This window comes from Zosterops lateralis (genome assembly GCF_965231275.1).
Source record: "Zosterops lateralis genome assembly, chromosome: 2".
NCBI lineage: Eukaryota > Metazoa > Chordata > Aves > Passeriformes > Zosteropidae > Zosterops > Zosterops lateralis.
The window spans coordinates 3,477,678-3,549,168 of record NC_139763.1 but is presented as its reverse complement, the minus strand read 5'-3'; the positions used below and the strand labels follow the sequence as shown (position 1 = coordinate 3,549,168).

The window sequence follows — 71,491 nt, the reverse complement described above, 5'->3', positions numbered from 1 at the left end:
TTGAGCTGAGATATGGTTGGTGCTCCCCGTTACTGCTGGATTTCTATTTCTCTACTTTGGACAAAAGCTGAGGTGTTTGGTTTGTGACTCAGTTATCTATTTCTCAAAAATGTCAGGTGGGCTTTACTCAGAATAGAATCATGGAATGTTTTGGGTTGGAAGGGACAAGTTCATTTTGTTTCACTCCCCTGCCATGGGGAGGGACACCTTCCACTGTCCCAGGCTGCTCCAAGCCCCAATGTCCAACCTGGCCTTGGGCACTGCCAGGGATCCAGGGGCAGCCACAGCAAATCTGGGAATTCTATTCCAGGGCCTGCCCACCCTGCCAGGCAACAATTTCTGCCCAAGACCCATCCAGCCCTGCCCTCTGGCACTGGAAGCCATCCCCCCTTGTCCTTTCATTTCATCCCTTGTGAAAAATCTCTCTCCATGTTTCTTATCAGCTCCTTCAGGCTCTGCAAGGCCACCCTGAGCTCAGCCCAAAGCTTCTCCTGTCCAGGCTGAACAATCCCAGCTGTGCCAGCCTTTCCTCCCAGCAGAGCTGCTCCATCCCTCTGCTCATCCTGGAGCCTCCTCTGGGCTCTCTCCTGCAGCTCCACGTCCTCCCTGGGCTGGGCCCCAGGGCTGGGGCAGCTCTGCAGGTGGGGCCTCACCTGGGGGGGCACAGGGGGACAATTAATGCTACAGAGTCATTGATTGTACCATGTATTCCCCCCTATTTTGGCACAATGTAAGAGGAGACAAATTGGAAGAGGTAAAGCAGCTGTATTTAGTCAAAATACCTGGCAAAATGCAGTGAAGTGAATGTGAGCTGACTGATGATAAACTTTCCAAAAGGCCAAAAGCAACTTGGGCTCTCAAATCTGATAGACTGATGGGATTTATGGTGTTGAGACATTCCAGAAATCCCTGCCTGGTGCTTTGTCATTTAAAAAAGTCACATTCCTTTGGAAGGGCCTGAACCTGAGTGCACAGCCCTGGAGGGACCCCCAGCAAAGGCAGCCGTGGGGCTGGGAGGGAAAAGCCACCATAAAAAGTCATAGAATTGGCTGAATTGGAAGGGGCCCACCAGGACCATCCAGTCCAACTCCTGGCCCTGCACAGGACACCCCATCATGTGCCTGAGAGTATTTTCCAAATGCTTCTTGAACTCAGACAGGTTCCTAATGTCCAACCCAAACTTCCCCCTGGTACAGCTTGAGACTCTGTGGTGTTGTCCTGTCAATGGGATCAGTCAACTCCTGATTGATCAATCCCAGTTTCTCATGGAGCTGTGGCTGTGCAAGGCACCAGGAGGTTTTCTCTTCAGCAGGTGAAATAACAACAACAAAAAAATCTGTTTTAAAAAGCACAGGAGTGGTATGTTGGAACTCTGGGCACTGAGAATTTCAGACTTTCTGTGCTGACAGGTTCTGACCCTCAAGCAAACACTGCATTTGACCTGAGGCCATGGAAAAAGCTCCCAAAATTGAGTGACAGCCCTGGGATTGTGGGTGTGGAGTTTGAATAGAAGTGTGTGATACCACAGGGTGGAAATTTAGAGTTTAAGGTTTTAGAATATAGTAATATATATAGAGAGCAAGATGGAGGTTTCAGGGCAGGGGCTGAGTCCTTCTTTTTCACCTTCTTCTTCATGGTCTGGGAGGTGTTTTGTAATTGGATAGAAAAATCCTCATTGTGGGCCAGGGGTGGTTGGTTATTGGGTTAAAAGTAAAAAAAAAAAAATTAGGTGTCATCTCATAATTGGACAATTTGTGCTTAAAAGGCCTTGTAAAGAGATCGAGACAGAGCCATTTTTCACTTTGCTAGTTAGAACTCACAACTTGTGAGTTGTACTATAGATAAGAATTAATAAATATCTGAGTCCGAACACAAACTGCATTTCTCAAACATTTAATCCCAGTTCTAACAGTAAAAAAGAAGATAACAAACACAGTGGTGTTGTAAAGGTGGGCTGGCAGCTGGTTGGATGGGAACCACTGTGTGCCCAGGTGGCCAAGGAGGCCAGTGGCATCCAGGAATTGTGTGGCCAGCAGGAGAGGGCAGGGATTGTCCCTCTGTGCTGGGCACTGCTGAGGCCACACCACAGCTTCTTCCCCTGCCCAGTTTTGGGCTCCTCACTTCCAAAAGGGGATTGAGGGGCTGGAGCATGTCCAGAGAAGGGAATGGAGCTGGGGAAAAGTCTGGAAAACACGTCACACACACAAGGAGTTTCCATTCCCCCCACTGCTCCTCGGTGAAGTCTCCCCATCATCTCCTCACTCCCACACCAGCACCCTGCAGGGTTTTACCAAGTGGTTTTTAGGAGGTGTTTTGGGGACTGTGTTTTGCAGCACAAGCCTCATTCAGACTCTCCCCTCACCTTTCTCCTCCCACACTGTTATGGCTCTCAGGTGAGCATTGGCTGCACAGGACATTTTAGGATGCTCCGTGCAGTTTGAAGTTTGGGCTGTGCCCTTTTCCCAGCTTGGAGAAGGACGTGGTGCTTAGCCTGGTCCCCCAGGGCAGCTGGAGGAGAGGCAGAGCTGCCTCAGAGTGGGACAAGAAGGCAGCAAGGGCTGGAAATGCCACAGTCAGTGCCCTGGGCTGGTTTTACACTGGTCACTGCAGGTACAACTGTAGTTCCTCCTGAGGATCCTGCCCTTTTCCTGTCCCCCCAGCAGGTCTCTGTGGTCAGCATGGCAGTGTGACCACCCCAGGGAGCCAGAGCTCCCTCTCCTCGGATGTGTCACATTTGCTGGCCAAGGCATATTCCCATTTCTCCCAAAAGATGGCACTAGGATTCACCAAAACTGAGCTGCATACTCGGCATCCTGGATGTTTTAATATTTGTGAGAAATCCCACCAGCAGAACCTCCAGAAAGTGTCCAGCCCTCACTTTTCCATAACCCTCTGGATCATCCTTCCTTGGACAGAGCCTGATTGGACTCAAGGTTATGGGCAACAGCCGCAGAGGGAAAATCCAGTTATCACCTGCTGAGAGTGTGCAGCAGCAGGGGATGTCTTTTCCTAGGAGGGGATATCTTTTCCTAGGATACAAAATATTCCTCCCCCCTGCTCCCTCCCTTTACATCCCGTGTTTTATTTCTGAGGCAATGAGAAAAACAAATATGCAATATTGGAATTAATTTTCTTGCACGCTGACGTTATTTGCCAGAACAAAATTGACAACATTAAGGTTTTTACTCAGAAGTTAATTCTTTTTTTTTTTTTCATTTGAACAACATATCCCATAAGCAGAGAATCTGCCTGGTAATTTAGACCACCTTTTAAGGTTTTTGTTTGTTTTTTTTTTAATGTGAATGTTTCTACATAAAGATAATTATAGAAATATTTCCATGATTAAAAGGATACAACTAATGAAAGTAACTTTTGGTGAGATTATTTTTCCTTGCAGTTTCCATAACCCATTTTTATCTGTCAGGGAAACAATCATTTCTTTTCCTGAAAAACAATCCCTATTCCAAGATAATGGACTTTTTTGTATTCATTAACATCTCTAATGGAGCTATCACCTGAAGAGGTAGAAATTTTCTTTCCATTAAAGAAAATGATAAGATCACAGCTCTATAAATGAAAAGCAGTTAAAGTGTGCAGATGAAGGGTTTCCAAAGACAGCAGAATTCCATGGCTGAAAGTGCATTTAATAATGAAGGGAACACCTTGTCCAAGAAATTCACCTGCCTGGGCTGCTCAGCAGCATCCAAGGACCACTGAATCCTACAACTGCTCTGAAATCGTGCTCATTTGCAATAACAACTTCACCAGTGACACTTTTTCCTCTTTTGCTTTGCAAATGTTGGTGTCCCCTGAAAGGTGCCTGATTCCCATGTGCTCCCAATATTTTGGGGGACCAAAGTTTAGCATTCAGCCAGAAAAGTGTGGTGGGTTTTTTGTTTTGTTTTGTGGGTTTTTTGTTTGTTTGTTTTTGTTTTTGTTTTTGTTTGTTTGTTTGTTTGTTTTTTCCTCTGTGTGCTACCAGAACTAAAAAGTGATTAAAAACATGAATGTGAGAGGCAGCTGAAGACTCTGCTGAGTCCTGATGTGAAAAGCCTTCATGGCAGAGCTGGAGAATGTGATGTTCTTGCAGTGCAGGGATTCTTTCAAGCACCTGAGCTTGGAGGTGTCTGTTCAGCACTTTACTGTCCCTGTTCATTTTCCTTTTTTAAAACAGTCATCTGCACATGCCACTCATGCTTTTTTTTTTTTTTTTTTTTTTTTTTTTTTTTTCTTTTTCTTTTTTTTTCTTTTTTTTTTTTTTTTTTGTGCTTTGCAGTCCATTTATGCTGCTCGTGTCTTTGGGGCTGTTCAGTGAATTATAAATTGCCACTCACCACCATTGCAGCACAGCTGCTAATTGAGCAGTAAAGTGGTAGCACACGTTTGGAGGAGAGGACTGCTCCAGGATGGAGTCACTTGTGGCCCTTCTGGAGGGCTGGATTCATCTAGAACATTCTGGAGGGCTGGATTTACACATGGACATTCTGGAGGGATGGATTAATCCATTAATATACTGGAGGGCAGGATTAACCAATGGACATTCTGGAGGGCTGGATTCACTCAGGACATTCTGGAGGGATGGATTAATCCATTAATTTTCTGGAGGCCTGGATTCACCCATGGACATTCTGGGAAGTTGGATTTACCCATGGAGGTTCTGGAGTCACTCATGGCCCTTCTCAAGAGGTGGATTCACCCATGGACATTCAGGAAGGATGGATTAATCCATGAATATTCTGGGGGGCTGAATTCATCCAGGACATTCTGGAAATCTGGATTTACCCATAAAGGTTCTGGAGTCACCCATGGCCATTCTTAAGAGGTGGATTCACCCAGGATATGGGAGGGCTGGATTCATCCAAAATGTTTTGGAGGGCTGGAGTCACTCATGGCCATTTTGGTGGGCTGGATTTATCCATAGTCCTTCTGGAGGGCTGGATTCACTCAGGACATTCTGGAGGGTTGGATTCATCCATGGATGTTCTGGCGTCACCCATGGCCATTCTTAAGAGGTGGACTCACCCAGGATATTCTGGAGGGCTGGATTTACCCAGGACATTCTGGAGGGATGGCTTAATCCATGAATATTCTGGAGGCCTGGATTCACTCAGGACATTCTGGAGGGTTGGATTCACCCATGGATGTTCTGGAGTCACCCATGGCCATTCTTAAGAGGTGGATTTACCCATGGACATTCTGGAGGGCTGGATTCACTCATAACCCTTCTAGAGGACAAGATTTATCTCCTCTGGAGGGCAGAATTCACCCATGGCCATTTTGGAGGTTTAGTTTCACCCATGGACATTCTAGAGGGCTGGATTCACTCAGGACATTTTGGAGGGGAAGATTTACCTCTTCTGGAGGGCAGGATACACCCATGCCCCTTCCAGAGGGCAGGATCCATCCAAATCCCTCCAGGAGGGCAGGAATCACCCATAACCCTTCCTTAGGTCAGCAATTCACTGCCTTTTATAAACTCAGGAGCCCCCTGACAAAACAAAACAAAACAAAACCAACCCCTAAAAATCCCCTCCAACAAAACAACAACAACAAAACGCTTTCCAAAGGGTGGAAAGAGCATCAATTTGGGATGTTTTGGAGCCTCAGGCACGGGGTGCTGTAAGAGGAGCTGGCACTAGATGGAGCGATGGGTTAGCTCCTCGCCGGGGATCCTGCTGGGAGCTCATTCCAGGGGTTTGGCAGGATGGAGCATGTTTGTCATCCTCCTCTTCCAGAGGAGCCCTGTGCTCTGGGGTCAGGGCTCAGAGAGGTGCTCAGCTGCCTTGGCCAGCCCGGTCCCACCCCAGTCCCACTGCTCCTCCATCAACACCATCACTGCCCAGAAACTGCAGAAAAAGCTGTGCTAATTACCAAAATTAATCATCCCCAAGGGACAGGAGCCAACCTGTGGTGCCAAAATACGCCCTGGGTTGAATCTGGCTCTGCTATGGGGGCTATTTTCCCTATTTTCCCTGTTTTCCTCTGTTTTTCTCTGTTTTCCCTGTTTTCCTCTATTTTCCTCTGTTTTCCTCTGTTTCCCTCTGTTTTCCTGTTTTCCCTATATTCCCCTGTTTTCCTCTGTTTTCCCTATTTTCCCCTGTTTTCCCTCCCAGCCTCCAAGCCCAGTTTGTACCACCACCAGCCAAGGGAGCAGAATTCCACATCTTTATCCCATCCCTGGGCCCTGGAGCTCCACCTGGCAAGTGCTGAGCTGCCACGGGCTGATGTCAGTGGCAGTAAATGGGACACGAGGAGGTGCTCCAAGGATTCCTTGGCACCTTGGCTGGCAGGAGCCTTTCATGTGGTTCCTTGGGTGTGACTGAGAGCAGCTTTTGGCCCAGGGGGATGGATGCTTTCTGCCTTTGTGTGTGCCCTGTGTTTTGTCATCATGGTGTGAAACTCCTCTTCTGGAGAGAGGTGATGAGTAGGGGATTTGTTTTAGCTTCAGAAATTTTAGGGGATTTTTTTTTTTTTTTTTTTTTTTTTTTTGGAGGAATCTGTTTTAGCTGCTTCTTTGGAAATATGTCGAAAATATATGGAAATATGTGTCGAAAATAGTGTGGGCAGCTGGAGCAGGGATTGTCCCACCTTGAGGGCTGGAGGATTTTAATTCAAGAAAGACATTGAGGTGCTGAGGTGGGTCCAGAGAAGGACAACAGAGTAGGGAAGGGTCTGGAGAGTAAATCCTGTAGGGAGTGGCTGGGGGAGCTGGGAAAGGGGCTCAGCCTGGAGAAAAGGAGGCTCAGGAATGGTCTTTTCACTCTCCACAACTCTCTGGCAGGAGAATGCAGCCAGGTGAGGGTCAGGCTGTGCTCTCAAGGAACAAGGGACTGGACAAGGAGCACCAGGGGAGGTTCAGATTGGACACCAGCAGGAATTTCCCCAAGGAAAGGGTGGTCAGGGCTTGGCAGGGGCTGCCCAGGGAGGTTTGGAGTGCCCATCCCTGGAGGTGTCACCTGGAGGTGGCACTCAGAGCTCTGGGCTGGGGACAAGGTGGGCACTGGGCACAGCTGAGACTCCATGGGTTGAGAGAGCTTTTCCAACCTCAGTGATTTTGTGATAAGCCATTAATTGTGGTTGTTCAAAGCATGATCTTTTCCTCTTCTGAAGAGATGATTTTCTTTCCATCACATGCCAGCAGCAGCCTGGGGGGCAGCACAACAACTCCTGGGAGGATTTCCTTCTCGCCACCATGGCTTAGGCACATGAAATCCTACCAGCCTCTACCACTCCTGACTCCAGTTTTTGGGCCATTTCAGCAGTTTTGGCCACTCTCCCACAACCCCAAGAAATATTCTGAGTGCAACTTAAACCAGTCCTGGTGTTTGATACTTATCTGCTTAGATCCCCTTTAATTATATGCATTAGTGGTCAAATCTGGGGCACCAGTGTGCCTCCAGTCCAGGCATTGCTTTTTAACTCACAAAGAGCTGAAAAGAAAGAAAAAGTGATGCATTAAAGGAGCTGAATCCATCATAACTGTTGTTCATTAAGCCTGTCCTCCTGTGGTGCCCACAATGTAAACCTGAGCTTACCTTCTCAGAAGAACAAAGTTACCTTTAGCACATGAAGGAGTTTTTAAAGCCTATGGAAAAATAAGCATTGAAAAAATACAGGAAAAATAATAACCTTGGGGAGGGAAAGAGGGATAAGATGATGATCACAATAAAATGGTTGTGAGTGTGATTTCACCACCAGGAATGCTGCAGTAGGAATTTGAGATTTTTTTTTATTATTTTTTTTTATTTTTTTCATTCACCAAGAGGGACAAAGCCTGAACAGTTGGGTCAGGAGTATTTTTTAGGAGCAAACAAGGCAGGCTGAGTTTGCTGGGACTCCTGGGTTCAGCTTTGAGGTCAGCAGGGCCCAGTTGCTTACCTTGCCTGACCTCCTTCAACAACACAAACCTCACCATTTCATCCCGTTATTCCTGCAATGAACTAAGGGAACAGGTTCATATTTCTTCATTAATATCCTGAAAAAAAAAATCAAAAAAACCTACAGGAATTCTGTCACTTTCATCACTTTTAGCCCAAACATGTGCTGCTGCCAAAGTTCAGCCACTACTGTGTTTGTTGCTCCTTCTTTGGCTTGTTTGTTTTCCGTCTATCACAGACGGTGTGTTCTGCCCTGTAAAAGTGCCCACACGTCAGTCAGGGAATAAGAAACAATCCCACATCCCCGAGGTGACTCACACACCTCGTGGATACTGAATCACCATTGGGATGAGGTGAACATGTGGTGTGCAAAGCAGAGGCTGGAACGCTTTCAGCCAAAATGCTGCTACAAATTAGGGAATTCACGGAGAGCAGCAGCCCCTGAGTGGTTATTTGTGACCCAAAGGGCTAAACTGACTATTCCCAAATGCTTCTGGCTGTCACCCCTATAAAAAACTGTTCATTTTGTGTGCCCCCAAACCCAGAGAAATACAGAAAAGTCAGCTTGGCTTTGTCTAGCTCTAGTCCAGAGACCCTCCTGAGCAGTCCGCACTCCCAATCTGGAGTAATAATCACTATTAGGCTAAAATATTGTTTGTTTAGCCCTATGAGCACTAACCACAAAGAAATATTCTGTAAAACCCCATAGACCACCCAAAAATCCCAAAATTGTGGTGGCACAGCACATTGTAGTTACCCTGCAGAGGCTCTGGAAACTCCATTCATGAGCGACCTGGCCAAGGCTGTACTGGAAGCACATGAAATTATGGGAACTGAGTCACAGATCCCAGCACATATTGGATGCTTTTATAGGTTAAAAGTAAATAGTCTTTAAGAGACTTTTTTTTCCTCTCCATATGAAGGTGATTTGGGCTGATTATTTTGTTCAGGGCTGGACTCTCGTGACGTTTTGTTGTTGCTTGGACTGAGAAGTTCATGTGCTAAAACGCTGTTCCAGGGCTGCAGCTGATTGTGTGCAGGTTAATAGACGAGCCTTTGTCAAGGACATTGTGCAAACACATTTCCACAAGACATTATTGTCTGGACACATGAGCAAATATTTGCCTAAAAAGTCTAATTAACCATTGTTCAAGAACTGCCACCTGCCCCTGGGTTTTCTGGCACTCTCCTGGAAGGGCCTGCGTTGTACAGCAGTGCCTTTAGCCAACATTTCCACGGGAGCCAACTCCTGACCAATAATTAAGTAAACATTCAGCTTGCTGCCTGTTATTTTAAATTTCTTTTAATAATAAAGGAAGTGTTACGAAGAAAAGGAGTAAAGGCAACCAGTCTTGCTTTAACAGCACTGCTGGGAAAGGAGATATGTGGCAATGAGCTGACAGAATCCCAAAATTTCAGAATCACCGAGGCTGGAAAAGACCTCCAAGGTCATCAAATCCAATCTGTGACCCATCCCCACCTTGTGACCCAGCCCAGAGCACTGAGTGCCACATCCAGGCCTTCCTTGGACACCTCCAGGGATGGTGACACAAGGGACACGCTGGGGTAGCCGTGGATGAGCCCATCAGCAGCACAGAGGACGAGCCCATCTGTGTTGTAAAGTTCCTTTTGTCAGCTGAAGGCAGGAGAAGTGATGACAGTCACGATGCCAGGGGATGGGTGGACAAAAGAGGATTGTGCAGCTGTCCTGGAAAATGTGGTGTGTGACATGCCAGGAGCCCTTTTGAGCAATGTCCTTTTGCATCTCCAGTAAAGCTGCCCCAAACTGCAAATAAATGAGTTCAGAGACAAACACTCGCCCACCTGCCTTAATCTTAAAGATATATTTATACAAAGATTTATTTTGGAAAGCTACCCTCACATTCAAAGTGGAAAACCAAATATTTTTTTTGTTTGAGAATCTTGAAGTTAAATATTTTGTTGGTTAACATTTTGTCTTCTCAGCCCTTTCTGGTTGAAGCAGTTCGATGAAATTGATAGGAATTCAACAAAATATTTGGTCAATTAAAATAGGTATTTTTCTTAGTTATACCCTTTTGTTTAGAAATTGTTTCAGGCATTTCCACTCATGGAAACTATGACTGTCCAAAGCGATTTTTTTTTCATATTTATATCATCTTTATTTCAAATTCCTTTTCCCAAAAATAAGTGATGTTACTGCCTGGCTAAGCTGTGCCATGGGTTTTGTGGAGGCACTTACTGGCTAGAAACATGTGATTGTACTAGATGTACAACCTTGGTTTGCTCATAAAACATTTTGTCGCCAGCTAATAGAAATTATTATTACTTTTCATATCTCTCTCATTTCCCAGCTGCCCAGCTCCCCCAGCTCTGGCTGCTGCAGTTCTGTCGCCCTCAGAGCTCAGCAGATGAATTTCTTTGCCCACTCCTTTTGTTTCTTCCTCTCATATTCCCATTACTAACTGAAATGGTCATGCTTTTTCAGGACTTCAGCAAAACCATCCTTATCCTGACCTGTATGTTCCAACTTGTCCTTGTCTCGTTGCAGAAAATAAGGCCCATGAAATCTCTTCTCTGTTAAGAGCTGACTGAACCACAAAAATAGAATTATAGAATTTTAAGGAAGGAAATAGAAGAGATCTTAGAGATCATCCAGTCCCAACTGGATAGGAGGAACAGCTCCCACTAGACCAGGTTGCTCAAGGTCTCATCCAACCTGGCCATGGACACTCCCAGAGCCCTATAAGTGGCTTGAATTCACCCCATACCATTTTGCATTGTCACTGGAACCTCCCCAAAGCTATCACAGCTCTTCAGAGACATAATCCATGCATGGCATTGTGCATCTGAAGATTTGTGGCAGCTCTGTGCTCATCATCTCCACCCTTGCTCAGAAAATATGACCAGCAGGGGAGAATGAGTCGGGCTTGAATGAAGACTCAGTGAAAAGCCTCAGGTCGGTGTGTGTGTCCCAAATTCTGCTTGCCTGGGTCACACACACCAACCTGAGGCCCTCCACTGCTGTCACCTTCCCCCTTTGATCTCTCACTGCACTTGTGCCATGGCAACACCAGCACTGTTGACAGGAGGAGTAAAACAATGTCACCAAAACTGCCCCAGAATATCCCCCTCGCCATCGCCCTTTCCCAACGCCAGCTGTCAACTGCCCGCGGCAGGAAATGCTTCCTCCGGTGTGTTTTCCTCCTGAGGGACTGCTGAGCTCCCAAACATGCCATTGTGCAGAGCAGGGATTCAATACACAAAAGGCTAAAAACTGCACAGCATCCTGTCCTTGCTGTTCCTAAAGCAGAGTCCTTCTCTCACTCCGTGAGGTGCCGAGGGGCCCACAGGTGCCTGGGCCAGCAGTGTCGTTGTCACAGTGGAGTCACATCCCTAAGGATGGGTCCTGCACCAGAGGGGAGCGTGTGGGAAATGGAGAAATTCAGCAGGCTGAAATGTCCCTCCCTCAGAAAAAAAGAGGGAAATGGGATGTGGAATGATTTCCTTGCACAAGGACTGCGCAGCATGATGAGCTGGAGGGGAGAGAGGCGCCGATGATTTATGGCAATTCCTCCCAGCAGAAGGCCTGGCCAACCTTCCATAAAAACACTGTCCTTCACTGTGCAGGCATTACTGGCATCCTGCTGCAGGTTTGGTGTGGCAAAGGCCTTGGAAATGACTTTGCATCCAGCCCTTTTGGAGAAGGGGGCAGAGGTGTTGGGCCGCGACAAATCGCGGCGGAGTCATCGGGAGCACCAATGGCGTAAATGCCAGGAAATATCCTCCTGCTGCTTATATTTAGTTACTGATAAGGCTGCACCGACCCAGAGCATGCTGTGCCCTCTCCTGTGCCTTTCCTGCCCGCTGAGGAGCCAGGGGAGGCTTGTGCAAAGGTTTCACTGATGAAAGAGGAAATCATTTCTTGCTGCATGCCAAGGTTATAATCAAGGGGGGGGGGATTTGCGCAACTGGGAAGAACCTAGACTTTTCTTCATCTCTCCCGAGGAAATTGAGAAGCTCCACTGCCAAATATCTGTTGGGAGAATCAAGAGGAAGCAGAGGTGTTTATGCTCTGGAGGAAGTGGGAGGGCTCAGGGGCTGCAGCAGTGACATTATCTCAGTGCAGGGCATGCCTGGGGCCATGCTGGGACTCTCATCCTGTTGCCTTGGAGGAGCAGGAAGCCTCCAACCCTGAGTCCTCTCTCCTGCTGGTGCCCACGGTGCACTGAGCCTCTGGGAGGTCAGAAACCCCGTGGGATCTTTTATTTTAACCTCTGCTTCAAAGGCCGTGTGCTTTACTGTGAGTTTCAGTGTGTGACTTGCTTCTCAGCCATGCCCTCCACAGCCCCCTCAGTCAGCTTTTCCTGTTGACCAAAGGGTTGGTTTCTCTCTGGATAAAAAAAAAAAACAAACCCAACCAAACAAAAACACCAACCCAGAAATACCTCTCAGTGTATCTCACCCATTCCTATTTCAGTTTAATGGAAACGACTCTCTGAATTTAGCCAACAATTCTCTACTATCCATAGTTTGGGGATTATTCTTATTATCCTGTTTTTATCAGCTCAGGAGCCATATGTGTCTCCAGAAGTACATTATATCACATAATTAGCACATGGGGCATGTGGTTTGGCATTCCTTTCCCAGAGGAAAAAGGACTTGTGCAGTGTTGTGTGTTGATTTAGTGCTTTCGGGGTTTTCAGGATTCACTTTGGGTTGTTTTTTTTTTAAATCCTCATTCCTTTTGGTGTGTGTATTAGAGGATGACAAGGGCCCACAGCTCCTGTGGGCAGATGATTTCATGGGGCAGGACCAGCTCCCAAAGTTCCATTTTCTCCTGAACAGAGAAATATGAAATTTATGGGAGAAGTTATTGGCAACAGTGAGGTCATTCTCCACCTCAAAACTTGAGGCAGAATTCAGAAATGTTGGGCTGAGACCTGTGACAAGTCTGGGGTCCCCAATACTGCAAAGCAGAGCTGCCACACCTTTATTTTGCAGCTGGTGTTCCCATGGGTTTGATGGTTTTCACAGGATCACAGAATAGTTTGGGTGGGAAAGAACCTTAAATCCCATCCCATTCCCACCCCTGCCATGGGCAGGGACACCTCCCACTGTCCCAGGCTGCTCCAAGCCCCAATGTCCAACCTGGCCTTGGGAACTTCCAGGGATCCAGGGGCAGCCACAGCAAATCTGGGCACCCTGTGCCAGGGTCTCACTGCCACCATAAGGAAGAATTCTCACCTAAGATCCAATCTAACCTTGCCCTCAGTCAGTCTGAAGCCATTCCCTGTGCCCTGTCCCTCCATCCTCTTGTAAACACCTGGAGCTTTGTCTGAAATGCCCACAAATCCCACAGGCTGCACCTGGAGGTTGTTCAACCCCATTTGGGTCTTGGAACAATCTGGTCTAATGGAAGGTGTGGAATGGGGTGATCTGTAAGGCCCCTTCCAACCCAAACCATTCTGTGATTGTATCCTGGATCAGAAATGTGTGCACACAAGGTGCTTTGCCCTCTGTCAGCTCTGCCAGCTCCTACAGAGCCTTTCTAGGAGAACTGAACAGACTTTTAAAGTATCTGCCCATTCACACATAAAACCAAATTACATAATTGTAGCTCCTCTCAGAGTCCAGGGAACACATCCACAGAGCAGCACGATTTGGCCTTTAAACAGGAGCACTTTCACTAAATTGAACAACGCTGCAGTGGCAAAAAATCTGTTGTAAATAATTTATTTCACTTGTGTAACCACAAGCAAGGAGAGCAGGAAGGAAAGGGCACCTGCATTTGCAGCCAGCCAGATTGGCATCAGCCCTGGAAATGGATCTGGGCAGGGATCAGAATAAACCTGACAAAGGTTGTCCTTTGTGTACGACCTGCAAGAACTAAAAAGGGGTGTAAATACCATCCAAAATAAACAGCAAAGATCTTTTTTCTTTCAGAGGCAGCTGGTGGTGAGGAGAGGGGGAACTGGAGAAGCTGAGGGGCTGCCACAGCTGGGAGCAGCACAGTCCCCAGAGTGTCCTGGCAGGGTCACAGGGTGACAGGGGCAATGCTTTCACCCATAAGAAACATCCAGAAGAGGAACATTTTCCAGCAGAGCCCCATTGCTGCCAGAGTTGGCAAATGAACAACCTCTCTGACCCAGGGAGATACAAACCCTCTCTGGACTCCTCTCCTACTCTGGTCTCCATGGCTCCTTGTGCTGGAGGAGGCATCTCACAGGTCCCCCAGGTCCCTCCAGGTCCCTCCAGGTCCCCAGGCACTGCCAGCTGAAGCTTCAGGCATGTTCTGCATGGCCCAAATCCCTGAGCCCAGCTGGGCTTGTTTCATGCCAGCCACTCTGACTTGAGTCCCAGCTCATCATCAGCAGGCACAGCCTTTAGAGACAACAACTTTTCCTTAAATCAAATCCACTTCCAAGGAAAGAAACAGCAGAGATCTTAATTCCAGCCCCTTCCTAAGGTCTGGAGCCTTCCCTGCTTCTGGGGAGGCCTATCCCATCCTCTTGGCAAAAACAAACCCCTCCTCTTGCTTGTGCTTATTGCCCATCCTCACCTTCCACCTGAAAGGAGTTTTGGTTCCATAATTTTTGATCCCAAACTCCACTGATATCTAATTTTCAGTGCATTAGAGGCAAGACCTCTGAACCCAACAGCTTTGCTTATGATATAACCTTAAATCACCTTCTCCAGAAAACTGGATGGTTATTCCCCTCTTTTTTGTTTCTCCCAGAATAATTTAAATTAGAACATGCAATACCTATCCCAGGTGCAGTTTATGCAGTTACTCCTAATAACCTTCATAAAGTCATTATGTTCATTACCTAGTAATATATAGTTAGGAGTCATAAAGTTTATTTACATTAGATAGTTCTCCAGGTGTGTGGAAAGCAGCTCAGTCCTGATAATAATCAAACAAATCTCTTAATATTCAGGACGTTGATCAGCACACTGAATTTTTTTATTATTATTTATTTAATGAAGTGATATTCCTGCCAGGCCTGAGCTATTTCTCTGTACTCTGTTGACTTCCAGGAGCTCTGTACTTTGTTCCTTTGTTCCCTTCACACCACAGTAAGCAAGGCCCTTCATGCTTTCTTTCCTCTTGGACCAAAAGGAGCCACCTGAGAGCTGGTCATGGTTTGAGAGGGAGCCCTTGAGGGGCTGGGGGTGACTGAGTTCAGGTCACAGCAGCACCGGTTGTGCTGTCCCATGTCCTGAAGTCACCCTGAGGTCACAGGTAACGTGGCAGGGGCTGTGCTGCCCTTCAGCACCTCAAACTGACCCTGTCCTTGTCCCAGCAGGATCCTGAGCACCCCTGCCCAGGCAGGAGGGGGCAGAGAGTGCCCTGACACGGCTCATGTGGGGTTGGGTCACCTCAGGTTGCTGATCTCATCTCCTTGGCTTTGGTTGGATAGGAAGGATTTGCAAATAAGGCAAACTTGCCTGGAAATAGGCACCAGGGTTTGCTCTGAGCTCTGCCAGGGGCTTCCTGACACAGCGTGGGAAAGGCTCTCCATCCCCTGGTGCTGGGATGGGGAGGGAGAGGGAATCTCTCATTTCTTCCTCCCTTTGTTCATCTCATCCTTTAAGACTTTAATGGCTGCTTCTCAGTGCATGAGTGTCCTGAGTTTGGCCACAGTTTTGCTCTAAAATAGACAATAAATAGTAACAAAAGTAGCCATGAAATTGCTATCACCAAATAGGAATCCAAAAAGATATAAATGGCATGTAGCTGGATTTTGTTAGTTCTCTGGGTTATGTGGAGCTCTTGTGGCAGGTAAGTGTGGCAGGTTCTTGTAACAGCACTAAAAGTCTCACCAATATTTGGGGTTTTTTGAAAACTTCATGTCCCAGAGTCAGGTGGTTATAGCTGGGTCTTACTTCCCACTGAAAACCAAGTTGTGCTGCTTTTAATGGTCCAGAGAAAAGCTTTTGAATATTATTCCTGGGGGGAGAGACGTGGAGAGTGAGAGGGAAAGAGGAGAAAGGCAGAGCAAGAGAGAGGAAGAAAGAAAGAGAGAAAGAAAGAGCGTGGTAGAAAGAGAGAGAGAAAGAGATTGAGATTGAGAGAGAGAGAGAGAGAGAGAGAGAAAAAGAAAGAAAGAAAGAAAGAAAGAAAGAAAGAAAGAAAGAAAGAAAGAAAGAAAGAAAGAAAGAAAGAAAGAAAGAAAGAAAGAAAGAAAGAAAGAAAGAAAGAAAGAAAGAAAGAAAGAAAGATGTTTTGTTTAAGGTCTCATGATGTTTATGCCAGCCCTAGGAACTTCAGTGGGCTGATCGTGGTTTCTGAATGGATATCTTTGGCAGCACAGGAATCTTACTTAAGACTCTAAACAATTATGTTCTCAGAGTCTCCAAATAAAATGCCTGCGCTTTAACAACAGTGGAAAAGTGAAAGGTTTGGCTTCTTTCCCCTTTGGATTAACAATGGCATGAATGGAAAACTGATGCTGTGCGCTGCACTGATAAAAAGAGCAAACAGATTTGTTTCTCCCAGGGCTGGAGCACATCAGCCAGGAGGACCTGAGGCAGATTTCATCTAACCCTGCTGGCCTGGGGACAGGCTGTGTTGTTTTGCCAAAAAGTGTTTCTTCTCCAAGCCCAGAGATGCCACCCTCATTGATTTTGAAGACCTCCTCATCTTTTAGAGTGTGTAGCAGTGGAAGACTGGGATAAATCCCAGCCCAGGGCATAGTTTAGGTATCACAAAGAGGCAAAAAGTCACAATAACTGTTAAATATCCAAGGCTTTGCTCCCCACGAGCAAATCCACTCAGTGGATCCTGTTCAGCATAAGAATTAGAAAATCAGAAGCCACACACAGATTGTTTTTAGGGCTTAATGGAAAGTCTTCTGGTCATCCCATGGGAATCAATGGGTGTTGAGGGGATACTCCATGTCCTACTCTGCTTTCCATGTGCCCCAAATCTGATGAGAGCAGCTCTTTCACTAAGATCCCCCATCAGGCCAATCTCTGAGTTTTCCACTCCTCAATTATGAGCATGAACTCCAGCCCCAGGTCAGCTTCGAGCCACAAACCAAATCTAAACTTGATCTGGACGCAGACCCAGCCCCTTCCCCCCACTCAGAACACGCAGGAATCCTAAAGGGGAATTTTGGAATTTTCCATGGTCTATGACAGCCCCTGTGGAGCAGCAGTGTGGGCAAAGCAAGCACAGAATGGGGGCTGTGGAGAGCCAGAGGAGCAATTGTTTGCTTTGTGGGTGATACCTTGGAAGCCCACGAGGCTTCTCTCTAGGGAAAACATGGGGAATCAGTGCTGGAATCTGTAATGTTCTGTATCAGAGTCCAGGGCATCCCTCTGGGCACCCTGGATGGTCACAGACCTCAGTAGAGAGGCGTGGGACCCAAAAAACAGAGTCTGGGGTCTGTGCAGGGGGGTTTGAGACCCTGGCACAGAGCCCAGGAAGACACAGGGTTTGATTTTAGTCCATGTGAAAAACTTCCAACACAGAGAAGAATTGCAAGTCACAAATGTATGAAAGGTAGTGGTGTAACTAATCACCGTGTAGGAAGTTTTGTGGGTTTGGGTTTTTAGAATGGAGCTGACTAAGGGGCAGGGTTCAGCAAATGAGGCAGAGCTAGAAAGGAAGGTTCTGTTTTCTCCATGTTTGAAAGCTTGGGGAAGAAAAAGAAAAGGGGCTGCCAGCAATTTCTGCCTGGTGTTTCCATCCTTTGGACTGTCTGCCCCAGGGAGAGGTCACCCTGTGAACGTTTTAACTGGGGCAAAGTATCCCCAGAGTGTGAAAACTCAGCCCTGCTCAAAGCTGACAAAAAAGGCTTCCCCCCCCATCCACACTGAGGCTCAGCAAATCCCTGTGGCTGAGCCCTTCCAGGTGGGCTGAGTGACCAAGGAATTCCTCTTTTTCCATGAATTCTCAGCTCTTTGTAACATAAATGCCCCTTGGAATGTTTTTTCCCAAACATATTTTGCAAAACTTCAGATTTGTCAAATTTCAGACGTGCAGGCACACACACAAAACTCAGTGGTGGGGTTGGTTTGGGAAGCCCTGGGTGACTTTGCCCAGACATATATTCCAATGAAACAGCACAAATGCTCAAATTCCTTGGCTGCTTTCTGGAGTCCCAGGTCTTTACCTTGCCTGCAGATCTGGATCAGACCAGAACTGCTTGGGAGTGATTTTCCTTTATCAGCTCCTTTACAGGTTATTTACCAGCAGTTCAAGCTGCATATTTGCTCTGAAGAGCAGAAACTCCATCTTTCAGATAAGATTACTCTCCTCCGAGTAAATACTGGGCAGAACACAAGGAAGGGGATGAAAACTGCAGACAAAAATGGAAAGGAAATGGCTGATGAGGCTGTTAGAGAGTTAGTTCAGGTTGAAGTACCTTTGGAATTGGTCAGAAAGGAGATTAGAGGGAAAAGCAGTTCATGGCTGTGCAGAACCAAGGGCAATGCTCTGCATTGGCCTATGATCCTTTCAGAGTGGTCACCTGCCAGGATTGGTAGATTCAGACACTGAAAGTTAATTTGGAAAGTGTGGAGAGCTGGTAGAAACACTCTTGAGCTAAATGTGGCTGCTCAATGTGGCATCCAAAGTCACCCCAACTCATGAACAGAAAAAATCAAAGCTTTAAAATCCTTTCCTCTGTGGAGGGCATGGTGCTGTGCAAGGAGACAGGGAGCTTTTGGAGGGGCAAAGGTTTGTAACAAACTCTTTGTTGGAGGGAAGAATTGCAGGGTGAGGAACCTGGGAGAGAGACAAAAGGATGACGAGCTGCATCAGCTGCAAACCTGGCTGCGGCTTTTCCCCTGGTGACAGACACGTTATAAATACCTCAAGACAGACCCATTTCAGAGGGGTGGCTGCAGCTGTGGGGAAGCTGCAGATTGGAAATTCCAACTGACTTGTCCTAGGCATGAAAAATATTTCCCAAAGCCTCTCTGTGCTCGGGGGGCTTTTCTTGAGCAGAGGCTTCACTGGTCTCATCACTCTGCTGTTAGAAAGGCTTGTGAGGGCTGCATTCAGCCCATAAACTAATTAGTGCTGGAGCCAGGGTGATGTGAGGCTTGCCCTTGGAGCAAAATTATCAAGCTGGGAGAATTGGTTGTGGTTAAAGAGGTGTTGGGTGCTGTCATGGGGGGTCAGAGTCCTCATTGAATCAAAGGATGGCCTGAGCTGGAATAGAACCCCAGGGATCATCCAGAGAAACTCCTGTTCCTGTCCAGACCCCCCAACAATCCCCCCTGGCCATCCCTGGCACCGCTGTCCAAAGGCTCCTGGAGCTCCTAGACTAAAAAAAAAAAAAAAATAGACTAAAAGTATTCTGAAAGCAAAGTCTGAACAAGGATGGTGCTTGAGTGGATTTGTGTTACTGTGGAGCTCAGCCCAAAGAGAGTCACCCATGGAAGGTGCTGCACTTGCTGCTGGCAAAGAGAAATGGGGGGACAAAGACAAAAAAAATAATGGAATATCCTGATTTGGGAGGGATCCCATCCAGTCCCACCCTGTCCCTGTCCAGAGCCCCAACAATCCCCCCTGGGCATCCCTGGCAGGGCTGTCCAAAGGCTCCTGGAGCTCTGGCAGTGCCCATTCCCTGGGGAGCCTGGGTAGTGCCTGAACCCTCTGGGGGAAGAGCCTTTCTCTAAAATCCAGCCTAAACCTCCTCAGAAACAGCTCCAGCCACTCCCTCAGGTCCTGTCCCTGGTCACACAGAGGAGAGATCAGCACCTGCCCCTTCTCTTCCCCTCTTGAGGAAGTTGTGGGCTGTGATGAGGTACCTGTGCCCTTCACCAAATGTGCTTAAATCACCCATGGGACATCAGCCAGCAGAACAGGCAGGTGGACACTCCCTGGAAGTGTCCAAAGCCAGCTTGGATGGGGCTCTGAGCAACCTGGTCTATTGGAAGCTGCTCCTATCCATGGCAGGGAGTAGGAACTAGACTGTCCTCAAGGTTCCATCCATGCCCAAGCATTCTAGGATATGAGGATTATGTCAGTCCTCCTCTCCCAGTCTATAATCAGGGAGACTTCCACCTTCAGTGGCATGATTTAAATTACACCCAGTGCCATGTCTGACCCATCCCCACACATTTATTCCCATGCTTTGTGCTCCTGAGGGAGTGACCATCTCACCAAACCTGTCTGTACTTGTCCATGTAGGTCCTGACCTCACGGGTGAATCTGATAAAATTCAGATTTTATCCTGAATCGTGAATCTCCCTGGTTTAAAACCATTCTGGGACACACTGACATTTCCACAAATGCAATTGTGAAGGCTCTGAACAGCCTGAAAGCATTTTCATTTTGGGGAGAGAAGGATTTATCACCCTGATGTTCCAGCAAGTTCAGTTCCAGGCATTGCAATACCCAGGACACCCTCAGAGCCTGATTGTGCAAACAATGGGAAGAAGAGGAAATGATGCTGGAGTTTGTGCCTTCCCCTCCATGAAGACATGAATGAAAGATTGCAAGGCTGAATCATTTCTTTCTGATAAACCACCCTGTGTTAATTAAACCTAATCACTCCAGCATGGCTCCTGATGCAGCTGGTGGATTGTTACCAGCTTGTTGATAATGGTGCTTACGAAAAAGAAATCAGGCCACACTTTTATTGGGGTTATCAGAGATTTCCACCCATCACTACCTTGTTCCTTCCTCCACCACAGACCCTTCACATGTGCCAAGTGCCACATTAACTATTCATGGGGTGGCTGTTGCCTGAAGGGGAAGAAACCTCCAAAAAATTTTGTATTTCTAGTTATTCAACCTTAAGACAAAATCAGAAGTGCTCTGCTTTAAAAATTGTGTTAGAACTTTTGGGGAAGACCTCTTTATTTACAGAATTTAAGAAGAACTTGTTTACAGAAGAAAATAGGTTCAGTTAGTGTTTTTAACAGGGTTTTTCCTCCTAGTTGGTCACTGGTGATGTTTATAAAAAATAAGAATGAAATGGTGCAATGTTCCTTTGCTTCCATTTTTTTTTTTTTTTTGCACTACCACAAAATTTCTCCTGCCCAGACACAAATTACCATAAGGTTTGCAACAGCTCTTGGGGCCCTGATTATATTCGCTGCCTGTTCTTGCCAAAATGTAAAGTAAATTATTTTCATATATATTTTATGTGTTCATAAAAAAAGCTATACTCTCCTTGACATCTGTTATCTGGATTAAGGCTTTTCGTTCAGCTGGCCAAAAAAAAGAGATGGAAGTCTGTGGAGCATTTCATCCTCCACAATCCACAGATGATGGTCATTTGTCGGGATGCTAATATGAAAAAAAAAAAAATCCAATAAAACAAGCAATCAGCCTTTAGACTTAAATAAAACAACAGAAAGGGGAAGAAATCCCAGGACATTCTCCATAATGCCATAATGCTCTCCCATTTATTATTTTTGTCTGTGTGGTCTCCTGATCATAAATGTTGCCATTACAGTCTCCACAACTCTGTTGCATCTCTCACCCAGACCTTTTTGGTAAAGTAAATGCAGTTCTTTGAAGGTCCCCTCTGAATTCAAAAGCCTGAAAATGAGCACTGAGCCAGCTCAGAATTGCTGCTACATTTACTAGAACCAGTAATGTCCAGAGTTATTTCCACCCTGCTCTTGTACAAGTCACGTGGTGACTTTCTCCTCCACCAACGCTCTGGATAAATGAAAACCAGGCTCATAATCATACATTCCATTTTATTACCTTGCCACTGTGTGAACAGGAAGGCTTCACAGATTAAATGGCATTTTAGATAAGCAGAGTGAGCAAACCCTAACAGCTTCAACAACAGCAGCGAGGGAGAGGGAACATTTAAATAAATGATCGTGGGCAAGAACTATTTCATACACTCAGAAGGTAATTGGGTCCATAACATGGCTGATACACTGATGGCCATGAAAATTTAATTACTCATGAGCCACTGAATGAATTATGCAGCCTCTGATCGCTGAGGAATAAAGTTTATAGACCAGATTCACTGCTGGCACGAGGAAATGGAGCTGTGTTGGCTTCCATGGAGCTGCCATCACTTGTTCCAGCAGTGAGCTTGGCTCACCATCACTCCAGCACTGATCCAGAGTCCCTTGAAGTCCACGGAAAGGGCCCTTGACTTCAAGGGACTTTGGATCACCTCTGGGGTCCTCTGTGTTTTGCCAGCAGCTGAATTAGCCCCAGCATAGATCACCCTGTACAGCACACACACAGTGCAGTGTGGTGACACGCAGTGACCCAGGGGAGGGGACTGGAAATACATCCCTAGCAGCAAACACTCTATTTCTGGAACCTAAACCCCCATTTGGAGCTGGTCTCCTCACATTTAGAACGTTTCCACTTAGTTTCAGCCCCTGGGCTTGTTTGTAGTTTAAATCCCTGGAGAATGTTGTTTCATCACCCCCTCAAATCTCTCTGAAAATTGGAAACTATTTTGGATGAAGCTTCATCAGAAAAGATGTGGTTATAAATGAACATATTCCTGCCCTGCAGCAGCTGTCTGTTCCCTAAGCCCGACTGTGAGCAGGATATTCCCAAGAAAACTCTCTGGCACAAGTTAGGTAGGAGAAGGATGCTGGAGGACAACATCACACATTTTTGAGGCTATTTGGTAGAAGGAAGTTGCTGATCTTGCTTTTCTCAAACTGGACATCAAATTTTATCCTCAAACACTGCCCAGCCTTAGAGAGGACCCATTTGAGCAATGCAGTGGCTCCACTTAACTAAAGAAATCCAAAAGAAGCCAAACAAACTGATAGTGAGACTCTGGCACAGGGTGCCCAGAGAAGTTGTGGCTGCCCCTGGATCCCTGGCAGTGTCCAAGGCCAGGTTGGATTTTTTTTTCTTGGATCAACCTGGGATAGTGGAAGGTGTCCTTGCCCAGGGGGTTGGGAATTAAATGATCTATAAGGCTCCTGGAAGAGAGAAAAGATCTCACACTTCCCACCTCTCAGGCAGCATCAAATGTATTAAAAATTTGCCCTAAGTGTGAGCTCACCCAACTCAAAACTCAGCTTTGACACCTGGTATGGACAGCCCCAGCTGATGTTTTGCTCTTCTGTGCCACAGCAGCTTCCCAGCTCTGAAGAGGAATGGCAGTAAATCACCTCAACTGCCTTAATAAAAATTCTCCTGTTCCAAAGGGCAGCAAAAGCAAAACCAGGCAGAGCTGCTGTTATTTAGCAGCTCGATTCAGGTATGAGATGACTCTTTGGTAATGGGATGGTGGTGTTGCAATGCAGGGTTAAAAATAGGCACTTTCAGAATATGAAAGCCCACAGACAAACTTGTGAAATACCAGTTCAGTCACTGACTTTGTGGATTAGCAGTGAAGCCCAAGTTAAAATTCCAGCTAAAGAGCCAAATTTAGGGGCTGTAAAATGCAATGTTTAAACAAACCTGTATCTGACACCGACTGATCATCACCAGTCAGAATTAGAGCTGGCTGAAATTCTTCTGGGTTAGCATGAAACTACTGGAAGTTTAAAGCTTTTTTTAGTTTTTTCGTTGAGTTGGGGTTTTTTTGGTAGTTTATTTTTTTTTCTTTTTTTGTCACAATCTTGATAATGGGCTTATTATGGGAGTTGTAAAATTTCATTGCAGCTCATTCGTCTCTTGAACAAAATGAAGCTCGTTTTTTCCAGTGGAAACAGCCTGGTCTTGATGATCCTTCCCCCTGTGCCAGAGAAAAGGTTCAGCTGGCTTTTTGGATCACTTTTACAGCCCCTCTGCAGAGCCAGGATGCTGCAGAGAAGGGGAACCAAGTGGAGCCAAGAATTTGGCCTCTGCATTTCGGTGACATTAACACCCAGAAAGAATTCCTGGGAAGGACCACTTCCATGAGGGAAGCTGGAGCCCTTCCTTCCTAGCCTGGGGCTCGTCTGCACATGAGAATAAATGTGGAAATAAGAGGAGTTGTAAATTCAGAGTGCGAGAGCGGTAAAGTGGAGCGAGGCATGTGGCAATGTGATTATTTCCTTTTTTATTTCTGCTGGAATTGCTCAGCAAAGCTGAGGCTGAGGGAAAGACACCCACGTTTCAGTCCCCCAACATCCACAGGCCACTGTGGCCTGAGTTACTGGGAGTTGTTAAATGATTGTGCTGGAATAATTCCATGTGAATATGAGCTCTCATTTTGCTGTAGAAGTGGGGAATGGAAGAAGCCTATCAGGGAATGAACTCAGCCTGGTTATTTCCTCTCACAGGGAAAGATTTGCCCGGGTTTCTGAGGTCTGTATAAATAAAATTGCCCGGGTAAAGCAATCAGTGGGTCATTAATGGGCATTTCACAGCTGAGTAAACTTGTTTCCAATGTATCAGAAGGCTCAGCCATTTCTGGGGTTTCCAAAAATCAATTTGGAGTGGCTGTTGTGGCTTTCAAACGCTCTGGTTGCAGGAGGAAAGATCAGCTGTCATATTCACCCAGGAATAAGTGAAAAAAAAATTGATTTAGAACAACTTTCTAGAAGAAATTTCTAAAAAATTGTTTTTTAGAACAATTTTCCTTATGCTCAGGTGCAGTTTGTTTGGAGTGGAATGCAAGTCTCAGTTCTGAAGTGCTCCACACTCAGGGTAGATATTTATTTCTCCCCTTCTTCCTTGTCTGTCTTTTGCAAAGAATTTTTCTTATTTTTTCAGCCATAAACTGTCCTATTACACACTCAAACCTGCAGTTTTAGAGATGCTTCATGTCCATGCAGAGCTCATAAAAGGCTCTTATTGTTGCTCACTGCTTTTTCAGGGCACTTGGGGTACAGAACAGCTCTGAATCCATGGAAAACAGGGGACAAGGAGGGAAGAAAAAATTGGGAATCTCATCAGGAATGACACAATCCCCACTCTGACCTTCCCCAGACACCTGATGGTGCTGCACTGAAAGCAGAGTGGTTCTGTCACAGAAATATCAGCTGGACACACTTTGGGAAGCCAGAATTCCCTAAAAATCTGTGTTCATCACAAGAGAGCAGCTGTTTGTCTGGAAAACTATCCTGACTTACAGCAAGCACCTTTCATGGTGTTCAGTGTCCTGAATTTTTTCTACCATTAGGGTAGAATTTAGAAATTTTTTTTTTCCCTGAAAATAACCATCTGGGGTTTTTTTGGATAACTGGTAAGGTCGGTCATTTAGCGTGAATCACCTAATTCATCCCACATTTTGGACTTTGATATTTATTTTGAGATATTTCTTATTTTGGAGCACAGCAAAGGGTACATTTCTCAGGCCATTTTACCCATTTCATCCCGTAAAGAATGAATAACAATTACCTAACTTGAAGATTGTTGCTTAACCACAGTTGTTAAGTGAAATCATACTCTGCTCATGGTTCAAGCATACATCTTTGCAGCAAAGGAAAGATAAATAAATTATGATCCTAACCAACTTTGGATAATTAGATGCTTAATGTGAGTAGGAGAAGGGAAAAAAACATGGAAATTGGTCTATAGGAGTGAACAATTTGTACTGCAAAAGCCAGTGATGAGTCCTGGAGCCATCTGACCTCTCTTAAGTCCTTTTTAATGCATAAAAAACCTCAACATTTTAGTCTGAGATTGGTGGGTTCCCCAGAGAGAGAGCAGAAATCCAGGGATATGGCCAAGGAAAGTTTATTGCTGCACCCATTGGACACTTTTTTCCTGCATGAAAATCATCAGAGCATCTCCACAGTGCAGAAACAAACCTCCTTGAGCTGGTTTTGGTTCTCCCAGAACCTGTGAGACACTTGAAATTCAGCTTTGGGAGTGCCAGGAATGGCTCCACTCTGCTGCTGAGGATGCTGATCTTGGGCAGAGCAGAGAGGTAGAGCAGGGATGGGTTTTATCCACAGGGAATAACTGATGTCTTTTGTGCTCTCATTCCCTTAAAAATTTTCCTCCTCTCAGTGTTAATTAGTATCAACCATCATGTCATGGTTTGTGTGGATAAATGTTTGCAGGGAATGGAAAAGAAGGAATGCAAAAATTCTGTGATCTGGTGAGGGGCACAGCCAGCACTGAGCAATTTAAAATTTCAGGATCTAAAGAAAGCAGTGGAATCCCATTTATGTGTCTAAAAAAGTCAAAATGTTGGGAGGAGATGCAAAAAGCCCCTGCAAATTGTTCTGCTGGTGGAATTCCCCTTCCTTCTGTGCCACACAGGACAAAAAGCAGCCCTGAATGGGAAGGTGCGACATCCTGGAAATGCTCCTTGCAGGCCACAGAGGTACAGGATGTTCAGGCAGTATTGAAACCTGCTCTGGTCATCTCATATTTGCAGAGAGTTTCTGCAGGAGGCTGGGGAATATTTCCTTTTCTTCACATAATCCCAGTGACAGGAGGGAGGGCAGGACACAGCCAAGCAGGACAATAACCATGGATAAGCAGCAGCTGGGGCACACACTGAGTTTTTTTTTTTTAATTTCTGTCCATGATGGATTTGTCAGAGTCAGCACAGAGTCTTACCTGTTCCCTCAGCAGTTCAGGGTTGTCATCAGGCTGACACTGAGCAAACACTCTCACGAGGCAGGAGGAACGTTTGCTCAAGGACAGGACTTGGCGTTCACTTTTCCCAGAGCTTTGAGTCAGCAAAGCAAATCTGGGAGTTGATTTTTGGTGGGGTTTTATTTTTTCCTGTTTGTTGGTTTGGGTTTTGGGGTTTTGGTGGGTTTTGTTTGGGTTTTTCTTGGGGTTTTGGGGGTCTTTTTTGTGGGGTTTTTTTGGGTTTTTGTTTTGGTTTGGTTTGGGTTTTTTGTTTTGTTTTGGGTTTTTTGTTTGTTTGTGTTTTGTTTTGTTGTTGTTTTGGTGGGGTTTTTTTCTTTGGTTTGGTTTGGTTTGGTTTGGTTTGGTTTTGAGGGCTTTTTTGGATTTTGTTGTTGTTTGGGTGGGGTTTTTGGTTTGGTTTGGTTTTGAGATTTTTTTTTTTTATTTGTCTTGTTGTCGTTATTGTTTTTTGGGGTTTTTTTTATTTGTTTGCTTGTTTGTTTGGGTTTTTTTTTAACGTGATATCCTGTAGAAGTAGCAAATGTTCAGTCATATGAATGTGTATAAGTGTATTTGGGATTTTTTTTATTCTCTGTATTCCCAATGCCCTCCCCCAGTATATTTTACACCTATTTCCTCTCCTAATTCTAGACAGAAAATTAGAGAACCATGTTTTACTGGAGACCACCCTGTTCCTCTTCCCACAGACATTGTCATCTCTTTGGGAGATGTGAAACATCAATGAGGGATGGTGGATTTGACTCTGGCCACACTCAACTTCTGCAAGGAATCAACAGAAGTGAAATGATGCTTATTCAATCACCTACCTACAGAAAAAAAAAATACATTAAACAAATAAAAAAAAAATAAAAAGAGAACAATGAATTATTGAAGCCAAAGCCAAAGCAAATAGTTCAGAGACAGTCCATGAGGTGAAATAAGTTCTCACTCATTTGTGGGCTGTAAAGTCCAAGCAATAAAACCACTCTAAAAATGTTCTGCTCACTTGATAGCTCATAAATAAAAGAAACATAAGTATGTCACATTCCTCAGTAAAATTTTTAACAGTAAATGGCTGGGTTTTTAAAAAGTCTGACTTTTAAATAGTTTCTGGGATAGAGGATTTACTTTTCAGACACATTCATGTTCTTGTTCACACAGGGCAATGGGATTCCACTGCTTTTTTTTAGACCCTGAAATTTTAAATTCAGATTCAGCAATCCTTGCTTGTGACTGAGGCAGCTTTGGGATGGTCAGGAGGGAAAATGTCAGCTCATTCCAGAGCAAGGCTGCTTTCTCAAGCTGAAGTCAATAAATGTTATTTTAATGTATGTATATAACAGCACTGTGCAGTGTCTCATTGGCTAATGAAGATTCTTCTTGGTTTTGTAAAAGAGTTCCAGTGTTTTCACAGAATTATCAACATTGGAAGAGACCTTGAAATCATCCAGTCCCAGCATCACCCCAGCAGCCCCAGCATCAGCCCAAGGGCCACCTCCAGCCTCCTCCTGAACATTCCCCCAGACAGTGACTCCAAACCTCCCTGGGCAGCTCATCCCAAGGTCTGACCAGTATTATTTTTCAGGATCCAATCTGAACCTCCCCTGGAGCAGTTCAAGGCCTTTTTATCTCATTCCTTCCCTTGGGACATGGCAGCAGAGCCCGACCCCACCTCACTGCCCAATCCTGCCAGGGAGTTGGAGAGAAACAACTTTATTCTTGCTTTTTATAAAGAACAGCTTCTTCTCTCCTCTTCTCTTCTCTCCTCTTCTCTTCTCTTCTCTTCTCTTCTCTTCTCTTCTCTTCTCTTCTCTTCTCTTCTCTTCTCTTCTCTTCTCTTCTCTTCTCTTCTCTTCTCTTCTCTTCTCTTCTCTTCTCTTCTCTTCTCTTCTCTTCTCTTCTCTTCTCTTCTCTTCTCTTCTCTTCTCTTCTCTTCCCTTCCCTTCCCTTCCCTTCCCTTCCCTTCCCTTCCCTTCCCTTCCCTTCCCTTCCCTTCCCTTCCCTTCCCTTCCCTTCCCTTCCCTTCCCTTCCCTTCCCTTCCCTTCCCTCCCCTCCCCTCCCCTCCCCTCCCCTCCCCTCCCCTCCCCTCCCCTCCCCTCCCCTCCCCTCCCTTCCCCTCCCCTCCCCTCCCCTCCCCTCCCCTCCCCTCCCCTCTTCTCCCCTCCCCTCCCCTCTTCTCCCTGTAGGACCAAAAGGTCAGACAAAAACACTTCCATGATATTTCTTTTCCTTTTTTTTCAAAACTTTTGCTTTAAGAAGCTTTAAGATTTTTTTTTTCCTCCAGGATAATCTGATGACTGGAATGGCCCAGAGAACACAGTGACTTTGGGATTGATGTACAAAGGGATCAGGTCATCATCAGATGTTTCTGGAGAAGAACCAGCTCACCTGCTCTTGGTGAAGCTGTTTTATAGTCAATACACAGCTGTGACAATCATTTTAGGAATTATCTGAGTCCTTACCTGGACAAAACCCAAAATGATAGGGATGCTTGTTTGATTATCAAAACATGGATGTTAGGACTTGGCAAATGAAGGGTTAAGACACCTGTCCACTTTCCCCTCAGCCCCCAAAGCATCTTTGAGTCACAGGACACAAACCTCAGATGGATAAAGTGACCACAAAAATTCTTGGGAGCACACACACAAGGTATGAGTGTGATGGAACAAGAAACCAGGAAAAGGGATGGAAAATTTGAAATTACCAATCCATGATTCAAACACTGACATCCTCTCTATGGGGCTGCAGACCTGTGTTACCACACAGCATAAAAAAATTCCAATTTTTATGGAAATTGTTCTATGGAAATTGTTTGTGGACATTCTTTCCACAAATGCCAGGCAGACCCTGGTGGTTTGAGAGAGCTTGTTCACCCTGCAGTGGGTAGAGAAGCTCTGAGGATTAAATAAAGTTTGTCTTCTCAAACAAATACCTGGATGTTGCCCAGGCTGCCCAGATTTGCTGTGGCTGCCCCTGGATCCCTGGAAGAGTCCAAGGGCAGCTTGGATGGGGCTTGGAGCAGCCTGGAACAGTGGAAGGTGATCACCTCCAATCCAAACCATTCCATGATTCTATGTTTCTACCATATATTCTACCTCTATTCTATATTCTATACATACTCTATATTCTATAAATCTGTGTATGTTTTCACCCACAGGAGAGCTAAAACTCCACATAAATGAGCAGTTTTGAGCTTCTCATCCCCCTCCTCACCACCACCACCCTGCCCCACTCACAGACACCCCACAGGCCCCTGCAGCGTGTGTTCCTTTCTTCCTGACATCCATCCCTGCTGCCTCCTCTGTGCTCAGCGTGCTGTGTGCCTCTCTAGGCTGTAAAATCTGGATTTATTTGCTTTCTAGAATATTGTATGGCAGACTGCAGCCCTGCATCCCACCAGGCCACACGGTGCTGGGAAGCTCAGCACAGTAACTGGTAAAAAATAGATAAATGCAAAGATGCCAAAAGTCACAGCACCTCAGAAGGTTTGGGGCTGAAAAGGACCTTAAAGATCATCTGGTGCCAACCCTCCCATCCTCTCATCATTGCCTGCTTTGGTGGCTCTCAGGCCAGACCCATTTAAAACAGCTTTTCCTTGCCAGAGCTTTAGAGGAGCAGAATCTCTAGAACTCAGAGAGCTGCCAAAGTGATGTGAGCCAGAAATAATTTCAAATTCCCATTAAAAAAAGCCTCTGTAACAGAGATGCTGCATGGACAGCAGTGCCACCTGCTTTGCTACCTGTCCTCTGGCCACTGCAGTGACCTGCAGAATTCCCAGAGCTCTGTGCCAGAGCCAAATGCCTCCTTCAAGTACTCAGCTTCTTCCAACATCTCCAGGGTCCTTCACCCTCTCCCCAGTGCCACAAAGAGATCAGGAGCTGCTCAAATTTAATTCATTTATTAATGGAATGGTTTTAGTAGCCCAAAAATTGATTTGGATGAGAGGAATGCTTGTCCTTTATGGCTGCCAGAAAAAAAAGTAAATACTGTCTACAGACATTACACAGCTTTCTTTTAACCAAAATTAAATATGGTCCGGAGCAAAGCAAGCCATCTGTAGGATTGTATTGTTATGCTGCTGTTACAAACTATTTACATTGGATAAAAAACAGGTGTCTCGAAGCCAGCTGTAACCTTAGTTGATTATTGTTGTGATCCTGTGTGTGTGTCCTGCCCTCACCTCCCCTTTTTTGCTATCAGATATAAATCAGGCATTAGCAAGGTTAAAAAAAAAAAAAAAAAAAAAAAAAAAAAGTGAGTGATCCTAAAACAATCACAAAACAAAGCTGTGAGCAGCAGAGACACAGAGCAAGTTCTCTTCCCACCACCCAGCACTGCTCTGTCAACCTCCTTCCACATTTAAGGAATTTAACCCCTTCCTGAAGCTCTTCCCACATCCAACCATCTTTCTCTTCAATGCACTTACTTTCAGCGCCAGGAATCCCCCCCCACAGGTGATCCCTGGAAGGAGAATATCCATTTTAAAGGTACATAATTCAAAAGAGCACCTTTTCCTCTGGCAGTGCTGCGTGCTGTCCCTGCATGTTCACAGTAAAAAAAAAAACACGTCAAATAAATACTTGAGGGAATCAGCACAGTGCATCCAGTTTCACTTTCCAAACGGAAAGCGGCGTGTCTGCTTTCAGGGGTGGCACAAGGCAGAGGTTTAACACAAACCCAATTTTGTTAAGTCATGGTGGGGAGCAAAGAAATCCTGCCTAATTACAAAATATTCAATTAACGACTCAGCCAAAGGGGTAGATTCACTGTACACCAAGGCTGTTTGCTGAAAATAGGGCTGAAAATGAAATAATCCTGAACAGGGCTTCACTTCTGGTTTCACAGCAGACATACAACACAGAAGGTATTGGGGTTTTGGTTTTTTCAGTTTGCAGAAAAAGGAATATTCAGAACATTCTGTCCATCCAATCAAACATTACTCTGCTGTAACAACATTGTTCTCAGTTCCCTCTCTCTTTGGTCCTCCTGCCTGTATTTCTCCTCCAGCTTTTGCTTTTCAGAGTCCATACTGTAAAAAGTGGAATCTGTGCTTCTCCTGATCTTCTCAAACTGGCTGAAATCTGCCACGTACTTTCCATTTGGGGAGAGGGAAACCACAGGCACGAACTCGTAGCCCCAGTGGATCTCCTCGGGGATGTAGGAAGTCCTGCTCTGGCAGACAGCACTGGTGGACTCCACCGTGGCATTCAGCAGCACCACCAGCTCAAAGTCCTTCTCCTTGAGGTTCTGAGGTGTGAGGTCTCTCAGAGGGCTGCTTTCATCCAAAATGTGGTAGAAGGTTAAAGGCAAGATGAGAAACGGGCTCTCCGAAGAGGAGTCAACGTTGAACTTGACGCTGGCTTGGTTCAGCAGAATCCTCTCCCCTTCTTTGGTTTCGTAGGTCTGGAGAAGCTTCCCAGAGAGCTGGCACTGTATCAGGAGGCTCTTCCTCATGTTTGCCACCCTGATCACCAGGCAAAGCTCCCCGTTGTGCTTGGTGATGACGGCACAGTGGCTGAATTTGATGGTCTCTGCCCTTTTCTTCGGCCTGGCGATCTTGGCCAGGAAGGTGCCCGTGATGAAGATCTCGATCAGGGTGGTGATGACCAGCTGGGCCACCAGCAAGAAGATGGCGTGGGGACACTCCTCGGTGATGAAACGAAACCCGTAGCCAATGGTTGTCTGGGACTCCAGGGAGAAGAGGAAGGCCCCAGTCAGGGAATCCACGTTCTTGACGCACGGCTCCCGCTTCGGGGAGAACTTGTTCATCTCCAGGTCGCCGTGCAGGAAGGCGATGGCGTAGTAGATCACCCCGAAGAGGAACCAGGTCATGACGAAAGTGGCAGCGAACAGGGTGAGTTTGTACCTCCACTTCATGTCGATGACTGTGGTCCACAGGTCCTGCAGGTAGAGCAGGTAGATGCCGTCCACCTTGTCGATCCTGACGTTGCTGTGGCCGCTCTTGGACATCACGCGGGGTTTGTGTGCACTGACCAGGGGCACACGGGACATGTTGATCTTGGTGGGCTCCATCCTCACTGCTTCAGACCTGAGGAGAGAAGAAAAGAGAGCTGTTACTCAACAAAGCCAGAGCCAACTTCGAGGAGAACGTGAAAGTGTTGGTGGAGAGAAGCACAAAACATAATCTAAATACAGCAGCAGTGAATAAAAAACAGCTGGAATATAAAGTTACCACCGTACAGTATCTGACATTACAAATAATTTGATATTTTTTTTTTTTTTTTTTTTTTTTTCCAGGGGGGAAAAAAAAATAAATCATTCATTGATTCTGGTGCCTGCCAAGCACGGAGAAGTAGGTTTCTTTTATGATAGCCTGCAAAAGAAATTTGTCAGAGCTGAAATTTTATATCAGTACTTTTTATTTCTGTAAAAGGCATTAAATATATATATTTTTTTTTTTCCTTACGTTTCTCTAGAGAAGAGGCTCTTTTTGATTAGTGAGCAGGTTTTCTTTAATGCCCTGAAGAGAGACATCTGATCAGAATTAAAGTCGCTGGGCTCAGGACGCAGATCCAGCTCACCACCTCTGTCCCTTCCTGCGACAGAGGCAGAAATGAGCCAGACCAGCTTTCACTGGGAACAATTAACTTCCACAAGTGATTTACTCAGTCGGATCTGGCTCTTTTGTGACGGACCTACAGCTAACCTAGAGGGAAACAAAGCAGACCTGAGCACATCAAAGGCGAGGTCTGGAATATTTTACACCTGGGTGCAACACTCTGAAAGCTGCCTGCACTGGACAGCACTCACACATTTTAAGCTGTCTGAAATTTAAAAAAAAAAAAAAAAAAAAAATTAAAAAAAAGGAAGTAATTCACCAAGTCAGCATTCTAAACATGGGCCCTGACCTGTGCAACCCCTGAAATCATTGGAGGACCCGACTCCTGGATTTGTTTACTGGGCATCAGTCTGGATGGAGAGGGAGAATTCGGGGATCCAGGGCTGGGCAGAACCCCCGAGGTGAGACAGAGCCCTGCCCCTGCCAGCTGGAAGAGGCAGGGAACGGGATCCAGCTCTCAGGACCAGACAGAGATTACGTAGAGCAAGGACAGTGCATGTTATAGTCGTTCCCAACAACAAAACTTCCTGCTGACAAAAGCAACAAAGAAAAAAAACATCCCATGCATCCTTTGTGCTTTGGCAGGTCTCACAAAAAAGGCATTGTTTTGTCCCATTGTTTTCCTCAAAAAGAGCCTCCAAGTCAGTGATTAGTTTTCGCCAACTGCTGGAAAAAAAAATAATAAAAAAAAAAAAAAGAAAAAAAAATGTCTTCCTTATAGCTACTTAAAAGAATTTTGCAGGAAGTACAAGATATATTTGTAGGACACACATGTGCCAGCCCAGGACATCAGCATAATTGCTCACTGAAGTACCTTTCCTGTTATGTCAATTAAGGAGAATTTTTGTTTGTGACTGTGCTCATCACACTCTTGCAGGTTTTCTGGGAAAGGGTAATTAAACTTAGCCCCATTAACAATATTCCAGTCTTGGTTTAATCACCAACATTTCTCTTCCACAGCTCTGAACCATGGCCACAGATACATATTTATAAAATAATAAGGGAGTGCACCCATGATCCCAGTAGGAGATTCCTTATGTGACAGTCAAATCAACACAGAGAGCGCAGCACGTCCGGATAATAAACAGGAAAAAACCTTCAAGTGATCTGGAAAAGAACAACGGGAGGAAATGTGGGGGCTGGGAGGGGTAGGGCTGGGAAGGACTGGACATGCATCTGCTCCTCAGGCCAACCTCAGCCCCACCACCACTGTCAGGGGGAGGTAAAAATGTGCAGCCTCTAATGGGAAACCTTTCAGGCAAATGCATGTTCCTTAGGGAAGAGGCTCCATTCCCCACACTGAGCCTCTCCTTGGAAGGGACATGGATTTAAAATATGCCCAAAAGTCTGTTCTGAACTCAGCACACCTCTCTCCCTCCCAAACACAGTTCCCCTCAGCCTTTACTTGCACACCACAAAATGCTGTGCCAGGTGACAGCTGGGATCTCTGCTCTGCTGTTGGTGGCAGGTCCCCATCCCAGCTCCTTGCTCAGCCTACCTGGATCCCTATTCCTGGGAGCCATTCCCAGGGCTGACAGCTCCTCCTCCCCTGGAGGTCACAGGGATGGGGACAGCCAAGGCTCCACCTTCCCTCCTTGGAGCTCCAGCTGGTGAGTTTGGGCTGGAGAGGCAGGGACAGGACTCCTGGGGGTCTGAAGGTCAGGGATGGCCCAAGGACACTCAGCTCTCCACACTCACCATGGCTCTGCCATGCCCAGGAGAGCCTGGATCCTGCACCAGGGGTTGGCAATGCGTGTGGGAATAACAACAGTTATAGAATCATGGAATGGGTTGGGTTGGAATGGAACTTAAAACCATCCATTTCCACCCCCTGCCATGGGTAGGGACACCTTCCACTGTCCTAGGCTCCTCTAAGCCCCAGTGTCCAATGTCTGAGGAAAAAGGAAGGGAGAATAATGTAAACAAAATATTTTCTGCTCCAACGCTGGACAAAAATGGAGAGCACTGTTAACAGAGTAAAATTTTAAGAATCAATATAAATTTGTGGTTTAATTGCAGTTGTCTAATGTGGAGAAGTCAGTAGAATATAGAGAATTATTGAATCGTGGAATGGTTTGGGTTAGAAGGGACCTTTAAAATCATCTTCTTTAAAATAATGGGCAGGGAGACCTTCCACTGTCCCAGGCTGCTCCAAGAAAAAAATCCAACCTGGCCTTGGGCACTGCCAGAGATCCAGGGGAATCTGGGAATTCTATTCCAGAGCCTGCCCACCCTCCCAGGGAAGAAAAAGATTCATCCCTCCCAAGGGCCTGGTAAGAGCCCTTGCCCTCTCTCTGCTCTGCCCTGGAATAGGTTGTTACCTGTCCTAGAGCCCCAAATCAACAGAATCCTGAACCTGCAGCATCCCACATTTCCAGACCTGCTAAAGGACAGCACCACAGCTATGACACCAAAATGCCATGGCAGAAGAGTTCCCCCCAAAAAGATGGGAAGTAGGAAGGAAGTTCCAAGGCACAGTCTCTTCCCTGGGCTGCACCAACAGAGAGAGGGACAGCTGTAGAATTTGCCATTTCAGGTTTTAAGCTCAGAAATGAAGATTTATTTCAGCTCTGGACAAGTCTGGCACACTCCAGACTGCTCCAGCTCACAGCCAAGGCTGTTCCTCACTGCCCATCTCATCCCCATGTGTGATGTTGATCCCCACCTGTGGGAAATTTTAAAATCTGCCACAGGTGAAAGAGGCTTTTTCAGAGCTCCCTCATCATGTCTTGTGTCCTCCCCTGATTTGTGACAAAGTTACTCAGCTTTACAGCCACTTCCTGAAATGGATCCCAGCCAACTTTTGGTGCTTTTTTTGGTGACAGGGTATTTTTTTGTGTTGATTTACTTCCTATTTTCTTTTTTTTTTCTCTCACATCACTCTTTCCTGTGTGATCCTGAATTCCTCTAGTGCTCTTTTCCTCCCCAGGGAAAATCCTCTTGGTTTCCTTTCCCTGCAGAAATACTTCCCTTCTCTGCCACACTGACATGGGAAGAGAGGATCTGTCAGGCTGCCTCTGCTCCCCTCCCTTATCACTGCCAGCAATCACTCGGGGGAAGAAACTCTGATGAAAGCATCAGTAGTAAAAAGGAAAATAAAAGGATTCAGATGAAGATCCTCTCCTGCCCCCACTTCCCCACTTCTTCCTGACTGAGGTGACCCCTATAATATCCCAAAATAAATCATTTATGGGTGTCTGTATGTGTAAAAAACCACATTATAGCACCTGCATTGCTATTTCCCATCTTAGAGAGGCACCTCACACTCTCTGCCCTGACAATCAACCCCAGCCAAAATACTTTGGTTTGTTTGGTTGATGCTCACTCTAAATCACAAAGCACATCTACCACAGCAAGTTAATATGAGCAAACAAGCTTAATTAATAAGAGCAAGGCACAGTTTTAAATTAAAAGAGCTCCTGCTGTCTGTTATTTCACACCGATAAATCACTTTTTATTGCCGTAAATCAAAGTGGAGCTGCAAATAAAACTGAGTTAAGGAAACATACTTCGAGAGGGAAGAAAATTGAATTGTCCCAGGTTTGTCCAGCATTCCAATGCCCTCTGAATTACCTCCTTTCCTCACCAGCCCAAAGGGAGACTTGCCCCTCAGAGCTGAGCTCAAAGTCAATAAAACACACACCAACCCACCCAGCCACGAATACCTTGCCATGGTTAAGGTAATTCCAGCAGCCAGGGATGTGAGCAGCACATTGCCACTGCTTCCAGGGAGCACGTTAACAGGGAGCCAGCTCGCACACACGCAAAAATGTTCCTCCTGCATGGAGCCAGCTTTGCTTGTGCAAGATCTCTCTTGGCAGGCAGGAGTGATTAAAAGCACACAGGAGCATGACTTGTTCGAAGGGCCTCAGCTGTTTTCCCTTTTTTTTTTTTTTTTGAGGTTTTTTTTTTTCACTCCCCAATCAGATATGGCTTTGCCACTGGAGCAAATCCTCACGCATGTTTCGCTGCCACTCCAATACAGGGGCAGAACTTGAGCTGTTTTTTCAACCAGCAAATTAAAAAAAAAAAAAAAAAAAAAAAAAAAAAATTAGCAGGCTTGGCACCAAGAAAAATAAAAATGAAAAGCCCAGGAGTGAGGAAAGAAAACATTGAGGAGGGCTGCATAATCTTCAGATCTTCCCTGGGTCTGATGTGGTTCAGTAGGTTACAAAAGTGCCTCCCGAATTCTCAGTGCTCCGCGTAGCATGAACATCCTGCTCCCTCTGGGCTGGGCACCAGGTTTGGGCTGTGCAGCTGTCAGCCAGCAAAATCCTCCTCAGTGCCTGAGTTATGGAACTCAAGAGGAGCAGGAGAGGAGGGAGGGAGGGAAGGAGAGGCTGACAAAAAGTGCTTTGCCACAGCCACACAGCTGGACACTGCTCCCCTGGGCTCCAAAAAGAGCCCTTCAGTGCTGGACCCACTAGGGAGTGGTGACAGGGAAGCTTGAATAGCTAAACTTACACATTTTTGTCACGAAAAAAGACTGAGGCAAGAGAGCTGTAAGTACACCCTCAAGTCACAATCAGCTCCCAAAGCTGTGCCTTCAGCTCCACCTTAGAGCCACCCATCAGCACAGGGGAGCCCTGGGAGTGCTCACTCCCTCCAGTTTGGGTTCCAGGAGCAGGTGAAAGCAGAGGAATGTCCTGGGCCAGCACAGGGAGGGCTGAGGGGTGCAGTGGTCAAGCCAGAGATGGGTTTTACATCACTCAGAGCAGGGCCAGGACAACAAGCATTCACAGAGAAATGGTAATGGAGCAAAACCCCAAATCCATCTGTCTCTCCTAAGCTGCTGCCTGCTGGGCATGGAAGATGAATTCAAGCTGGAGAAGTCTCCTGTGTGTTGTTTCTGAGGGAGATTTGTCCAGGAATGTTGTTTTTCCCCAGGACAGGGTGCAAGGCTTTGCAGTAATTATGGATTTACACCGAGGAGCCTTTGGAAAAACACCGACGTGGAAAAAATAAGAGAATGAGCAAGGAGGCAGGATAGAGACAAAAGATGACTCAAAGCTTATTGAGATTAATTGAGAAGCTCCCAGTGATTCCCAAGTCTTTGCATCAGGCCTCCAAGGGGAGAAAAAGCACATCCTGCAAGGGTGTGAGCAGTTAACACACTGCAAGTGAGCAGCCACAATTGCAAAGTCCTGCCCTCCAGCCTCTGCCCTGGGCTCTGGGGATGAGCAGGGGGCTTGGCCATGTACATCCCTCAAGTGCACCAAAGTGTTCCTTCAGGAAGAAATTAATATAATAGATTAATATCACTATATATTAATTAATATTAATATATTAATATTAATCAATACATATTAATTTATATTAATAATCACGAAACTCTTCTTTTTGTGCTCAGCAATATGGTTTATGCACAGCTGGGGAAAAGAAAATGAAAAATAGAGAAAGGTTCCCCAGAAACCTGTCCTGTTTTTTAAAAATTTTTTAATGAATGGCTTTTCTTCAACAGGACAGTACAAAATACTTTAGAATGTTTCCCTGGCTGACACACTGTCGCTCCAAAGCCTTTTCAAACACCAGGAGAGCAGTTAAGCATTTAGAACCTGCCTGTGGTGTGATGCTCTTCCCACCCACAAACCCTTTCCTCATTCTTGCTGTGCAAACCATCCCCTGGCTCTTTCTGCACAGACAAGTCTGAACAGACTCCTGGGATCTTGCCCTCTCTGTTTCTGGGAAGTTGGGTGCCAGAGCTGCTCTGCAAGGCTGAAAGGGACATTTATTGTTGCACTTTGCTCATCGAGTTCCTACCCTGAACTTCCACTTTCAGTTACACCTTGGGCTGCTGTGGGAACATCAAATATCTCAGCACACAGAGGGAACCAAGCTGGGACAGTGATGTCCTATCCTAGCCAATATAAATGTTCAGAGAGTTTAATGCCAACTGTTGTCCTGTTTTGCAGTCCCTACCAGAATTTCATCCCCTTCCAGGATGACCCTGGGGAGTTCCAACAGCTAAATCCTGTCATTCTTCCTACCTGGAGACACTTCTCTTCACCACAGGGGTGTCACCCATTATGTTGCATTGCCTCATTTTGTTTTGTATCCCATTCCTCTCCTCTCCTCAAATCAAAACATCCAAACCAAGTGTCCTTACCCACCCCCAGAGGAGTGTGCAGCTGGCTGCACAATGCTTTATGTCCAGCAGAAATCTCCCTGCAGGTTCACACCACCCATTGCTGGCCTCTCCATCCCATCAGAGAATCACAGAAGGGTTTGGGTTGGAAGGGACCTCGAAGGTGATCTCATTCCAACCCCCTGTCACAGGCAGCAACAACTCTGTTCTCAGTGGTTCCAAACTTTTGAAAGCTTTATTTAGGGCATTTAGTCCCCTCCCCATCTTCCCAGTTCCTTTATCAGTTAGAAATATGAGAACAGAGCCTCAGACTCCAGGAGGAGTCCCACCAAGAATCAGATTTTGGGACATTTGAGGGTTTAAGGAGCTTTGCAATGCAGGAGGGAAGGTGGAGAAGGAGAGCAAGGGGATATGTCGGGAGAAGATTGAACACAAGCCAAGGAATGCCTCATATTTTTTTGGCTCTTCCTGCTCAGACAGAAGATCAATTAATCCGTGTGGTGTTTTTGTGGCATGCCTGAACTCAGAGCTCCTGGGCACCCAGCAGGGTGAGGGTCAGGGATGAAGACACCTGGACACATTCCAGCCCCAAACAGGAGCTGGGCAGGGATTTTCTGCAAAATAGCTTTTCACTTAGTCAACCCAGGCCTACCTAAGTCCTTCCTAAGTACTTAATTCCCTTTTTTTGGGGAGTGGGCCCTTGGCCAGCCAGCTGCTCTGGCTGCTGGGAGAGTATTTTCACACAGCTCCTGCTGCCTTCCCCATCCCAGAGTGGGGACAGGCCACCCCTGCAGAGCACAGCTCCCAGGGAGAGGCATCCAGAGAGGCTGATGTTGCCTTTTTTTTGTTTAATTCCAGGGCTGGGGCTCGAGGTGGGTGAGTTGTTTGCCCCAAAGGCATGTTTTCCCTTGATTTCTGCCTCTCTGGGTACTGCCTGGTATGAATTACCTGGCTGAAATCCACCTGCACGAGCTCATGTGCCAAGAGTTTCATGGGTTTGTTCCCAAATGAGGGGTGTCTGTGTTCCCTCTCAGAGTTCTGGTGGCACAGGGTGACAGCTTAACTAGGCAAGGAGATAGAAAATAATTAGTCATGAATTAGCCCAAAGCCATTTGCTGCTGAGGTGATGTTGGAAAAAGTTCAAGGGGACGGAATCTCCTCCCAGGTCAGCAGGAGAACAAAGGGATTGGACTGGACTGGTGTAAGGGAAACCCTATAGGAGCCTTCCAGATCCTAAAGGGGGCTGGAGAGGGACTTTTCACAAGGACAGGGAGTGACAGGACAAGGAGAAATGGCCTTAAACTGAAGGAGAGCAGGGACAAATGGGATATTGGGAAGGAATTCTTCCCTGGCAGGGTGGGGAGGGGCTGGGATGGAATTCCCAGATTTGCTGTGGCTGCCCCTGGACCCCTGGCAGTGCCCAAGGCCAGGTTGGGCATTGGGGTTTGGAGCAGCCTGGGACAGTGGAAGGTGTCTCTGTTGGAACCTTAATTTCCCTTCCCATCATCTCTCATCTTTTGGGGGCTGAAACAAATCATCAGGGATGCGACAGCAGCCGCCAAGACAGAGGTGAAAATTCTTGGCTGATTTGCACTGGGAGCAGAGGGAAATCTGTGTGACTGAGGAACAAGGTGAAAGAATTAAAAAAAAAAGAGAGAGAGAGAAGAGGGTTAGATGAGACAGGGATAGATGAGGAATTGTTCCCTGGGAGGGTGGGCAGGCTCTGGAATAGAATAGAATTCCCAGACTTGCTGTGGCTGCCCCTGGATCCCTGGCAGTGCCCAAGGCCAGGTTGGACATTGAGGTTTGGAGCAGCCTGGGACAGTGGGAGGTGTCCCTGCCCATGGCAGGGGGTGGGATGAGATGATTTTAGGGTCCCTCCCAACCCAACCCATTCCATGATTAGTTTGCTGGGACTGTCACTCCCTGCTCACCATAGGTTGGCTGTGCCCTTGCTTTCCCTTCTTTCACAGCAGATAAAGGACAGCACCTTGTTTATAACCCACTCACCCATCACTTCATCACTTTGGACAATAGTAATAATGATAATGATAATAAAGTCAAACTCAGAGCAAGTGATTTGCCAGTCTGCAGCTGGTTTGAAATTTGCTGCATCTGTTTCAGAGCTGAAGAGGGGTTAGTGGAACAGAAAACTGCTCTGCTCTCTTTTCTTGTTTGTTTGCCTTTTTCTTCCAAATTCATTTGTTGGCCTAATAAAAATCTGCTTTTGTTTAAAAACAAGCCAGCAAACAAACCCCCAAACAGACACTTCCTCTGGATTTTTAATTTCAGTTGTCAGCAGGTGGTTGAAAGTGAAGAGGAGTGTGCCAAGTCATGGCAGGGAGGGAAGTCAGCGCTTTGCTGGTTGTTCAAAAACTGGGATAAAACAGCTGCAGGTTGCCTTCCCCAGGGCTGCTGCTTCCCCCTGACTCTCAGCTGGGCCAGGAAAGACATTTATCGGGCAGCAATGGGGCATTTCAGACCAGTTAGGGTAGACAATTTACAATTTTAATATTTTTTTCATGACAGGACCCCCTGGCTCCCCAATCCCAACATCAAACACCAGGTTCCAGCACCACCAGAGCATCATCTCCTACCTGGACCCCAACCCTACAAGAGCAGGAACACATCCTGGGGCTCAGCAGATCCTTTTTTTTTAATTACAATTCCTCATGCCAGTTCCTTGCACCGTGTCCCAGTCAAGTTGGGGTTTGTTTTTAATTAGTCACTGCACACAGCAGGGCTCTCTCAGAGCTGGGTGGAGGTGTGGCCATGGGGGTGAGGCTCCCTGCAGCCTGCTGGGGAAGAGTTTTGTGCTCTGTTTTCTCCTCCTGTAAATCCCATTTCCAGTAAATCACAGCTGTCCTTTAGTCCATGCCATGAGTTCATGAAGAACTGCTTGAATACACCATGAAAACTCCACAAATATTGTGTAGACACACTCTGCAGAGATAAACCTGCTCATGGTTTTCCACCTCTGTGCAGCCACTAAATCTCAACACAGAAAAGTCAGGCTATGAAAAGAGTTTTGCACCAAAAAAATATTAAAATTCCTGTGCCTTTTAAATATCTAAAAACCTCTATAGTATTGAAAGTAATGTGGTAGGGTGCAAAAGGCCATGAAGCTGGTAAGGGAAGAAAAAATAATTTTATTTAAAGGTCTATATATTGGTAATTTTTTTTCCATTTATTCCTAATGTGGGCAAAATCAAATCTAACTGGGGGAGCAGAACACCTTGACCCAGCAGGAAGGTGGATGCTGTTACTGGAGTAAAGTTTTTTCCTATTAAAAAATCCCTGGATCCTTTTAACCTGATTGTTGCAGCTGATCTGTGCTGCTTCACATAGGCAGAGCAATGATAAATGCAGAGTAACACTCGAAATAATCCAAATTTTGGTCATCTCTGCACGGCCAGGACACAGCAGTGAATTTGGAGTGGTGTTTGCCACCCCACAAAGCCCATTTCCAAGAAAGAAGGATGGGTCTGTCAGGGTTTCATCTTAAAACTTGTTGCAAGCTGATTTTCTCAGGAAGTTATTTGGTTAAGAAGAATTGCCCTGCCTGTGTGAACAAGTTCACACCGTGGAAAATGTTTTCAAGAAAGAGACTCTTCTCTCATGCTGACAAAATGCAGCTTCTGAGACAAAGTACCCACTTCCCTCACCCAAACCTAAATTATTTTTGCACTGGATGTCTTTCTCTCCTAGGCAAAGCACAGATGATGCTGCTGGCACATATAACTGACTATTTTTTATATATAATTAATTATTTCACAGTGAATTACACCAATTGTGGGCAATATTCTCTTTGAGGGGCCCAAGATCTTCAAAATGTTAATTCCTACCCCATTTTCTTTGCACTACAAAGATTTGAAATTACATAAAACTCCCATTTCCCTTGATGGTCCAGGGCTGATAAATGAAGAGCAAGCTCTGCTTCATCTCAAAAAAATATTTGGAAGCTACTTCACCTAAACAAAACTTAAAATTTTTAAGTGCTGGAAAGAAAATTCAGTAGTGTCCAATAGATCCAGGATGTGATATTTCATGGGCATTCTTGTGTACTTACACAGAAGTCAGAGGTTTATTTCTACTATTTAAAATATCCATAATAATATGGATAAAATATAAATATAAATATCCATATAAAATAATATGGATAAGAACATAACGTGTGAGTTCAGCTGGTTGGAGTCTGGTGCTAAAAACATTAAGGTTGGGTGGGTCATTCCCTTAAAAATTGGGTTTGACGGTCCTTGTGGGACACTTCCAACCCAGAAGGTGGTTTTGGGATTCTGTAATTCCCATTTCTCTAAAGCAGAAGCAGTTGCAAATCTAAATCGTTGATGTGGGACATTTTGTTCTATCTAAAGTCAGTTGTAGACTCATCTTCTTTCACACGCGTCCCCCTTTGGGCCATTATTACCCTTAAAAATGGGTAATAATATTATATAATACCAAAATTACACCAAATAATACCAAATATTACCCTCTCTAGATCTTGAAATCAAGTAATTTCCTCAAATGTCCAGTTGTGGACACATCCACCAGGACCAGGAACCACCACCTTGGGGTTGTGATCTCAGAGCAAAACCCTTTGCTCAAACACCTCCCAAAAAAGGTGTCCTGGGGTCACCCTGGGGCTCACACCCCCTGTCCCCATCCCCATCCCTGTCCCCACTCCTGTCCCAACCCTGCTGCCCCTCAGCAGCTCCCAGAGGGGACAGATTGAGGTCATAAGGATCCTCTAAACCACAAAAACTCTGGCCTGATGTACAAACCAAGGCCTTTCACCTGCCTGCCTGAGCTGGTCAGGCAAGAATTAAAGATATCAGTGACATTTCCCCATTGGTGTAGAGTTGCTTATCCTCAGCACTGCCCCAAAATTTTTTTGTTTCAGGCCAGCTTTCTCTCCCTCCCTCTCTCTTTTTTTTTTTTCCTTTTGTTCCTGACCAATCCATGGATGTGGTTAATTTAAGGTTTTAAAAAGGCTTTTGCTCACATATCCACACACCCATATATGTTTTCCACTGAAGTCTGTGCTTTTTTCCTAGACCCACCCAAATTCCAGTACAGAGCTCACTCGTGTGCCAAGCTTCCCTACTCTCCTAGCAATGAGTGGAAAAATGCCCTTTTTTCCACTCCTGCACATTTTTAAGGAGAGAATCACGTAGAGGAGAAGGGAGAATTTAGCTTTATACCTGAGCTTTCAGAGCAGAAATAGGAAAGAACCTCAGGAATGTTTTGGTCCCAAGGTTTATGAGGTTCTGAGCCCCAGTGCTTGCTTGGGATTCTGAGCTGGAATTGTGGAGTACCAAGGAGATTTAAAAATTAATAAATGTGAAGCAAAAGTAGCTGCTGGTTGGTAAAACTCCATTCTGCTCATGTGAAGTCCTTAACACTCCTGAAATTTCTGGTATTTTAGATGGGGGCTGAGAGAAAATCAAAGATCAATGGTGAGAAACATTGGGGAGTTTCAAGTAGAAATGGCTTCAGCCCCCTTTAATGGGGTATTTTTTTGGGCTACCAACAAATTCATGGAATCCCAGAACGATTTGGGTGGGAAGGGACCTTAAAGCTCATCCAGTTCCAACCCTCAGGGGACACTTTCCACCGTCCCAGGTTGCTCCAAACCCTGTCCAGCCTGGATTTGAACTTGGGGAAAGGTGGTGGACCAAGCACACAAGCTCCATCCAAAGCCTTTTCCATTTCTCTGGCCTCCACGGGGGTTCTCTGATGCCTCGTTCAAGCTGATCCCCCTTGATTTCCTCTTCTCAGGGAAGGCGTTAATAAATCCTCCCTGACTTACAGAGCTCCCTGTTTTCATGGAGCTTGTTGGAACATAATTCCTGAAGCCTCTGTTCACCTGCCAAGCCAAGCTGAAATTAGCCCACGGATTTAAAGACGTGGGCTGGTTTGTATCCTTTCACTCTTAGGTGATGGAAATTAAAACAAGCCAGGTTAATTATTTATCCTTTCCATCAGCAACACGTTAACGTTGTACAGGAGCTCATTGTCACTCATATATCTGCAAAAATTGGAATAAAAATAGATTTTTTTTTTTTAAAGAAGAAGCTGTTTCTGAATTTTTTTGACTGGGAGGTTGCGCAGCCCCTCTCTGTTGTGTCCTCCAGATAAACTCCCAAGGAATCAGAGGGGAAAGAATCTTTGTTTTCCTCCTTGCCTTCCCAAATTGCTTGATCCCTGCCAGTTTCCATGACACAGACCCCTCAGTCTGCTGCAGAGACTGTGGCTTCAGAAGGGAGGAAATAGCATGAAAGTACTGGTGCACATCAATGTTTTTGGATTTTCTCGCCAAACCAGAAATAGCAGAACAAAATTTAAAAAAAAAAAAAAAAAATGGGGAAAAAAAAAAAAGTTTCAACTTTTCTGGCAAAACAGAAAAAGAAAAACAAAACAACAAACCATAAAAAGGTCACTCTGGCTGTTTGTTCAAACCAAAACTAGACCTTTCCTTTTGAGGTTTGCACAGAAATGTGTGTGAGTGTCTCACTTAAATCAGGTGAGGAACAAAACATTCCTTGGAGCGACAGATTGTGACATGTCACCTCCACAAAGTCAAAATACAATTATTTCACTTTTCAAAATCTGGTATTTTCTCATCTAAACCTGCACTTTCAGCAGGTTTAGAAGAGTTTTCTGGTTGAAAAGGCTCAGCCAACCATGAGGACCACGTGGGTTGGTTTGGTGACAAGTGACACTTGGAGGGACAACAGCCTGTCCTGCTCCTTGGGATCTGGGAACACAACCACAATCCCCTCCTCATTTTTATTTTCCTCACAGTTCCTTAGGAACCTCCATAAAATCATTGATAATGTCCCCAAACGAGAAAAAAACAACCAAAACCTCATGTTGCTTTTCAAAGCCCCTGCGTTTCCTCTACCCTCAAAGGAGCCTGTCCGGCCGGTTTATTTACACATCCCTTATCTTTATGGCTGCTCCTTTATGATCCCCCATGTCATCTCCAAGGCTCCTGCAATCTTTTTTACAGTTGGGAAGGTCCAGCTTTGATCACTGGAGTCATCAGACTTGAATAGAACATTGTTCCCGCTCCACCGAGAATTTTTTCCGACTGCGCTCGGGACACCGCAAACCTATTTTTTTTTAAAAAAAAAAACCTTCAGCAGCTCCTCTACCTTGTTTTTCTGTGAGTTTTACAGATGCCGTGGCTTTCAGGAGGCACTTTGATGTTTTCCGAGCTGCCTGATTTACGAGAACAAAAAACACCCAATTATTTTCTGTCGCCTCGCAACGAGGCTCGACGCACCGACGGAAATTCGGTCCAGGCGCAAAGAATGACTGGGGGAATGAGGAAATCAAACTGCATCTCCCACAAGAGATCGTTCTTCCAGTGGAAAAACCAACCTTTTTTGATCTCTAACCCTCTGTGCTTTTCCTGTAATATTTAATAAAGCTTCCATTTTCATTGGAAAACACACACTTGATGGGGAAATGTGTGGCTGGGTAGACCTTTCTGTGTTGTTTTAGTGCTGTTTGGATTCTATTTTAGTGCTGTTTGAACAGAATTCCTGTTTTGTAGGTAAGTGCTGAAGATAAGTGGTGGCATGAAGCAGCTGAGCAGGGCTGTGAATGTCTCAGATTGCAGCAGATTTCAGATCTGATTAAGATCTTGGCATTGCTGAGAGTCCAGGGACTGTCACTCCACCAGCCAAAGCAGAAAACTCCTCCATTCACTGTTCTGGTGACACCCTGTCAAAGTCTGCCTTTCCCAAAGTAAAAAACTCTTTCTGGAAAGCTGCTCCCTTGCTCCACTCACTGCACAGCTCACACTTGTGGTCTGCAGGCAGCTTGGTGCCACAGCATCTCCAAAATCCACCTTTTCTTCCACTCCAGAATTTCAGTTTATTAATTAAGATATCCCAGTGCTCTTCCTGCTCACAGTCCTTTTCATCTGTCCCACTCAAAAATTCTGGGACAAAAAATTCTTAAAATTCCTATTTCTTTTCTGCTGTTTTGACCATTTAAATTTCTCCTTCATTACTTGAAACACATCTTTCACTTCATTACACCCTTAAAGGTCACAGTCTTCTACAGCTGCTGCCCTGACCCTCATAGCAAACATTTTTCCAGGATGGAAACCTGGAGGGATGGATGTGCCTATCTCCCTGCAGTGCCTGATGACCTGAGACCAGACCTTGAACTTTTAGACAGCTGAAATTGTCTTTTCCCTGCTCTTTGTTGGCATCTCGTTCCTCTTCGTCCTCAAATCAATTCCTGAGGGTTTTTTTTGATCCTTTCCTGGTTTAGATTTCTCCCATTCCACAACATCTTCCCATTTGACATAAATAAAATGTCCCTTCTTCTCCATATCCTAAAAATCCACCTGTTTTGAGACACAACTTCCACAAACTTCTCCCCATTACTGTGTTCACCCACAAAGTTCCTCCTGTGTGTCCCTCACTGTCAGATCTGAACTAATTTCCAGCAGATCCAAAGTCTTTCCTCTTTGTTCATCCCACTGCAAAGTGTGTTGAGGAGCTGCTGTGCTGTGAGAAATCATTTGTTCTGACTGTAGGCTGTGTTCAGCATCAGCATGGACAATAAGTGATTTATTTCCTTGGAAGAATGCTTTTTTTTTTTTTTCCAGATGGAAAGCTGGGATACCCTGAGGGATGGATATGCCCATCTCTCTGCAGTGCCTGATGACCTGAGATCAGATCTTGAACTTTTACACAGCTGAAATTGTCTTTTCCTTGCACCTCTATGGCAAGGCCACAGCTTTTGAAAGCTGCAAAGTTTTATTCCATGAAAATCAACTGTCCGAGTGTATGTGAAGGTACCCCTCTCTTCCTGAAATGATGAGAATTACACATATTAATTACCTGGTACAGGTGTGCATTTTAAATTGGAATATCCTAAATAAACACAGGTCAGTCTGAGTTGTGCTGCTGAGGCCTTTCAGGTGAAATCCCACAGGAAATGCTGGGCTGTGTGGGATCCCTGGTGAGATTCCACACCATGATGTGCCCTTTCCATCACACACATGGTTTAGTTGTTGGAAAAAATGCCGATTATGCACTGAAGGTTATGAACAAGTTTCTTATATAAAGACAACCCATCTAGGAATCTAAAATAAGGTGTAGGATATGTCTGCTCTGCTTTAAAGGTTCTTGTCTGTGATATTCCCTGTCAACATGGAAACTGTCCCAACAACCCTCACCAAAGAATGGATTCACCAAGCCTGAAGGTTTAAAAGGCTCCCTCATCTGTGATCACAGAATGACAGAATTCCCAAGGTGGGAAGAGCCCCTGAGGATCAGGCAGTGCCACCCCAGCAGCACCAGCATCAGCCCAAAGCCTGTCCCCAAGGGCCACCTCCAGCCTCCTCCTGAACACTCCCCCAGACAGTGACTCCAAACCTCCCTGGGCAGCTCATCCCAAGGCCTGACCACTCTGCCAGGGAAATTTCCTTGTCCAATCTCCAGCCTGAGCCTCCCCTGGTGCAATTTGAGGCCATTTCCTCTCCTCCTTTCCCTGCCCCTCCTGGCAGGGACTTGTGCAGAGCCACAAGGTCCCCCCTGAGCCTCCTTTTCTCCAGGCTCAGCCCCTTTCCCAGCTCCCTCAGCCCCTCCTGGGGCTCCAGACCCTTCCCCAGCCCCTTCCCTGCCCTGGACACGCTCCAGCCCCTCCAGGGCTCTCCTGCAGGAGCCACAACTGGACACAGCCCTGGAGCACAGAGGGACAATCCCTGCCCTGCTCCTGCTGGACACACAATTCCTCATCCAGCCCAGGGGCCTCTTACCCCCTTGGGCACCTCTGGGCTCATGTCCAGCCCCCCTAAATATTTTTTTACCTCTGCAACTCCAAAACATGAACAACCTGCAATGCCACACCTCTGTCACTGCTGCTTCTCTCAAAGCTTCCCTTTTTCCTGGTGTGATTTCAAACCCTCCTCTCCTTTCCCCCACGGTTCACCTGTTGTTTATTTAGTGAGAGGGGAGCCAGTGATCAGTTGATAAAGTGCAAAAAAAAGCCAAACCAGAATTATTTGGTGCTGCCTCAAGCTGAGGATCAGGAACAATTTCTGTTAACAGCACCTGGAGTTTTAAGTACTCAGCAAATTCTTGTCCACTGGTTCATTTTGAGGCTGGGGAATGAGGATCTGGTCATTCTTCCAGCTTTTCTTTGCAGATTTCAGTCTAAATATTTCAGCTTATGTAGAAAAGTGCTTAAATCAAAGTTTCTTGTGAGAACAGAAGGGTTATTATTGATTTCTAAGACATTTTCAGCCTTTATGTGACATCTTGGGTGCTTAACAAATTTCTTGTATTTCTCTGTATTTCTTGTGATTGCAAAGCCATCACAGACAAAAGCTTTTCCTTGATGATATAATCATCATTTATAAGATTTAAACAAGTACTGGAGCATTTAAAGGCATGTTGTCCTCTCAAATATTTTCACTGTTTATCCACCAAAAATACACCTGCAAAGGCAGAACCTCACACTGAGGTGCAATAGGAGGATAAATCACTGGGCTTGCCTCACTGAAATGTGTCTTTTTGCAAAAAAAAATCCAAAGAAATTTTCTTAAAATAAGATTTTACATTCCCAGACTGAGACCTTAAAAAGGACAGAAAGATTTATTGATTTATTACCAATAAGGATTATTTTGGGTCATGATCAAGTCACAGCTTTAGACATTTTATTTGTCAAGAAAAGAAGTGCAATGTACATTTGTGTTCAAAAATATGGTTAAATTTTATCCATTTTTATTTCAAAATGATATTTTTAAGGTTCAGTGCCTTCTATTTCTTTTTTTGTGATGGTTTGGAGTTTCTTTGGATTTTTTTTAGGATTTTTTAATATAAATAAATAAATAAATGAATATATATATATATATATATATAACCCTTTTTTCCTCACCAGTTCATGGTAAGAATACATCTTTTAAGGTCATTTAGTAGGTGCATTGTTATATATATTCCTTCTCTACAGATTATGGCAATATATTGACCAGATAACCACTTTTATCATATATTCTCAGTGCAAAAATGCTGATTTTAGATAAGGGAAATTTCATTATGTGAAACCAGATTGAACCAACGGTGAAACCCCTCCTTTAAAACAACCGAGATGAAATTAATCTGATCAGGTTGTACTATTGTCCCAGTCAAAATTTATATTACTTCATGGTTTTTGAGTCATGACAAAGAGAAGGTGGCTCTCTGAGCACAGACAAATCCAGCTGAGGATCTCCACGAGAAAAACCAACCAGGAAGGAGCCCAATATGATTTTAAATGGTTTAAATTTTTAAACCAACCCTTGTCCCAGCACTTTACTTTCACCAGAGGCAGCAGAAGGTTTGCAGAAGATGAAATTTGCCAAACATCTTTCTCCCCAATGAGTGTAAAGTACTGCAGAGGTGTTATCCCAAAAATCCCTCCTCGTGTCCAAGCAATGTTTGCCCAGTGAAGGGTGGCAATACCTAAAGCTTCACTCCTGTCTCATCTTGTTCCCTTCCTGCCTGGCCATGACCTCTGCCTTGCTGTGAACCTCAGGGTGCTGTGCTGGCCACACAAAGACAATTTCCTGCACTGGTCATGCAGGACAATCTCCTGCTCTTAGGAGGAGGCAGAGATGCTCTGGTTTGTGATGGATCCAAGAGCATTTCACACCATCCAGCACAGACAGGCAGAGAGGGAGCAGGAGTTTCATTTCATGCACAGCCAGTCCTTGGGAGTTGTTGACTCCAGGAATACGCACATGATTTCTGCCAAATTCTTTTCCATATTAACACCAAATTCTTTACTCTATTACCATCAAGTTCTTTCCCCATGTTAACACCAAACCCTTTACTGTTTTACCACCACATTCTTTGCCACACTACCACCAAGTTCTTTTCCATATTAACATCAAGTTCTTTATCATATTGACACCAAGCCCTTCAACATATTAACATCAAGTTCTTTACTACATTAAATCCAAGCCCTTTGCCATAGTAACTCCAAGCTCCTTACCATATTAACACCACACCCTTTACCATATTAAATCCAAGCCCTTTATCATATTAACATCAAGTTCTTTACCATTTTAACACCAAACCCTTTGCCATATTAACACCACATTCTTTGCCCCTTTAACATCAAGATATTTACCATATTAACACCAAGCTGCTTGCCATATTAACAACAAGCCCTTTGCCATATTAAATCCAAGCCCTTTTCCATATTAACACCAAATTCTTTACCCTTTTACCACCACATTCTTTGCCACACTACCACCAAGTTCTTTTCCATATTAATGCCAAGCCCTTTACCATATTAACATCAAGTTCTTTACCACTTTAACACCAAGCCCTTTGCCCTATTAACACCAAGCCCTTTGCCCTATTATCTCCAAGCCCTTTGCCATATTAACATAGTTCTTTACCATATTAACACCAAACACTTTACCCTCTTACCAGCACATTCTTTGCCATACTACCACCAAGTCCTTTTCCATATTACTACCAAGTTCTTTACCATATTAACACCAAGCCCTTTGTCATATTAACATCAAGTTCTTTACCATATTAAATCCAAGCCCTTTACCACATTAACATCAGGTTCTTTCCCCTTTTAACATCAAGTTCTTTACCATATTAACATCAAGCCTTTTACCATATTAACTCCAAGCTCCTTGCCATATTAACACCACGCCCTTCACCATATTAAATCCAAGACTTTTATCACATTAACATCAAGCTCTTTACCATATTAACACCAAGCCCTTTACCATATTAACACCAAGTTCTTTACCATATTAACACCAAGTTCTTTACCATATTAACACCAAGCTGCTTGCCATATTAACACCAAAGCCTTTGCCACATTAACATCAAGTTCCTTCTCCCCTTAACATCACATTCTTTACCATATTAACACCAAGTCTTTTACCATATTAAATCCAAGCCCTTTACCATATTAAGATCAAGTTCTTTACCGTATTAACTCCAAGCCCTTTGCCATAGTAACAAACACATCCAGACACACTGAATGCTGAAATGATGCTCAAGCCTGTAATAACTCGCTCAAGTCGTTCTCTCATCCCAAGGGGTTGAGGACAGCTCAGCTTTCAGATATTTGGCATTTAGCAAATTCCTTCCCAGTCAATTGACAAAGTTGATTTTAACTGTTTCATACAATAATCAGTAATTTTTATCATTTTCATACACATATAAGGTGTCTCTAGAGGTAAAAACTTTTCCTACACCAAAAAGGCATCACCCCAAAACCTGCCTTGTTTTTTCCTTGAAGAAAAGTGAATCAAAATTTATTTCAAAATGCTCTGAGGTTCAGCACGTAAAACAGTAACATTTCTGTTTTTCTTGGTCCTTCCCAGCCTTGGTCTCCACCAGTTCCCAAAGAACACAGCCTGTCTCTGTGGACTGTGTGTCTGAGGAGAGGGAAAAACAGCACAGGAGGCAGAAATAATATTCCAGACTGCTTTAATGAAATCTGGATAAATCAATAAAAAAAAATGCAGCTGCAATCAGGGCTGTGGGCTAATGGCTTGTTTGCTTCATTGCCCTGAGGAGGCAGGATAAAATAAGAACTATTTGTTTTCATTTGAAATTCTATAAAAAGTAACAGCCTGAATTATTGTATGTACGTTGGAAGACTGAAGCCCAAGTCATCCGCTGCTGTTTTTGTCTCTAGGCCATGCCTCATTTACTGGGATGAAATTCCTGGGGAAGTTTTTGGTCTGGTCTACAAACTCTGCTTTATAAACGTGATGCCAGTTTGGATTGTACAACCAGCACCGTGTTTCACTCCAGGTTTGCTTCCTCCCTCCTGTTAGCTGGTCATTAGGGAGTGCAGAGAGCATTGTGACATTTTACAGCCAGGGAAATAAAGACATTTGTTTAGCACCAAATCCTCTCCTTCCCCCTCAATTAAAAAAAGAAAAAAAAAATCACAAAAGAACACAGACTTGGTAGGTAAACACACAGGCACTGTGATCAGAAAGAGCCTGGAAATGCCTTTAAATTCAATGTAGGAGGGAACAAGGTTAGTTAAAAAGTGCTGTGGATACTCCTGGTTCACAAAGGAAAGGCAGCTTTGTTCCTCTTCACAACCAGCACCTCATGGAGAGAAAGAGAATTTATCTGCACCTCTCACTGCAGCATTTTCACATCCCAGTGGGAAAATAAAAAGGGAGGCAGTGGAAAAGCAGAGGGGAATTTGCACCACGGGCTTCGATTGTGATTATGAGGAAAAAGCCAGACCTGTCGTAAACAAGTTGTGTGAAGACACAGGCAAAAAGTTGGGAGACAATGCCTGAAGTTCTCCAACTCAGACATGTTTACATTCTTTACACCTTCCACAGAAAACTGACATTCTCCTTCCTTACACACAAAGGTAACAGGGACAGGATAAATCTCCAGGAAGGTTTTTCCCACTATGCCAATAAAAAACTGATTTCTGCATTGGAAAAAAAAAATAATAAAATCAAGAGCTGGCTGAAAGTTCTGATTCCAACACTCTAAACAACACTCTGGATTTCTACAGGAAAAAATCCCTGACAAGCAAACAGTGACAAAACCAGGTTCAGCATCTGTCCCCCTCCCCAGCAAATAAAAATCTCAGCCCCATGCATTACAAACCCCACAGTCAGTGCTTTACATCAGTGGGAAGACCAAACCCTGACAGCTTTTGCTGAATTGCTGAACTGCCTCTAAATCAAAATCCAGAAAAAAGGCACAATTTTATAAACATTTTTTTCTTTCACATACAGTTCCTAAACCCTTAAACTACCAAAATATAGGGAGAAAAAAAATTAGGAAAAGCACCTACTCCTCAGCTTCCAGCTCCACACAGCTCCCAAAGCACTGCTAAGCATGTATGGATTTTTGACAAATACCTCTTACCTGAAAAAGAGCAATGTTCAGATTCCTTACTAGATGTTATCGTCATGACAAGTCAAACAATCTTTTTTATAGAAGGTTGGGCGGCTTTTCAATAAAGCATGTGTGCATTTAAATTAAAAAAAGATAATAAAAAAACAAACAGAAAAAAAAAAATCCAGCACAAAACAAACCCCTTCAGAGAGTTCTCCCTTCTCTCTCGCTGTCAGTCAAAAAAACAACAAGTTGAAATAAGCCTGAGTTGGAATTACCTGAATAAAGAAACTGGAGAGAGGGAGGGAGGAGAGGGAGGGAGGGAGAAAGAGAGAGGAAAAAAAAAAAAAAAAAAAAAAAAGAAAAAGAGTCCGAGAGGAGACACAGTGATGTCAGCAGTGTGTGTTAAGGAAATCTACAGCTGAGCCCAGCAAACTTTATAACTGCACAGCTCTCAACACCCTGTTCCGTGCTAAGCAAATACCTGCTGCAGAGGAAACTGATTTACTTCTGAAGAAGTCAGTTAATCTTTGAAGAAACTTCAGCCCAGGCTGATCAAAGTCCCTGAAAGGCCTTATTTCCTAAATAAATAAGGTTATGAGTGGTTGTGTAACACTCAGAAAAGAGGAAGAAGGATAAAAAATTAACATTATTGATTTACCCCCTTTCCTGTGGGCAAAAGGGAGCTTGAAACTCACCTGGAACAAATTCAGGTTATGATTGTCACACACTGAGCTGCTGAAACCCCTGACCACCACATTTTCCAAAGTGTTTATCCACAGCACTCCTTTAATTTGATGGGTTTTTCTGGGTTTGCCTTTCAGCTTTTGTTTCCCAGCTGCACAGAGCAGGGCAGGGATGATTTGAACAGGAACCTCCAAGGGTTCAAAGCCTGTGCACTGCCATGGGTACCACGCTGGAATTTGGTGGGATTCCCTGGGAATGCAAAGAGCAGCAGGGAAAGGGAAGCTGCTGCAGCACCAGAAAGGCTCATGAGATGCCCTTGGATATATCATCATGCTGGAATTCCTGGGAATTCCAAATCCCAGTGAGTTATTCCGAGATGAGGATAACTCAGCATCACCTGCAGGCACATCCCACAGTGCCTGGATAACTTCCCTCCCTTTCCATCCTTCAAACATTGGGATGAGTCTTTCACCCACCAAACTCTTCCCACATCCCACAGTGCCTGGATAACTTCCCTCCCTTTCCCACCCTTCAAACATTGGGATGAGTCTTTCACCCACCAAACTCTTCCCACCCCAAATCCCCAGGGAACACAGCAGAGCCAAATCCCTGCTAAACTGAGATCTAAATGCCATTAAACAGACACTACTAATGCCATGACATGCGACCAGAGGGAAGCAGGAGCTGGAATTCTACTGTCAAGGGCAGCACTCAGGCAGTGCCAGTAGGCAGCAGCTGTTTTGCATTTAAAAGGGCAACACTTAGAGGTGATTTTTTTTTTTCCACTTTGCCGGAGACTAAAGAATTTCACACGACTTGGGATTGTTCCCCCGAATCCATGAACCTGTTGCGCTGGTGTCTCTTTCTCTATATTTACTATGAGGGAGATGGAAACAGCTATAAATATATTTATATTTATATATAAAAATGCTTGTGGAGGTCTTTTTCTGCTCTCAGATGAGCTGTTCTGTTTGCAGAGCTTTGTCATGGGATGGAACACCTATACCAGGAATTCTCTTTCACTATCCAATTAAATTATGTTCAGCTGAGATTATACATTATAAAAATTCCAAATTAAACCTTTCCCCTTCTTTCTTCTGGGTAAAGTTCAACAAACTGCCCTAATCATGAATAATGTCTTATTCCCACATATCCCCTAATCCAGGATTTGTGGCAACATGGTGACCATGAAATCCACTGTAGTTTGAGGAGCCTTTGGAAGATCATAATATGAGGATATTGCTCTGAAAGATGCACAAAAGTCCCGTTTTTAATCTTTTTACTGATGCTGTGTGGATCCTTATTCCATTCTGGGAAACAGAGCAGCAGAGCAGAGAGTAGAATTGGAGCTGCACGGGCATTTCCCAGCTTTGTGTGCATGATTTAAAAATGTAAATACCTTTCTTTGCACAGTTTTCCACCTTAAACAAATGTCACTTCCTTGTGGCTTCCCACAAGCTCTGGGGCTGTTCCCACACTGCTGCTGAGGTGGGCCAGAAGGAGAAGTTAATTTGTCCATTCATACCCTCAAAAATGCATAAATTCAGATTTTTTTCTTCAGCTTTATATCAGTACCAGGGCTTATAAAACTCTTTCCTTGCAGCAACAACAGGTGAGTTCAAAATTGTGGGCTACAGATGTTGAAATACTGATCCAAACTCCTCCATTCAATAAAGCTGAGCAGGAAACCCCAGGGTGATAAGAGGCTTGCTCAGGGCATTTGCAGATTTTATGTTGGCTCTGGATAAAGTTAAGTAAGGAAAAGAAACAATAAAACTCTGTCCCTGGCAGAAAAGTTAGCTCTACTCATCAAATCTGCACCTGCAACTTGATCCAAAAATCAGTTATTTTACTGAAAAAGTGCTTTGGGCTTCTCATGTGGAACATGGTCCAGCTCAGAAGGATGTGTGCAGTGTGAATGGGGAAAAGCCACAGCCACCCTTCAAGCCTCATCTCTTTTTCTCTGTTCCTGGGAATCCCAAAATTATGAGTTAAAAATCAGACCCAGGATATAAAGAAATCAGCATTGTTATAAAAAACCAGAGGAATGATTCTTACACAAAACAAGATCAGGATGTCCTGAGCAGGCAGAGGTGTCACCTGAGAACTGCTAAACACCTATTTGTGCTTTTACACAATTAAATCCATGTGTAAAGCTGAGCCTTGTCTTGTTAAACACAGATATTTGTGTTTATATTTATGTACTCTATCTTTTATTCAGTTGTTTGAAGACAGTCCTCTAGTTTTTGTATTTTTCCCACGTGCTTTAGAGTATTCATTCATTCATTCATAAAACCATTCACCTCATTCTTACTGATATTCTTGATAAAAACAGACTTGACAGAGATAAAATTCATTACGGAAACTTCCATGAAATAGAGGTAAAATATTGGGCCTGAAGGTGCTGCAGGAAATACAGTTCATGGAGGTGTGGAATGGTTTGGGTTGGAAAGGACCTTAAAGGTTCTCCAGTGCCACCTCTGCCATGGGCAGGGACACCTCCCACTGTCCCAGGCTGCTCCAAGCCCCAATGTCCAACCTGGCCTTGGGCACTGCCAGGGATCCAGGGGCAGCCACAGCAAATCTGGGAATTCCATCTCAGCCCCTCCCCACCCTCCCAGGGAAGGATTTTTTCCCAACATCCCACTTAAACTTGTCATTTCTCAGTGTGAAGCCATTCCCTGTGTCCTGTCCCTGCAGCCCTTGGGAATTGTCTCTCTCCAGGTTTCCTGGGGCTCCTTCAGGCCCTGCAAGGCCACCCTGAGCTCAGCCCAAAGCTTCTCCTGTCCAGGCTGAACAATCCCAGCTGTGCCAGCCTTTCCTCCCAGCAGAGCTGCTCCATCCCTCTGCTCATCCTGGAGCCTCCTCTGGGCTCTCTCCTGCAGCTCCATGTCCTCCCTGTGCTGGCCAGGTTTGTTGGACAGGAAATCTTCACACTCCAAAAAACCAGACACCACACTCTCCCCTCTTACATGTGCTCTTAACATGCTCAACACACGTTTTTCCATCTTTTTTCTTTTGTCACATCTCTGTTGACAACACAGCAGTGGCCACCCTGAGGAATTCACAGCCCCTTTTCCCAGCCTGCTCCAGGTTAACAGTGTGGTTTGAGTCCAAGCCCTCCACAACGTGCTCTTTGCATTATGAGAGGTTGTGGCTGACACTGCTGCTCCTGGGGGAGAGATCCGTGCACATGGAAAGCACATAATTGGAACAGGATTTTATTCTGCTCGATGAGCTTCACACAGAAGGCTCTGGCTGAGAAGAGCCCAGCTCTGTTCTCAATGAAGCGAGTGGTGACCTCTGTGGAAACCTTGTTACCGCAGCTTCCCGAAACTTCATCCCAAAGGAGTTTGGATGTGAGAAGGCTGCAGTTGTTGAGATGTGTCTTATCTGCTCACATTAGGGAAGGTGGTTTGTTCTTCATCCAGCTGGCTCAGGGTTTCAGCCCCCCAGCTCCACTGCTGTCCTGTGAGGGATGGGAAGGACTTCCGCAGCTTCTAAATTTAAGTTGCTGCCCAGATTTTTTTGCTTCTTGATGACAGAAATACTGACATGTTGCCACCCAAGATAGCAAAAGGATTTCCAGGTAGCAGACAGCTCTGGAGGAAAAACAGCCTCCTGAGAAAAGTCACTCATTCCCAGGCACATTTGGCTGCCTTTTCCCTGGCCGTGGAAATGAGCATCTTCTGGGTTTGGTTCTTGCCCAAAGAAGGGGAAGATTCACAAGCAGGAATTCAAATCCAAGCTGGCTTTCCACACCAGAGCGAAAATGACAATGGGCTTCAGATCCAAGTGGGATTTTAATTTCCCCTCCCCTGCCAATCTGGTCAAAATGTCCAAAGCAGCAGAAATTCACCTCAGATTCCTGGAACTGGTCCTGGTATCTTTGCTTTGTGATACTCTGTGGTGAATGCATGCTCAGTTTGCCACATCAGAGCCAGCAGGATGCATGAACATCCCCATGGGGAAGTAGCTGCTTCCTGCAGCACTTCCAAGAGCAGACAAAACTCTCTAGGTCTCTCAGGTCCATAGGTTGGATATTAGGAAAAAGCTTTTCACTCAAAGAATAATAAAGCACTGGAATGATCTGCCCAGGGAGGTGGTGCAGTCACCCTTCCTGGATATGTTTAAAAAAAAGACTGAATGTGGCACTCAGTGCTACAATGGTTTAGTTGAGGTGTTGGGGCTGGGTTGGACTTGATCTTGGAGGTCTCTTCCAACCCAGGAATTCTGTGTGTTCTCTGTGTGTGCCATAGCTGGAACACAAGGTTGCATTTGTTGCCACAGGATTGGATCCACACTCATGGAAAACTGTGCTCTGCAAGGCATGATCCTCAGGATTGTTCTCAGCTGCAAGCAGGATGTCTGGCCCAAGCAATGACTCAGGGTTATGGGCTGGAAGAGCTGCTCCAGGGGATGCTGGAAGCATCCAGCTTCCAGTGAGAGCCACTGACCACAAGAGACAGAGGCAGCTTTGCCTGGTCTGTCATTTTCCTCCCCTTGACCCATGGTGGTCTCTCTCTCTTGGGTGTTCTGTGGTTTCTCCTCAAGTGTGAATTTCCCTAGCTAAGAGCTGCCCTGATGACCAGGGATCCTTCTGGGAACTGCTGGAAAACCCCAGCTCCTCAACCACTGGATTTCTCCTGTTTATGTGACACAACGAGCATTCCTCACTCCAAGAGAAACTTTGATCTTCAATTTCATTTATCTTCAGTAGCACACTTTGGAGGACGACAGTGGGAAGTGGGAAAAAAAATCTCTCCTAATCAGATTTTGGTTTGTTTGGATCTCTAAATCTCCAAAGTCCACCCTGCATTCTCCAGCCATGGGCTCACAATCTTTAATTCTCAAGCACATTTCTCAGCCCTGTCCAGCAGGTAGATTAGGTTTTTCCCTTACCTTTAAAATTTCTGGGATATTTTAATGGAGCTTTGCTTCAGAATAATTTTAGAAATAATGATTTATTTTACTTGGAAACTTCTTTTCATGAGCACCAATATGAGCCCTGCAAAAAAAATACCTGTTTGGAACTTTCTTTACTGGATTTCTTTGAGCTGTGACTATTTGGGACAAAAAAAAAAAAATGTGGCATTACTGCTACTGGTTCCAGGTAGCCAGACTAGATGGCCTCTCAGGAAGCAGCAGTAAAAAGGCAGAGCAAATTAAATGAGCACCTTTGTGCATTTTTTAAACGCGTCTTCCTGGAAAAATAACTTCTTGCTCGACTGAAAGGAACCGAAGTGTGTACTTTTGCCAAACTTTATCCAAGAGGATTAAGAAGTGAGCCTACAGACAACTCCTGAGGTTGACAGAGCATGGAACACCACGGAAAGTGCACGAAAAGAGGGTAATAAAGGGAAGGGCACAGAGTTTTCAGCACAGGGTGTGTGTACAAAGATTGCCCCGAAGTTCGCTATCACCAACAGAGATCATGGCACAACAAGATATGGAAAGTGATCTTCCAAACACCAAGGGCAAACATTTGTCCAGACAGGGCTGAAAAGGCTCAACTTCAAGATCAGATCTCTGTAGAGAGCAGAGTTGTCATCGTTGGTCTGCAGAACTCAGCTTTGAGAGGCAGTAAAATCCAATCCATGATATGACAGGGCCAGCAAGTGATGGCTCCATGACAGGAGGATGGACAGGGGTGCTGGCTGCACCCATTGTCACCAGGATTGCACCACACTTTCCATCACAACCTCCTGTTTTCATGTGCCACGAGCATTGCAAAACGCTGACCTTTGGGGCTGCATTTTTCCACTCTTGCTCCCTGCCCCAAAGGTGAATTCTTTCAGAAATTCTGAGCAGAATCTTTTCAGGGACCATGGCTATTATTTTTGGCTGTTGCCAGGGTGGCTTGCCTGGGGCAGATTGAATAACAACTGGTTTGTTCCTCTGAGCTACAATAAATCCCACCATCCATCATGTGAAGGAGAAAATTAAAAGCACGAAAAACAAATCAGAGCTCTCTCATTGTTAATGTTTGCAAGGGCTGTTTAGGCTTGCAAATGGCAGCAGGTGAAGAAAAGAGAGATTTAACTGGGAGATACTGTCCTGACCAAGAGTCTCCTTTAATGACAATTAACTCCATGGTGTTTATATCAGGAGTTGGTTTCAGGGACAACTATTGAAAAGTGGTGTTAAATACAATCCTCAAGATACCAGGAGACGAGGCTGGGTGTGTTTCGTCCCTCTGAGTGTCTCTAACCTGAGACATTTGCTTTTCTCAAGCAGTTAATTAAGAAACTGAAGGGTTGCACATTCCCAACCATTGCCACAGGCCGGGTCAGCCAGTGTCAAGGGCATTAAATACTCTCCATTTCTCAAAAGCAGGACACCTGAAAGAGCCTTAAAACATGGATATTAATGCTGAACTACAGGTACCCATGGTTGAAGATGCTCTCTAGGGGTGTCAAAGACCACAGAGTTTAGGATTAGGGTTTAGCATTAGGATTGAGATGCTGAGCAGCACTCAAAGCCACAAACAACCCCAGGACAAAACCCCACGTCTGTTATTAGGAAATCGCACCCAGGTGGCCTCATATACCCCCAGACATTCTCCTGATTTTATCATCCACACAAAATATGTCTGAAAGTTACTGTACAGACAGGAAAAGCCTGTCTCCCTACAGGCCCCAATAAAGACTAGAGCTGTCCAAAGGTCTCTGAGAGTACAAATGTATTTGTTCCAGTAGGTCTGAGAGGCTGCAAACCCTCCAGATTTCATCTGGGGACACATTGCTGGAGCAGGGTCATCCCAGAGCACAGGGTTGTGTCCAGTTGGATCTGGAATATCCCCAGGGAGAGACTCCCCAGCCTCTCTGGGCTCTGCTCAGGGCTGGGCACTGCCCAGGGCACAAGTTGTGCCTCCTGTGCAGGGGAATTGCTGGGCTCAGTCCCTGCCCGTGGCTCTGGGGCCATTGCTGGGCCTGGAGCAGAGCCTGGGGCTGCTCTGCCCTCCCTGCACAGGGACAGACATAGGGACAGACAGGGACACCCAGGAACACTGATGTCCCCTCTCCCTGGGGCTCCTCTCCAGGCTGAGCAGCCCCAGCTCCCTCAGCCTTTCCTGGGCACGGAGATGCTCCAGGCCCTTCCTCAGCTCCAGGAGCTCCTGTCCCTGCTGTGCTGAGGATCCAGGGCTGGACACAGCACCCAGAGGTGCCTCCAGGGCTGGGCACAGGGACAGGATCACCCCTGACCTGCTGGGAATGCTCATTCCCAATGCCCCCCAGGCTTTCTGCACTCTGCTGGCTCATGGACAGCTCACTGTCCACCAGGAGCCCAGATCCTTCTCCTCAGAGCTGTTTTCCAGCATTTTTCTTTCCAAATGATTGCACTTTACACCCAATATTGTTCCACCTTCAGCATTTAAGTGCCTGATTATCTACTTTTATTGACTACGTCATTCAGGCCACCAAAACACACTGTTCATGCTCTGTCCTGACACACTCATATTTGAAATTAAATATAACACTTTATGCCACTCTTTTAACCTCAAGCAGCACAAAATGCCTGGCTAAGATGAAGCTTACAGGGTTCACATAACAATCTGCTTGTTTTATAACTTCCTTTTTCTAGCTGCAGCTAATGCACCCACATGCCAATTATTGCTAAATAATTCCTCTTTGCAACCTAAGAATGTCTGGCAGATCTGCAATTGCACCTGCACCTGGACCTTAACATCAGACCTGCAGTGACTTTGTTCTGTAATACATCCAGCTTTTATAATGCCTGATAAAAGAAAAAAAAAAAAAATCAAAAAGCGTGATGGTGAAATCAGACCAGTTTGTCATTCACTAAATTTAGGAATTGTTGAACCTATGAAGCAATTGTTTAACCCCATAAATCCTCAGGGCTCTGTGGTGTAAGAGTTCAAGCAGAGCTTTCATAAAGAGCTTTCATAAACAGCTTCAAACTGAAAGAGAGGAGGTTTAGATGGGATATTGGGCAGGAATTGCTCCCTGGGAGGGTCTGGAGGGACAGGACACAGGGAATGGCTTCAAACTGAAAAATGACAAGTTTAGGTTGATGTTGGGAAAAAATCCTTCCCTGGGATGGTGGGGAGATCCTGGACTAGAATTCCCAGATTTGCTGTGGCTGCCCCTGGATCCCTGGCAGTGCCCAAGGCCAGGTTGGACATTGGGGCTTGGAGCAGCCTGGGACAGTGGGAGGTGTCCCTGCCCATGGCAGAGGTGGCACATTCTACAATTCCATATTTTTCCCTGTGTTTTTTCAGCATATCTCAGCTGAATCACTGAACTCACAGGAAGTGCCTGCACTTTCCACACTTTTCCATGTATTCCTTGGCTTCCGAAACCTTGGCCACGGCAACATCCCCTGATTTGAAGCCACTCAGTCTCTTCCCCCTGTTCTGTGCCCTGAGTGCAGCCTGTTGACAATTGATTTCATCAGGACAATGAATTACACCTCTGGATTGCTTGGAATGAAAGGAACTCTTTTCCTCAGGGTTCATTCCACTATTTTCTTTACTCAGCTACCTCCAACCTCCACTTGCTCCAATAGATCTTTTCAGATCTTTGTGTCCCTCAAAGGCCAGCTGTGCTGTTTATCCCTTCTTGGAGGATCTCTCCTTTTAACTCCTTCTTGGAGCAGAGTTTTCTGCTGGAGGGACTGAGCCCTTTCAAACCTGTCCACAGTGTTTGCATTGCAGGGAGGAACTGCAATCTCCTAAAGCTGACTAAGGCAGGCTTCAAAATATTTCTTCTATATTTACTTCACCTTTGGGCTATGTGGTTCACCACCTTTTTTTTTTTTTTTTTTTTTTTTTTTTTTCCCCTCTAATTGTGGATATTATTGCCCCAACTGCATTTCCAGAGAAGTTAACCCTTAGGACACTGCTCCACACCTTGCTGTCCTGATTTTCCCTCAGATCTCTCCTTGCTTGTCCAGCCTCTGAGTGATTTTTCCCAGCGCTCTTCAAGTTACTTTTACTTCTTTTGTTTCCCTTCAGCCTTGGCTTGTTTACATTTTCCCCATATTGCCTTGTTTTATTGCTCATCTAGACCGTCATTAACTATGTGCACTTTTCAATAACTTCCTTCACTTGGTTTTTTTATCACTTCCTTGAATATATCCCAGCAGATCTACAGGGAGATTTCTTCATCCTTGCCAACCAGTAGCCTGAAAATCACCCAAACTCCTTTTAGAGGACTGGCAGGAGTTATTCCTTAACACAACCCTGCACTTGGAGGTTTGAGGTGCTTCCCACAGGTGAATCAAAGCAGGGAAAAAACCTCTCCTATGACCAAAGCCAAAAGATTTCCAGTGAATATCATGGATAAGATTCTACTGAGCCAGTTGAGGGAAGGGATGACAACCCAGAGAGCCACACAGGTGAGTCTGCCTCAAAAAACCACACAAAATACCCACCTGGATGGTGGATTTAGGCTGGTTTTGGACAGCAAGAGCCAGTTGAGATGGAGGATGACAACCCAGAGAGCCACACAGGTGACTCTGTCTCAAAAACAACCCAAAATTCCCACCTGGATGGTGGAGATAGGTTGGTTTTGGACAGAAAGAGATAGTTGAGGTGGGGGCTGACAACCCAGAGAGACACAAAGGTGAGTCTGTCTCAAAAAAACACCCAAAATTCCCACCTGAATGGTGGAGATAGGCTGGTTTTGGACAGCAAGAGCCAGTTGAGATGGAGGATGACAACCCAGAGAGACACAAAGGTGAGTCTGTCTCAAAAAACACCCAAAATTCCCACCTGGATGGTGGAGATAGGCTGGTTTTGGACAGAAAGAGATAGTTGAGGTGGGGGCTGACAACCCAGAGAGACACAAAGGTGAGTCTGTCTCAAAAATCACCCAAAATTCCTGCCTGGATGGTGGAGATAGGCTGATAGCAAGAGGGCAACACCTGGTCCTGGCCACACCATGAGCCCTGATGTGACTTTTCCTCCCTGTTGCCCAAAAAGGGAGGAAGAACTGCCCCCTGTCCAGAAGAACTCACTGAGCCACACTGATTAATTTTTTTTTTTTTTCCTGGAGCTTGGCCCTCAGGCCTAGGCCATGGAAAGGGCTCTGAATTTCCAATAAGTTGAACCTCCAGGAATCCAGAGCTATCGAAACCGAGCGAGACAATCTCATTCCAGCGTTGGCAAGGCAGAGTTTGGACACAGCACGTTACAAGATGTCCTGCCAGTTCTGGGGCTGGGAGCAGACTCCAAAGCAGGTGAATCCTTCCTTAACCAGAGCTCCAGAGGAAGGAAAACATCTCCCAGAACTGGAGCAAAGATGAAACCAGCTGGCTGATGGAGAGGGCTAAAGAGGAGTGGTGCTCTCTGAAGAGCTGCCAGCAGTTTCTGAAATGAAGGTTGATTAAATTAAAGTAAATTTCAGTCTGTTTCTGCATTGAGATGGGCACCTGTGTGTCAATATAACCTGAATTTGTATCCACACATTGGTAGTCAATGGCAAATGTGAGCACACAGAACAGAGGTATTTTCTAGAAGGCAGCTTTTCACACATTCCTGGGCAGGCTGGATCACTCTCACCTCCTGTGATCCCAGACATCGTGGTGTTGGACAAGGAAAGGGTCCTCTGCTTCTCTCGGGTTTCTGGAACAGCCTCACACAGATTCCCATTTTTGTATCTCTGTTCCTGACACATTTGCCAATCAAAGTACCTCTCTATCTCCCTCACTCCTCTTATCTCAAGAGCTTTGTTATAAAATAAAGGAAGTTGGGCTGGATGGTGTTGCCAAACTTTGAAAAGCTTCTGTAAAACTCTACATTTTCCTATGGTGCTGCAAAGCCCATATTTACCTAATAGACTGTCCAGAGTCCAAAGGAGCTTCTACAGAATTTCTGGTAAAGAGCATTTGTTTTCAGAATTGATACGCATGCCAAAAACAATGTACTGCATTTATCAGCCTGGAACTGTTACAATCTTTTCAGCAAATAATATCCCAGTTTCTGAAAAAGGCCTAAAATGTGTATCTAATCCAATTGTGTCACCTCTCATTTCCTTCAAAGAAGAGGGGAAAAAGGCAAAGCTGAGCCTGAAATTCTGGTTTGAATTAACTGCCACTTTATCTCTAAGTGACCTCTTTGTGCAAAGCTATTACTGCAAACACAGTCTCTGAATGATTCAGTCGTCTCCAACGCCTGAAACACAGAGCTACAAGGTAGTTAATGCTATCAGCACTATCATCTTGCATTTGTCTAGGGCTTCTCATCCAAAATACTCCAGCTCCTGGCAGGGAGATCCTTTCCCTGGGTGGGCTCCTAATGTGGATGATACATTCAGCATTGCAAAGGGTAAAAGGGGGCAGGAGGAGGATTTGACACTTTAATTTCAGTGCCACTGTTAAAGAAAATAACCTTCCATAAAGTGCAAACCAGCAAATGGAACTCTGCAGTGCCACACAGGCATGGAGAGAAGGACATGAAGAATATTCCAGGTATTATTCTCAAATCCACTCAGTTCTCTCTGGTAGAATGGAGGGACCTAAGTGTTAGGAAGGTTCAGACCCTCTGAGAGAAAACAGAAGGCTAGAATAGGTATTTAAACAAGGTTATTCAAGTTAGGATGGAGCCCTGCTTCTAACCAGGACATTCTGGTGTGGTAAAAACTTTTTTTGGGAAGATTTTAAAAACCCAGTTAATTTTCTTCATTGGAATAAAGGCAATTTAACCTCATTCCACCACTCCTTGTGGCCAGCCATGCCAAGCCCTTCAGTGTCTGCCCACTCTGCCATGCACCCACCCCAAAATACCTTTTTGTCCATGTATTGCTTGGTCCTTCCTCAGCAGCCAGGGGCTCCTCTTCCCGATGGCACCTCCTGAGAGTGCTGACAGTCATCTGCTGAGGGTTGGGAAATTCATCTCAGCCTTGTCCTGCCCTGCTGGTGCTGCATCCTCCCTTCCAGCCCTGACTGCTCCTGCAGCTCCCTCACTCCCAGCTGCTGGAGCAGGTTGAGGTGGTGAGCCCCAAGGGCTGGAGAGCAAAAAGAAGAGAATTTATACTTTTGGTATTTTGGAAGCTGGAATCCAAGGGAGAAGCTTAAGAACGTGACTTGAGGCCAAAATGTTTGGCTCTGCAGTTCCAGAGCGGAGAGAGGCAGGTTTATTCCTGTTGCAACACCGTGGCCCGTGTCCTGTAGGAATTTTCCAGCACCATGGATGTGTGGTGGGCTCAGAGGAACCTCTCCTTCACTCATCTGCTCCCTGTAGCTCTGTGGGAGGAAAATTATATCAGAGGAATCAGCAGCACTGCACGAAACTCGTCTGAGATGGGGCTGTGTATGGAAGGGCCTGGGAGTTATTCCTGGGACATCCCGAGGTTACAACTCCTCCTGCCACTGTCCTCCTCAGCTGTCCTTCCATGCCCTTGTTCCAGCAGAGTCATCCCCTCCAGCTGTTCATTTGGCTGCTATGTCATTTATTCCAGCTGCTGAGTTTGAGAAAGAAAATTTTTTAAAAAGCAGCATCTCACTGGAAACAGATGCTGCCTCTGCACTAAGCAGATAAATTAAATACATAAAGCCTGGTGTGTTTACAGGGCCGATCCTTTGTAAAGTTTTGGTGGTTTTGTCCTTGATGTTAAAATTCCAAGTATGTTATATCACTTTATTTTTGATGCATCTGGATTAGGGAAAGAGCCCACTGGCATTTCTCAGGAATACTGTCAATGAAATGGACTAACAATTCACCACAGAAATGACAGTACAGAGTAAAAAACAAACTGAGCTCAGCTTTTACTCCTATAGAACAGACACGACTTTTCTGGCCTCTATTTCTCCATGGTCACTTAAAATTCTGTGCAATTTTTCTCTACATCCAACATGCACAAATTAAATACATTGGAGTGAACCAGGGACTTCCAGCAGGGATCTGTGTGTGCACACACAGGGATACAACTGCAAACAGAGATCACAGAATGACAGAATCACCAAGGTGAGAAGAGCCCTCCAGGACCACCCAGTGCCACCCCAGTGCCACCAGCATCAGCCCAAAGCCTGTCCCCAAGGGCCACCTCCAGCCTCCTCCTGAACACTCCCCCAGACAGTGACTCCAAACCTCCCTGGGCAGCTCATCCCAAGGCCTGACTGCCTGACTACTCCTGTAGAGAATATTTTTTTTCTCCTATCTAATCTGAACCTCCTCTGGTACAATTTGAGGCCATTTCCTCTCATTCTTTCACTCTGGACACGGCAGAAGAGCCCAACCCCCCCTCAGTGCCCCTCCTGGCAGGGACTTGTGCAGAGCCACAAGGTCCCCCCTGAGCCTCCTTTTCTCCAGGCTCAGCCCCTTCCCAGCTCCCTCAGCCCCTCCTGGGGCTCCAGACCCTTCCCCAGCTCCCTCAGCCCCTCCTGGGGCTCCAGACCCTTCCCCAGCCCCTTCCCTGCCCTGGACACGCTCCAGCCCCTCCAGGGCTCTCCTGCAGGAGCCACAACTGGACACAGCCCTGGAGCACAGAGGGACAATCCCTGCCCTGCTCCTGCTGGACACACAATTCCTCATCCAGCCCAGGGGCCAGTGGCCTCCTTGGCCACATGGACCAAAGCTGAGCCAGCTCTCAGCTCTGTCTGTATCAGAGCGCACTGGCTCCTCACCAAACAGGGATGTTTTTGCTCTTTGGCTGGAAGAATTAAGACAAACACATTTGTTTTAGTACAGTGCAAACAGACAGACTTGAGCCCACATCCTCTGAGGTGAAAACCGATCTTCTGTTGAAATCACCTTATCAGTGTTTATGGTTCAATGAAAATACAACAATGCACAGAGTCCAATAACCTTGAAAACTCAAACGAGAAGTGCCTGTGATTTTTCAGGAGTCAAAGTTAACCAAGGGATGATCTTTTCAACTTCTTAGATCTATCAAAGCAGTCTTCTCTTAGGAACGACAGGCAGAGTGTTTGTGGCCTGCCAGGGCAAGCAAGATTTAGAATTTCTTAAGAGTTCCAGGATTTTGGGGCTCAAGTTATATTAAACAAAAATTGTATATGGAAGAGTATTGATGTCTGCATTGATTCATGCTGATTTTCAGTGCAGGAATATGTATAAAAAAATAAAATAAATTACAGCAAAGATGGTTTGGCAGCAAATCTATCTTCAAACACTGTTAGGGAGATGTGATGAGGAAAGAGCTATGGTCAAAGCCAGAGCATGACAAGTGCAGAATTTCATGTTCTGTGTGTTTATATAGATTTTCACCTCCTTCTCCAGATATCCTGGCAGTCACTCCATCTGGGGGTGTTGGGGGTTAGGTTTGCTCCTTTTTTACTTTAAAGATTTTTTTCCCCATAAGTTACCAAGGAGACTAAGTGTTGGATACTTAAAGACTACTTGACCAAACCAAAGAGGTGGCCAAAGCTCAATCAGGGAGGTTTTTTTCTTTATCTGTTTTAACTCCAGAAGGGAGGGGGTAACTGCCTTCCCTGATAACAAGCCAGCTGTTAAAAACCGGGTGGGGTGTTGTTACTTATCTCTGCTCAGTCTTCCACTACCCCCATGGGAATATCTTCTGTTAATGGGCCATTAAAGCTCACCAACAACATGACACATTTCATCCTCCTATTGGGAGATGCTCTACCAGGGAGCAGAAGCCAAACCATTTCCACCCAGATAAAAATGAGCCACAAGTGTCACCAGGCACTCTGGTGTTTCCATGGGACTCCCAAAAGACCAGACCCATCTCCGGACCCCTGGCTCCACAGGATCATCTCTATTTTCAACAGGACACATCTGCCACTCCAGGAGGGCTGACTTTGGACTGTTCCCAACACCTTGACCAACAAGCCGTCAGGTTGTATTTCTGACTCTGCAGAGTTTTTCTGGGATTCCTTGTTTGTTTGTTTGCTTATTCTTTTGTAATACAACATTTGTATTTTTTAATATCCCTAGTAAAGAACTGCTATACCTATTCCCAAAAATCTTTGCCCGACAGCTTTTTAATTGCAAATTTATAATAATTTCAAAAGGGAGAGGTGGAGGTTACATTCCAAGGGAGACTCCAATCTTCCCTGGCAGACACCTGTCTATCCAAACCAAGACAGGGCGTCACTCCAGTTTGGGGTGGTGGTGGAGTTTGGGGAGGGGGTGGTGGCAGATCCTCCACAGCACAGGCTCAGCCCTGACACTGATCCTCATGCTGTGTTTTGTTTTTCTGCACAGGACTGAGATGGCTCAGTCATTTTGCCTGATTTCTGTGCAAACTGAGCCGTGCAAAGGAAAGTCTCTCACTTTTCTCACCACACAAAGTGGGGCAGGACTTCCCTTTGCACTGTTCTCCTTGGAAAACTTGCAGAAGTGTTCCCCAAGAGCGACATTTGGCAGGTTTCAGTTTGAATGGAGGCACCTGGTTTCCTGTGTGCTGCACAACTCTGAGATCATCCTTTTTACTGATGTTAAAGAATTCAGGAAAGCCCCCACAGGTAAATTCTTGAGTTCTCTCTGGTAATCCAAGGGTAAAGAAGCAGGGAAAAGTAGAAAGTCTTGATCTTTTGTGTTCCTCTAAGTCAAATCACCAAGAATCTGGAAGTAGATTTTTAACTACTCAGAATTTGCTGCAGCCTGATTGGAGAAGTCAGGGCTTCCCATTCAGTCCTGTTGCTTCACCCCTGATTTATGGACAACTCACAAGGACGTGCTTGTGGGGGCATCCAAAAATTAACCCTTGGGAACACAGGAACTCAGGAGAATCCTTCAGCAGATTCCTTTCAGGACATACTCCTTTCATGGGAACAAGGCCAGGCTTTTGCAGTAGTAGCCATGGTTTGTACCAGCTCTCAGCTGATTTATGTTCTCCCCCAGAAAATGGGATCCTGAATGGTTTTCTTAGGATCTCCCTAGGACTAACCCCAGACCAGGCAGAAACAGAGCTGTGAGGATGAGTTATTCCAAAACTGACTGGAATTACAAAGCCAGCTGAGGTTATGGATCACCAAAAATGTTTGCATCGCTTCAAAAATTGCTTCCCTGCTTGATTCACACTGAGGAAGGGAAATGAATTGCCAAAAAATGATTTACTGAAGTTTACTTTCAATGCTCTGACTTGTGAGGGGTTAATGGGGCTCAGTTGATCAATACAGATTTTCCTTGTGGAGAAATTAATTCTTTCCTATTTGTATTGGAACAACTGGCATTGCATTTCCCATAGATCACTTGGATATGAAATCAATTCTTTAGCTTGCTCCTGTAGGAAATAATATTTTTTATTTGCTCGTGTTCTCCTTGTCACTGTCACTGAGCAATTGTTTTCAGCTAAAAGTGCACTTAATGAGCCTGTAGGGTAAAGACTCTGACAGATCCACTAACTGCAGGGGATGTTATAAAGTCCCTTTTTCTGCCACTGGTGAAAGCCAAAACTCAGTCCCAGTGTGGCATCCCAGCAGGCAAACTCAAGAATCCAAAGGAATTCAGGAAAAAAAATGAAATCTTGTATTTTTACTGATCAAACCACAGAACATGTTCCAAAGAGAAAAAAAAAATATACTCTGATTTTCTATAAAACATCATGCCAATGGTAAACCTTGTGACTGAAAGCACATGACAAAGCACTGCTGATATCACCAGGGTCAGGATTTCAGCCCTCATTTGTCAGCAAACCTTCAATCTTCAAGCTCAAAAGTTGTCTGTGATGTGAAGGGAACCACTGTGGTATTAAATCCTTGGTCCAAGTGCATCATCCTCCACAATGTTTAACACCTCATTAAGACTCTGATTATGTATGAACTGTATTCTGGCTATTTTTTAACTGCTCCTGGTGAGAAAAAAAGAATCTTTAAAATGTACACGGGGTCAGTTGTTTTGTGATCACAGGGCAAATTCCTACCCTTGAGTAATTGCCCTCAGAGTTCCTGCATCCTTCTGCTGCAACTAGAGATCCAGAGGTCAACTGAGGGTCCAACAGCTCCTCAGAGTGCAAGGGTGATGCCTTGGGGAGGCTGAGCTGGAACAGAGACTGGACAGTGCTGGAGAATAAAGTAGAGATTTATTGAAAGGCCTCCAGGATACGCTTTGG

At 45.2% G+C, this 71,491-nt stretch overlaps 1 protein-coding gene across 7 annotated transcripts; it reads right to left on the bottom strand.

Moving 5' to 3' along the window:
• Positions 1–30,163: 30,163 nt before the first annotated feature.
• KCNJ15 (potassium inwardly rectifying channel subfamily J member 15) lies at positions 30,164–54,389 on the bottom strand. Of its 7 annotated transcripts, none has more exons than XM_083884277.1 (2): positions 54,292–54,389; positions 30,164–32,330 (listed from the first exon to the last, which is right to left on the bottom strand). In XM_083884277.1, the coding sequence occupies exon 2, from the start codon at positions 32,312–32,314 to the stop codon at positions 31,211–31,213; it is 1,104 nt and encodes a 367-aa protein (XP_083740403.1). In that variant the 5' UTR covers positions 32,315–32,330; positions 54,292–54,389; the 3' UTR covers positions 30,164–31,210. The 7 variants fall into 7 exon arrangements, with proteins under 7 accessions (XP_083740403.1, XP_083740404.1, XP_083740402.1 ...); XM_083884278.1 differs by lacking the exon at positions 54,292–54,389 and adding an exon at positions 54,086–54,283; XM_083884276.1 differs by lacking the exon at positions 54,292–54,389 and adding an exon at positions 53,838–54,078.
• Between the last annotated feature and the right edge of the window lie 17,102 nt (positions 54,390–71,491).

What these genes read in the sequence shown, in the direction of transcription:
- KCNJ15 (XM_083884273.1), bottom strand. Translation starts at nt 36,645, where the DNA reads ATGCAGGAGGAACATTTTTGCGTGTGTGCGAGCTGGCTCCCTGTTAAC. An exon ending in ATTACCTTAACCATGGCAAG is followed by an intron (nt 32,331 to 36,526) that starts GTATTCGTGGCT and finishes TTCTCTCCTCAG; the next exon opens with GTCTGAAGCAGTGAGGATGG.